Source organism: Odocoileus virginianus, chromosome 5 (genome assembly GCF_023699985.2).
Source record: "Odocoileus virginianus isolate 20LAN1187 ecotype Illinois chromosome 5, Ovbor_1.2, whole genome shotgun sequence".
NCBI classification, from domain to species: Eukaryota; Metazoa; Chordata; class Mammalia; order Artiodactyla; family Cervidae; genus Odocoileus; species Odocoileus virginianus.
Window position 1 is genome coordinate 41,616,453 of NC_069678.1, and position 60,948 is coordinate 41,677,400.

The 60,948-nt window shown below is 36.9% G+C and overlaps 1 protein-coding gene across 3 annotated transcripts; it reads left to right on the top strand.

The window, feature by feature from the left end:
• The first annotated feature begins 18,458 nt into the window (after nucleotides 1–18,458).
• Nucleotides 18,459–59,771, top strand: SYDE2 (synapse defective Rho GTPase homolog 2). Of its 3 annotated transcripts, XM_070467816.1 has the most exons (8): nucleotides 18,460–19,822; nucleotides 26,095–26,790; nucleotides 32,029–33,131; nucleotides 37,418–37,544; nucleotides 44,832–45,013; nucleotides 48,138–48,369; nucleotides 53,627–53,674; nucleotides 54,250–54,399. In XM_070467816.1, exons 1-7 carry the CDS (start codon nucleotides 18,556–18,558, stop codon nucleotides 53,635–53,637), a joined length of 3,618 nt encoding a protein of 1,205 aa, XP_070323917.1. In that variant the 5' UTR covers nucleotides 18,460–18,555; the 3' UTR covers nucleotides 53,638–53,674; nucleotides 54,250–54,399. The 3 variants fall into 3 exon arrangements, with proteins under 3 accessions (XP_070323918.1, XP_070323917.1, XP_020732904.2); XM_020877245.2 differs by lacking the exon at nucleotides 53,627–53,674 and having other exon boundaries at nucleotides 18,464–19,822; nucleotides 54,250–59,771; XM_070467817.1 differs by lacking the exons at nucleotides 48,138–48,369; nucleotides 53,627–53,674; nucleotides 54,250–54,399 and adding an exon at nucleotides 47,327–48,131 and having other exon boundaries at nucleotides 18,459–19,822.
• The last annotated feature ends 1,177 nt before the right edge of the window (nucleotides 59,772–60,948 follow it).

A 60,948-nucleotide genomic window follows, 5' to 3' on the forward strand; every position in this document is an offset into this window, starting at 1 on the left:
CCCTCTTCCTTTTACCCATCAGCTGACCACACATTCTTGCTGAAGCAGACCCCTGGCTTTTCCCAAGCTAATGCTGTATTTTCCCACCCTTTGCCCACACTGTTCCCTGAGGGGAAAAAAAAAAAGCGCGCGCGCGGGGGGGGGGTGGTTTGCTTCTAGCAAGGATGCCCTCCCAACTCATTTCTAGCCAGCCAACGTTTGGTGACTGCCTCCTTCGCCAAGTCTTTTTAGAATCTTTTAATCAGAAGTCTTTGTTTGACTTCTAATTGAGCGTTTTTCTCAAGACCATGCAATTGAAAGAGGAAACAGACAGAACAGGCTCCATCTTGAAAGCAGGACTCCATCTTGGGCCGGACTGTGGACTTTGAGCTATATGCCCCGTATTTGTGGAAACGACATACCAACTGGAAAACCAGCGCCCACCCACCCCCGACCCCCAACCCCCCCCCCCCACCTCCCCCAGCTTCCGACCCTCCCACCCCCACTCCATGGAAGAGCCCGAGAGCTCCTACCTAGACTCTCCATCGCCTAAAAGAACACCCCTAATTATCTGTGTAACCAAATAGAACCATAAATTCTATTATGCTTATTGGGGTATGACCACAGGCCTATTGATAATTGTCCACTGTTAACTACCTAGGCTTAAGGCACACAAATCACGGGTTTAAGGCATATGAATCACGAGTTAACTCTGACCGTATCTTTCTTTTCCTTTGTTCAGACTAGTTTCAGAGAATTTGGGGAAGTGGGTTTGAGTACGTACACTTAGGGTATATAAGGTTTTCACAAAAACTGGTCGGGGTCCTTGGCTAAGAGGAGACTCTGCCTTGGGCCCACCGGTGTAATAAACTGCACTCCACTATCTGCATTGTCCTTCTGAGTAAGTTTGTTTCTCGGAACGCGTGGCTACAACACAATGACCTGGACAGATATCCTAAGGACAACAGTTAGAACCCAAGAAATCATTTGATCCCAAGAAATCATTTGATAAACAACGGGTTAAGCCTGTGGCTAGAATGCAGAGAAAAACAGCCAGGTGTCTGGGAAAGTAGAGTATAGAGGAAAAGCTTGGGCTTTGGAATCAGATGTAATTTTTTTTAAAGGTGGATTCTAATAGTCACTTACCAGTTCTGTGACTTGGACAAGTAACTTTCCCTCCCTGAGCTTTAGGCTTCTCATCTGTTCAGTGTGGGTAGTGAGTTCTATTTCTCAGAGTCATGAGGGAAATAAATGAGATGATTTATAATTGAGTCCTTGGCCAGAGTAGGATCTCCATAAATGGTAGTTCTCCTCCATTAAGTTCTGCCAGTACATTAGAAGAGAAGCAAGGGATTCCTAGATCTAGAATTCCTACCAGTGTATAGAAACTCAGGTGAGGCTCCAGTGTGTGTACAAAGGTGGTAACAAAGTAGATAGGCAAATAGAAGAAGGGTGAGAAGACTTGCAAGTTGCTTATTATGGAGGGAAGTGGGTGAGCATCTATCCCAGGGAATGAAATATGTGATAGTATCAAGTGTAATAGCTGGGTCTGAGGAAGGGCAAAATCAGGACAGCCCTTAGGAACTAGTTAGAAATTCAAAGTACAGAGATTAGAAAAATTGAATATGCGGACCCTTGGGCTAGGTTTAGTGATTTTCTTTGATCAGTGGAATGTGGGCAGAAATAACATGTCATCTCCAAGCCTAGACAGTAACAGACATGCCAGGGGTAGCTACAGGGATGTTTTATCTTTTGTGAAATCTGGGAAGTTTTCAGTCATTACATCCCCAAATATTTTTTTTTCAGTTTCACAGTCTCCTCTCCTTCTGGGGCTCTGATGATGTGAATGTTAGATCTTTTCTTATTAACACATGGGTCTCTGAGTCTGTTCATTTTTCTAAAAATCTTTCTTCTCTGTTGTTCATATGGGAAATTTTTTATTGAAATATCTTTAAGTTCATTGATTCTTTCTCTGTCATCTCTATTCTTTTGAGCCTGTCCAGTGAAGTTTTAAATTTTGATCACTGTATTTGTCAGTTCTAAAATTTCCACTTGTTTCTTCTTTATATATTCTACTTTTTTATTGAAACTTTCTATTTTTCTATTTAAGAATGTTTCCAATTGTTTGTTGAAGAAGTTACATAATAGCTGTTTTAAAGTCTTTGTCAGGTAACACCAACATCTGGGTCATGTTGGTATTATCTATTAATTATCCTTTCCTATGTAAGATAAGATTTTCTTGGTTATATGCACCCTGCGTAATTTTGGCTTATAGCCTGGACATATTACATTTTATATTCTGAAACTCTGGGTCTTGTTAAAATCTTATAGAGAATTTTTTTTTTTAAACAGACAGTCAATCTGGCTAGGTTAAGGCTGCAAGTTTCAACCCATTTTCTGTAGGTTCTGCTTCCAATATAAGGTCAGTTTGTTAAAACTTTGCAGCACTGCTTAGTTCTGTCACACACGTAGGCCACCTGGTAGTTAGTTTGGGACATGGATGGTGATGTATTCTGTTAATTCTGTTCTCAAAGTCTTTGATATGCTGATTAGGACCATATCCACACAGGTGTAGCTCATGGTGAACCCAGGAGTTCATAAATAATGTGCCTCAGTCAGTTAAGCCTGCTACAAGAAAAATAACCAGACTAGGTGACTTAAACAATAAGCATTTATTTTTCATAGTTTCTTTATTGCAATTCCAGAGGGTGGGAAGTCCAAGATTAAGGTACCAATAGATTTAGTGTTAGAGGAGGGCCCACTGCTGGTTCATAGGTGGCTGTCTTCTTATATGTTAGGAGGGAGGAGGGAGCTCTCTGAAGTCTGTTTTTTAAAAGCGCTAATCCTATTCTTGAAAGCGATGCCCTCATGGCCTAATCACCTCCCAGAGGCCCCATTCCTAATACCATCATTTGGGGCAGTAGATTTCAACACATGAATTTTGGGGAATCCCAGACATCCACTCTATGGCACAGTCTCTCAGATCTTTCTCAGTTCCCTGGTGCTTCATTACTTATAGCTCTCTGCTGCTACTTCTATGACTGTGCCTGATATCTAGGGCAAGCAGCAGAAGGTTGGAGAGAGAGAAAAAGGCAATAGGGGTTTGTCCCACCTTCTTGGGGTCACAACTCCACCACTCAGAGAGAAAAGTTTCCCTTCCTTAGGGTGTTGACTTCTTTAGCTGCCATTGTTGTGGCCTCCCCATCACCACCACGGGGGACTGCTTGTTTTCTGGAGCACAAGAGAATAGAGAGGAGAGAGAACCTCAGAGGTTTCTGCACTTTTTCTGAGCATTAGGCGTGGCTTTCCATCTCCATGAGAGAGACTAGATAGAGGGCTTCTCCTAGAGCTCTCCCTTTTTGGGTCCCAGTGCCCACTTCTAGGTGTGAGGTTGCATTGCATTCAGGTCAAGGGATTCTGGAATTTAAAAAAAAAAGATAAACTCACCACCAATTTGGTGTTCTTTGAACTCTGGTCTTCCCCAATCCACCTGCTACCATTTACTCTCCAGAGTTTTCAAACAGGTGCTGAATGCTTTCTGTCCTCGTTCTATAATTAAGAGATACAGAGTGTACATTTTACCCAAAACCCTAGTTTGCTATTTTGCTTCACAGATATTTTATTGTACTTGTCATGATTGTATACTAGGGTGATCTATCTGGACCTGTGGGTGTACATTCAGTTTTCGTTAATAAATTCTACCTGAGAAAGAATTCTCTTTTTCTCCCTATGTGTAATATGTGGAGCAAATATACTGTGATTCATATATTAAATATGCATTTATTTAACTTGCTCCTAGGGTAAACAGAGACATAAAACTTCTCATACCTCCAGGCAGTCTTAACTTATGCGTTGAACTTTGGTTCAGAGCTTTGTTCTCTTTTTATTTGAACAATCTTTGGGTATGTAATTATGAAGTTGCTGACTGGTGTACATAGCTAAAAAAAAAGTTTTCAGATTAGAGAGGTTCTGCATTTAAAGAAAAACTTTTTTTCCTATGTAGTTTCACAGAAATCCTGGTAAAAATTATATTCTCTACTGGAGGACTTGAAATTCTTGTTGTGAAGTAAGTTTTTACCTTTTCTTTCCTCAGACATATTAGATCGAATATCAATACACTATACCATGTTGCTGTTTATAATAAAACATCACACTCCAAGATAATTATTCTGTATTACCAGAATAGTATTTCAATAGTACTATTGATGTTGTTGAAATATTGAGAAACATGATTTCCCAACAGCAACTATCCTCCATGAGAAGTTAAATTCCACTTTAGCAGTTGTGTATGTGTGTGTATGCGCTTCCCCGGTGGTTCAGCAGTAAAGAATCTGCCTGCAATACAAGAGCCACAGGAGATTCAGGTTCGTTCCGTGGGTCAGGAAGATCCCCCGGAGGAAGGCATGGCAACCCATTCCAGTATTCCTATCTGAAGAATCCCATGGACAGAGGAGCTTGGCAGACTACAGTCCATGGAGTCGCAAAGAATTGGACACGACTGACGCGACTTAGCACACATGTGTGTGTATGGGGCGGGGGTGGTTTCATGGGGTGAGAGTTTTTTTCACTCTATCTTTTCTATGTTTTCCAAGTTATCTATCATTTTAAAGAAGGAATCAATTTTTATCAAATTAAAATATGCTTTTTAAAAATGAAGAGATTTGTGTTAGAAGTTTAGAAAACTGGGCTTGGACACTCCTCAGGCCTAAATAACTATCATTAAATGTCTTCCCTCTGGTGTCAGCTGTTTGGTCTGAATGTGGTTATGACAGTTTCTGTTCTGTCTACTCTCGAAGACTTTTGGTGAGAATCAGACTAAAAGGTGAAGTAAAAACACTAGTCATAAAATTCTTCGTTCCTTGAGCTGGAAAAGCAGCTGTTTCTTTTCAACAGGCAAGCATGGGCCTCTGGTTCTATCCCTGGACTATACACTCATTGGCAGGACCTAACAGATGCTAGCGGGCTTTAAGCATCTCTGTTGGGCAGTGGGCAGTGGGCAGTGGGCAGTGGGCATCTCTGTTGTAGACGTTTGAAATCAAGTTCATATCTTTGCGTGAAACTCACCTGTAGTGTTTTTCAGCATAGTTACCAAGTTTTCATAGGGTGCTGGTGCCTCTGTTGACCATTACACTGCTGATGACTTTGTAGGCTCTAATCTTCTCTTAGCGAAGAAGTCACTTAAATATATTAGTTAAATGTGTAGAGTTGAGGGGTCTATTGAAAAACTAGGATACCATGTGTGAAAGCCTTTCTGACAGTGATTGCCCAATGAAACATGCTTTCAAGCTGATTATTTGCATATCTAGGAGCATCTAGGAAAATTGTTATCATGCTTCATCTTGAATTAGTCAATAGACATGGTGACTTTGTTTACTCTGGTGATAAAACAGATGGCCCTATTCTTCATCTTGAATTCATTATTAGTGTGCGAAAGAACTTCATTAACTCTTGGATGAGATGTTTAGTAACAATGCTAAGTGTTTTGTGAACAGGCACATGACATAACTAGTGTCCAGATTTCAAAAAATGGGTAGTATGCAACATTGGGTCCTATGGGCTCAAAGAATAATAACACATGATCCTAGCCATCAAGCAAAGTATAATGCAAGAAAGAATTTCTTTGGCAGTTACTTATTGTAATTAATAACTGAAGGCAGAATTTTTCAGAGCAAAGAAATTGTCATAACTTTCTGGTGTGTTCATCAGTATTATTATCAGAAATATGCATATATTTAAATCTTTCACCACTTCAGTTTACTTATCTAAAATATGTTGATTTAAAAGCTCTCTTATTTAAAAGAACACTCTTGTCTCAGCCTGTTCAGGCTGCTGTAACAAAATACAACAGACTGGCTCAAACAATAGAAATTTTCTTAGAGTTCTGGAGGCTGGAAGTCCAACATCAGGGTGCTCACATGGCTGGTTTCTGGTAAGCGTTTCTCTCCTTGGATTGCAGAAGGAGCTCATGCTATATATTGAATGTTCGTGTGCCCCCAACTCATATTTTGGATCTTAATGCCCAGTGTGTTTAGATGGTATTTGGAACTGAGGTCTTTGGACGGTGATTAGGTCATGAATGTAGAACCAAGATGAATGTGTTTAATGTCCTTGTAAACAGAGATTCCAAAGAGCTCCCTTGCCCATTTTACATGAGAACCCAGAGAAAAGATGGCTCTATATGAACCAGGAAGGGAGTTCTCACCAGATACTGAATCTGTTGCTGCCTTGATCTTGGACATCTCTACCTAAAGTTCAGTGAGAAATCAATGTTTGATGTTGATAAGCCACCCAGTCTTTGGTATTTTTGTTATAGCAGCCCAAATGGATGTAAGACAAACTCACAAGGACCTTTTCTTTGTATTTTCTTTGTATTGTCTCTTCTTACAAGGACAGTAATTCCTATTAAACTAGGGCCCCACTCTCCTGACCTAATTACTTTCCAAAGGTGCCATCTCCAGATATTATCACCCTGGGGTTTCAACATATGAAATGTGGGAAGACAGAAATATTCAGCCCATAGCACCACTTGAAATGTGTTTCTTTAAATCTACCACTTCTATATTGACTAGACATTTCTGGCCTTGCATATGTTGTATTCTCCTTTCTTGTATGTGTTATAACTGATGCATGTACCACAATTTAAAATAGCACCTGAAATAAACTGAGTTTTTGCTAAACTAAAATCATGGGGGCATTAATAAGTTATAAGTGCTTTCACAAAAATGAGATTGAGAAGAAAACAACAGGTTTTATATAGTAAAGAAGAGCCTAGCATTCTTTCTGGATTACCTGAAATAGTTAATAAATTAGTGCTTATCCAAAGTTCCCTGTTTACATATAATTGAATAATCAGAAGATGATTTTAATGGAGAAAAGTTATCAGGCAGTTTTTTACTTGTTTTTCCCCTCAACTGGTTTACTGCTATTCCAAAAATAAATAATTCCTTATTCTGGGCTTTAGAGAAAATCCTCCAGTATAAGAACACAAAAGTCCAAAAATGTGTTTACTTTCTTACCTCTCTCCGTGTAATTATGGCTTTTTTCAGCAGTTTCTTGCTTATAAGTGTAAGTAATGTTCTTTGGTTTTGTTTACATGAAAGAACCATGAGTTTCTAAGTAAGAAGTGAAAGGAGGTTATTTCTAAATGCTGAAAATGTTTTTGTTTTCTTGGTAGTGAGAGTTTGAGGGGATCAGAAAAGTCTGTTTAATTTTTTACATCTAGATTTGAATTCAGTCGGTAACTGATAGAGAAAAGTAAACGGTAAGTAAGAAGCCATTGGTACTGATTTGTTGAATATGTAGAAGCTCTATTGAAAACCTAGGATTTAGCATGTGAAAGCATTTCTGACAGCTTTTGCCCAGTGAAACATAGTTCAAGCTCTTCTTATTTGCATTTCCAATCTTCCCTTAAAGGTTTCTTTAAACCATTTTCTTTCATTGAGATTTTCTATGAATATTAGCTGGGAGTATAAAGATAAAGGGACAGGAAAACAGAACTTTTAAAAAATAAGATGCAATTGGTTTACCATAAAATTTACCATTTTAAAGTGTACAATTCAGTGATTTCTAGTATATTTACAAGGTTGTGTAACCATCACCACAATCTAACTCTAGAATATTCTCATCATCGTAAAAAGATATCCCATGCTCTTTGGCAATCAATCCTCTTTCCTCCCTTCCCCCAGTTGCTGGCAATTACTAATCTATTTTTTGTCTCTGTGGATTTGCTTATTTTAGATAGTTCACATAAATGAAATAATAAAATATGTGACTGCTTGTGTCTGACTTGGGCTTCCCTTGTGGCTAAGCTGATAAAGAATGTGCCTGCAGTGTGGAAGACCTGGGTTCGATCCCTGGGTTGGGAAGATCCTCTGGAGAAGGGAAAGCCTACCCATTCCAGTATTCTGGCCTGGAGAATTCCTTGGACCGTATAGTCTATGGGGTCACAAAGAGTTGGACATGACTAAGCGACTTTCACTTAGCATAATGGGTTTTGTTTTTGTTTGTCTGTTTGTTTTCTGGCTGTACCATGCAGCTTGTAGGATTTTATTAGTTTCCTAAAAACAGATTGAATTCCCTGGACCCTCTCTAGTGAAAGCCTGAGTCCCAACCACTGGACTGCCAGGGAACTCCCACACATAATGTTTTTTAAGGTTCAGCTATACCCTGTTAAACAGTAGCAAACTTATTTTACCACAGAGGAAATGGAAACATATATTAACTTGCTCTTGGGTGTGAATATCACATATTCACTCAACAAATATGTATGGAGCACAATTCTACCTGGTGAGATTATGGCATTTAGACGTGTTTCTGGTGTCACATAAACAAACAGACATCTAATGTAATATTAAATAGTAATAAGTACAAGGAAGAGATACAAGTTAAATAAGCAGGGTAACAATATACAGCCTTGATGTACTCCTTTTTCCTATTTGGAACCAGTCTGTTGTTCCACGTCCAGTTCTAACTGACCTACATACAGGTTTCTCAAGAGACAGGTCAGGTGGTCTGGTATTCCCATCTCTTGAAGAATTTTCCACAGTTTATTGTGATCCACACAGTTAAAGGCTTTGGCTTAGTCAATAAAGCAGAAATAGACATTTTCCTGGAACTCTCTTGCTTTTTCGATGATCCAGCTGATGTTGGCAATTTGATCTCTGGTTCCTCTGCCTTTTCTAAAACCAGCTTGAATATCTGGAAGTTCACGGTTCATGTATTGCTGAAGCCTGGCTTGGAGCTTTTGAACTGTGGTGTTGGAGAAGTCTCTTGAGAGTCCCTTGGACTGCAAGAAGATCCAACCAGTCCATCCTAAAGGAGATCAATCCTGGGTGTTCATTGGAAGGACTGATGTTGAAGCTGAAACGTCAATATTTTGGCCACTTCATGCAAAGAGTTGACTCATTGGAAAAGACCCTGATGCTGGGAAGGATTGGGGGCAAGAGGAGAAGGGGACAACAGAGGATGAGATGGTTGGATGGCATCACCGTCTCAATGGACATGAGATTGAGTAAACTCCGGGAGTTGATGATGGACAGGGAGGCCTGGCATGCTGCGATTCATGGGGTCGCAAAGAGTCGGACACGACTGAGCAACTGAACTGAACTGAACTGAACAAAGAAGAGAAATAAAGCAAATTAATGGATAGGAAGTGTCAGGGGTGTTATTTTAGGCAAAGTGCTCAAGGAAGGGCTCTCCAAGGAGGTAAGATCTGAGGTGAGACCTCAGTGGAAGGAGGGACTAAGTCACACTGAAATCATTTCAGAGGGAACAACAGATGCAAAGGCAAAAGTGTGCTTGGGGTGTTGGAGGTGCAAGGAAGTCAGTGTGAGTGGAGGGCAAGAAGAGGAATGAGGTGGAGGAAGTCAGACAGCTAGCCTCAGGTACATGCAGGGCAGCTGATCTAATATAAGGGATTAGGAGCGATGGAGTATCAGGCAATGCCAACTGGTAGATTTGGTAGTGGAAAATTAGGTGGTTCTCTCCTGGATATTTCTATTATCTCAGTTGTAACAAAAAGAAAGGTAATAATTGAGAGTTAGGAGGTGGGTGGTGATGTCAAAATTAATTTAACAAGAAGATAATGAAAGGACTGGGCTATTTAGTAGCTTTTTGGCACCATCCAGGAACCACTTGAAGTTTATGTGTTTTTTCCCAGGGACCTTAAGCCATTCAAGTGTCAGCACAAAATATGTGGGGAAGTTAGTTTTAACCAGAGTTGAGGTTTTGCCAAATGAGTAGGATAATGAGAAAGAGGGACAAAAGAGTTGAGGATGTATGCAAGGGACTGATTATACAAAGACTGGGAAAGCATGAAAGGAAGGGACAGACTGAAGGACAATGGGATCGAAGTATTGTTACAGGTAGTGCTGGGGGGAGTGAGGTGGAAAACAGGAAGTGGTACCTACAGAGTTTGCAGTTAATGGTTATGACAAAGTCTAATATATGATTGTGGGACTGGGTGGCTGAGACGGGTGGAGGGCAAAATTACTAGAGAAATTCAAAACAACAACAGGGCAGGGTATTAGGTGGGTCCTTTTGTGAATACTGAAATCACTAAGAATGATGACAAGAAAAATAGTGCAGAGAAAGAAATAGTGAGGTAGGGCTTCCCTGGTGGCTCAGTGGTAAAGAATCCACCGGCCAACGCAGGAGACAGGGGTTCGATCCCTGATGTGGGAAGATCCCACATGCTGCAGAGCAACTAAGCCTGTGGGCCACAACTATTGAGATGTGCTCTAGAGTTTGGGAGCCGCAACTACGGAAGCCTGTGTACCCTAAAGCCCATGCTACAAGAGAAGTCATTACAATCAGAAACCCGTGCACCTCAACTAGACAGTAAACCCCACGTGCTGCAACTAGAGAAAAGCCTGTGCAGCTAAGACTCAGCATAGCCAAAATAAACAAATAAAATTATATAGAAACAAAGAAATAGTAGATGTTAGCATGAACGAAGGGGAAGCTGATAGATAACTGCAAAAGCACAGGCAACGGGTGATATTTCAAAAGAGCTGTGGAATATTAGAAGGACGGGGAAATACTGATCTAGAATGGCAAAAAAGAGCAAAAGTTCACCATGATCAGTGGTTTTAGGGTATCTGAGTGATCAAGCTAAGCTTTGAAGTAGTTCTATCTGATTTCAGATCATTTCCAATATACCACCTCAGGGTTTGGAATTATAGTTTTTGAACTTAAATATCAACATTCTCTTGCTATCCCTGTAGTGTAAACTATTTGGCTGGTCTCAAAGTTGTATTGCTTTAAACAGTTGCCAGGATCTATTTGAAAAGTTGGATTCCAATTAAAGTGTTGGAAATTCATACATGTGCAATTGGCTAGTATGGTAAAAAAACTGGATTCTCTGATCTATAGTTTCCCATAGTCTGGATTTTGTGATTGCATTCCCATGGTGTTACTAATATCTACATATTCCTCAGTTCTCTGTAATTCCTGGAAATTGGTAATCAGATCTTGAGGTTGATCAGACTCAATTTCATTTTTGATAAGAATACATTACAGGTGGTGTTGTGTACTTAGCAGAGGCCATGTAATGTCAGGTTGTTTCTTTCTCCCTTTGAGATGTTAGTAGTCACTGGGGACCTTTGTCTAGGTCAATTAGTTGTTGTTCAGTCGCTCAGGGTGTCCGACTTTTTGCGACCACCATGGACTGCAGCACGCCAGGCTTCCCTGTCCTTCACTATTTCCCGGAGTTTGCTCAAACTCATGTGCATTGAGTCAGTGATACCATCCAACCATCTCATCCTCTGTCATCCCCTTCTCCTCCCACCCTCAATCTTTCCCAGCATCAGGGTCTTTTCAAATGAGTCAGCTCTTCGCTTCAGGTGGCCAAAGTATTGGAGTTTCAATGAATATTCAGGACTGATTTCCTTTAGGATAGACTGGTTTGATCTCCTTGCAGTCCAAGGGACTCTCAAGAGTCTTCTCCAGAACTACAGTTCAAAGGCATCAATTCTTCAGTGTTCTGTCTTGTTTATTGTCCAGCTCTCCCATCCATACATGACTACTGGAAAAACCATAGCTTTAACTATATGGACCTTTGTCAGCAAAGTAATGTCCCTGCTTTTTAATACACTAAGTTTGTCATAGCTTTTCTTCTAAAGAGCTTCCATCTTTTCTTCCATCTTTTAATTTCATGGCTGCAGTCACCAAGAAAATAGTCTTTCACTGTTTCATTGCTGCCCCATCTATTTGCCATAAAGTGATGGGACTGGATGCCATGATCTTCATTTTTTGAATGTTGAGTTTTAAGCCAGCTTTTTTACTCTCCTCTTTCACCTTCATCAAGAGGCTCTTTAGTTCCTCTTTGCTTTCCTGCCATAAGGGTGGTGTCATCTGCATATCTGAGGTTATTGATATTTCTTCTGGCAATCTTGATTTCAGCTTGTGCTTCATCCAGCCCGGCATTTCACATGATGTACTCTGCATTGACAAACTCCTTTCCCAATTTGAAACCAGTCCATTGTTCCATGTCTTGTTCTAACTGTTGCTTCTTGATCTGCATACAGGTTTCACAGGAAGCAGGCAAGGTGGTCTGATTCTCCCATCTCTTTAAGAATTTTCCATAGTTTGTTGTGATCCACACAGTCAAATGCTTTAGCATAGTCAACGAAGCAGCAGTAGATGTTTTTCTGGAATTCTCTTGCATTTTCCATGATCCAACAAATGTTGGCAATTTGGTTCCTCTGCCTTTTCTAAATCCAGTTTAAACATCTGGAAGTTCTTGGTTCACATATTTTTGAAGATTGGCTTGCAGGATCTTGAACATTACCTTGCTAGTAGGTGAAATGAGTGCAATTGTGCAGTAGTTTGAACATTCTCTGGCATTGCCCTTTGAGATTGGAATAAAAACTGACTTTTTCCAGTCCTGCAGCCACTGCTGAGTTTTCCAAATTTGCTGGCATATTGAGTGCAGCACTTTAATAGCACCATCCTTTGGGCTTTGAAATAGCTCAGCTGGAATTCCTTCACCTCCACTAGCTTTGTTCGTAGTGATGCTTCCTAATGCTCACTTGACTTTGCACTCCAGGATGTCTGGCTCTAGGTGAGTTGATCACACCATTGTGGTTTATCCAAGTCATTAAGACCTTTTTCTGTGTAGTTATTCCATATATTCTTGACACTTTTATCGCTTGTAGACTTTTGGATAGCAGCCATCCTGACTGGCGTGTAATGGTACCTCATTGTGGTTTTGATTTGCATTTCTCTGATAATGAGTGATGCTGAGCATCTTTTCATGTGTTTTTTAGCCTCTGTATGTCTTCCTTGGAGAAATGTCTGTTTAGTTCTTTGGCCCATTTTTTGACTGGGTCATTTATTTTTCTGGAGTTGAGCTGGAGGAATTGCTTGTATATTTTTGAGATTAATCCTTTGTCTGTTGCTTCGTTTGCTATTATTTTCTCCCAATCTGAGGGCTGTCTTTTCACCTTGCTTATAGTTTCCTTTGCTGTTCAAAAGCTTTTAAGTTTCATTAGGTCCCATTTGTTTATTTTTGCTTTTGTTTCTAATATTCTGGGATGTGGGTCATAGAGGATCCTGCTGTGATTTATGTCGGAGAGGGTTTTGCCTATGTTCTCTTCTAGGAGTTTTTTAAATGTTGAGTTTTAAGCCAACTTTTTCACTGTCCTCTTTCACTTTCATCAAGAGGCTCTTTAGTTCCTCTTCACTTTCTACCATGAGGGTGGTGTCATCTGCATATCTGTGGTTATTGTTATTTCTCCTGGCATTCTTGATTCCAGCTTATGCTTCATCCAGCGTGGCATTTCACATGATGTACTTTGCATATAAGTTAAATAAGCAGGGTGACAATATACAGCCTTGACGTACTCCTTTCCCAGTTTGGAACCAGTCCATTTTTCCATGTCCGTTTCTAACTGTTGCTTCTTTAACTGTGTAGTTTTCTCAGGAGGCATGTAAGATGATCTGGTATTTTTACTAGACCATCTCTTTAAGAATTTTCCAGAGTTTGTTGTGATCCACAAAGTCAAAGGCTTTAGCATAGTCAGTGAAGCAGAAGTAGATGTTTTTCTGGAATTCTCTTGCTTTTTCTGTGATCCAATGGATGTTGGCAATTTGATCTCTGATTCCCCTGCCTTTTCTAAATTCAGCTTGTACATCTGAAGGTTCTCGGATCATATACTGTTGAAGCTTAGCTTGGAGAATTTTGAACACGACCTTGCTAACATGTGAAATGAGTGCATTTGGACAGTAGTTCAAACATTATTTGGGATTGCCTTTCTTTGGGATTGGAATGAAAATTGACCTTTTCCAGTCCTGTGGCCACTGCTGTTTTCCAAATTTGCTGGCATATTGAGGGCAACATTTTTACAGCATCATCTTCTAAGATTTGAAATAGTTCAGCTGGAATTCCATCACCCCCACTAGCTTTGTTCGTAGTGATGCCTCCTAAGGCCCATTTGACTTCACACTCCAGGATGTCTGGCTGTAGTGAGTGATCACACCATCATGGTTATCTGGGTCATTAAGATCTCTTTTGTATAGTTCTTGTGTGTATTCTTGCCACCTCTTCTTAATATCTTCTGCTTCTGTTAGGTCCATACTGTTTCTGTCCTTTATTGTGCCATCTTTGCATGAAATGTTCCCTTGGTATCTCTAATTTTCTTGGAGAGATCTCTAGTCTTTCCCATTCTATTCCCATCCTATTCTATTTTTCCTCTATTTCTTTGCATTGATCACTGAGGAAGGCTTTCTTATCTCTCCTTGCTATTTTTTGGAACTCTGCATTCAGATGGGTATATCTTTTCTCCTTTGCTTTTCACTTCTCTTCTTAGCTATTTGTAAGGCCTCCTCAGACAATCATTTTGCCTTTTTCCATTTCTTTTTCTTGGGTATGGTTTTGATCACTGCCTGCTGTACAATGCTATGAACCTCCATCTATAGCTCCATTAGTAAGAAGATCCATTATTCCTTTAAGGTAAAAATGCCCATATTGTATCAAATCTTGTTACTAGGTTGACAACTCTGCAAAAAAAAAAAGCAAATTTCCTTCAACTATGGGATACCCTGAGGCACAAATCAGCTGGGAAAGACAGGCTATACCAGTTCACTTTTTCAAGGGGCTTATCTGAGAGCTCTTGTGGTTTTAAGGATGCATATATTTTGCCTTTAAAGTATTTAATTGTAGCTTGTCCTACTTTTAAAATTAGACTACATTTACAGGATACAGTTTCACATTGTGGCTTAATACTTACAGTTAAACGGGAATATATTATAGGATTTGGTTCTAACACCCTTGAAGAGGACTGCATATAGAAGTATTTCAAGTGTTCAACAAGCAGCTTTCCAATGTTCAGCTGAATTTCAGAAAAGCTCATAAAATATTAAAAACTTTTCTGAAAGGTGACTAACTAATTTATGACAACAATGTTTCAAGTCAGTTCAAGTAGAAAATGTCTACTCTCTTTCTCTGCACAAGGAAATATCCCAGGGTGCAGAGGTTTTGGAACCAGACAGATGGAGTCTGAATTCCCCTTCACTTATTATGGTGACCTTGAGCAAGTTACTCTTCATATCCCAAATATATAACAAGAGAATCTGAAATAGTGAATATTCTAAAACATTATAAACTTCTAAATATTAGAAAATACATATGTACTTAGCAAAGGCCTCTTTTTAATTACTTTCTTTGGGGGTAGGGGATAAGGTAAGGAATATTGCCAATTGCCAGATATGCCTAGTTATGAAAACATTAACATAAAAATTGCTATATTGATGACATGCCATCTTTGATTCCCAGGGCAATGGTGATGTAGTCAGCTTTAGGCTGAAGTACTTTTTACTCAATTATTTATGGAACTGCATGGCAGACCAGAGGATCCCCATAAGGCAGTTTAGAGAGAGAGAGGGATTTGGGCAAATAACAAATTAAACTTGCCTTTGGGAACTTCCCTGGTGGTCCAGTGGCTAAGATTCCATACTCCCAACTCAGAGGGCCCAGGTTCAATCCCTGGTCAGGGAACTAGATCCCACATGCTGTAACTAAGAGTTTGCAGACCTCAACTAAAGATGTTGCATGCTGCAAGGTAGACTGCAGATCCCATGTGCCACAACTAAGACGCGCACAGCCAAATAAATAAACATTAAAAAAAAAAAAAAAAAAACTTGCCTTTGGTTCCAAAAATGAAAGACAAAGCAGCAAAGAGACTGAAACACACCCTAAATTGCCTGTTAAATAACCATAAGATACCTAGATATTTCCCTTCTATTGCTGTTAAACTTAGCCTCTGCCTCAACCTGCCCTGCTCCCCCCACCTTTTCCTGGACTGAGTTGGTATGACCCCATCTCTAGTTTGCCTCCCTGCCTTGCTAGAGCCCTGTGATCCCATAGTTATTTTTTATCTTCTGTGAGAGACCCGACACATAGTTGCTAATTCACGGGGCATCAAAATAATTTCCAAGTCAGTGAGAAACAAGTACAAACACTAGAAAACATACCCCCACCTCCTTTTCATAAGAATATGTTTATTAGAAACACATGAAAATTGAGCTAACTGGGGGAATAGGGTAGAAATTGTTAAAACACAAAAAGATTTTACACAATATAGCTGATGTTCATAGCTTGTCACTATCAATTAGATATAATGTAAGTTTTGTGGGTGCTGTCTTTTTGGAATTACATTTTTATAAACTTCCTATTGAAGTGTTGATGTACATATAGAAAAGTGGGATTTGCATTTCTAAGTCACTAGTGTCACATAGCTGTGACTGCCTTCATTTCTGTTGTGACCCAAAATACTTGCTAAAAATTGTGAACTTATACGATAGAACACTCTCAACTTTAAGTTTAGTTATGCCGTCCAGCATCAGACTTAGTTCTGAGTAATGCTTAGAACAATGCACAATATTTTATACTAGCCAGTATGTTTTATAATTCTTGAACCCAACAAGTTGACAAGTTGAATTAAAAGTGAAGTTCAACCAAGACCTTCCAGGTTATATTTTTCTATTCATTTCAATATAGATTTGAAACTTACAGTATTCTTAACAACTGTGTTAACTACAAAGAATAAAAAGATTTTGCAACCAAGAGTTGGAATGCAAACAATTTTTGAGATAGAGATCAAATTGTGTTTATAGATATCACTGGCAGCTTTACCATAGTCATTTCCTGTGGGAATATTTCACTGGAACATAATTTTATGCCTTGATTATTCATTAAATAGCTTTGGTTCCATGAAATAAAAATAGGGTAGAACTATAAATGGTAATGTATGTGAATTACAGTATAACATTTCATTGTATTTTCCTAGATGAGAATTAAGATTATTTAATAAATTATGTTCTTACACATCACTGAAAGATTTTGAAACAACACCAATAGAGTATGGTCTAGTGGAGCGTTAGGCAATAGACTGGAAATTAATGTCAGTTGTTTCCTTCAAAATAAAGTTGACATTAGTTTTAAAATATTAATTCTTCATGTGCCGTGTATAAGATGTTATACTCTAAGAAGAATACAAAAGTCAATTATAAGTAGTTTCTTCCCTCAAGGAATTTATGAATTTTCTTGTATGGGAGACAGTGTACACTTTGTATAAAACAAAAAATAATAAACATACTATGAGTGGGTATGAACAAAGTACTATGGGAGAGTTTGGAGAAAGAGAGACTGCGTCCATGTGGAAGATCAGAGATGACTTCATGAAGAAGACAGCTAAGTGGAGTCTTAAAGGATGGTTAAGATTTCTGAAAATAGAGATGCAGGTAAAATTATTCCAGGATGCAGAGACTAGGTAGACTACGTACTAAGGTACTATAGATAAAACCACACCTAGAGGCTAGAGCCTTTGACTTGTAGAAAGAAAAGGGAACTTACATAGAGATATATCGTTGAACACAGGGTAAGTTAGAGCTAAATTTTTATCGAATTATGCAAGCATTCATTTATTCAAAAATATTTGAGTACTTACTTGGTGCAAGTTGGGCATTAGTAGTATATTTATGAGGTACTCAAAGGCCCTGTCTAACATATAAACGCTAAAAAGTTTAGTCCTTAAATCACATTGATTTTTATCAACCATAGACATGTCCACCGATCTGTGGCAACACAAGGTATTTTACAGCTGTTGCACAGAACATGGATTTTAATGCTTTTGAGAGAGAGTTGGTATTTCCAAATAATATTGCTTCTAAATTTCATCCCAGTTGTTTCTCACTCCAGTTCTCACGAAAACAAGTGTTAGGTAGGGGATGGGGAGACTAGCGGCTCTTTTCAGCAAGTTTTGGTTTATGCCAGAATTAATTTTGTTTTAGTATGCCTTAACCGAAGACAAAGAAAAACAGCCTGTAAAGAGAGACACCAATGGTGATCTTTGGGACAAAAAGATGTTCCTCACTGAAAAGGAATCGCTGCAAATTTCCTTGAACTAGCCAGCTCCCTGTACAAGTAAAATGATTCAGAATGTTTCTAGAACACAGTGCAGTGAGATACACCTGTACTCATACCTTGTCCGTCAAAACAATCTTTGTTTTCTCTCAAGCTAGGACTTGCATTATTAGACACGCCTCGTGCCATGGTGGCAATGGGGGGTGGGGTGGGGGGGTGAAGGTGATGGAGTGGCAGCCTGGAGGGCGCTTTCCCTTCCTCTGTCTCCCCAACCAGAATTTTGCAGCTTCCCGCTCAGACTCACCTTCCCGCTTTCTATTTTTCCCGCCTCGACTCTCACTGCACGCCCCCTCCCAGGCCCCACGACGCGTACACTTTCCCATCCGTCGGTCTTTTAGCTCTCACCCACGTCCCTCCCCGCCCTGCGCCTCGCCTCGCCCGGCGCGGGGCGCCCACCTGGGGAACTCAGCGCCGCAGCAGCAGCCCGCGCGCCCCTTCGCAGCCCGGAGCTGCGGGGCATGCGCTCTGCAGCGGCGCCGCCCTCCCCCACCCTTGCAGCGGCAGAGTTATGCCAAGTATGTGAGGAGCCCGCGAGGGCCAGCGTCGGTCATGGGGAGCCGCCGCCGCCGCCTCCGCGAGCGCAGCTTTCTCGCGAGCGGGGCTCCGAGTTCTCCCCGCACCGGGAGCGAGCCTGGCTGCTGAGGCGGAGGGGGATGACGGACCCTCTGAGGAAAACGCTGTCCAGGCTCCGGGGAAGACGGGGTCCCCACGCCACCGGGGGGCTCGGTCTCCGGGCGGCCGCAGCAGCCACCGTGGCGGCCTCTTCGGCTGCCGAGGGAGACACGAGTGGTGCCCGGGACGCCCCCTCAGGCGAGCGCGCCAGCGGAGCTCGGCCGAACCTGGAACGGCCCCCGCCGTCGCCTCAGGCGTGGGGTCCTGAGGCTGGGGTCCCGGGAGGGCGACCGGAGAGGTCGGGGGCGCTTGGGCCTCCGCCGCGCGGCTGGAAGGAGGCCACCCCCCCGGGCCGCGGGCTGTACGCCCCGCCGGGCTCCGAGGGCAGCGGAGAGGACGAGGAGGACGACGCCGACTACTACGAGAACCTGCCCGGAGGCTTCCAGCCTACGTCCCAGCCTGAGGGGGCGGAGGCGGAGCGGTGGCCCCCGCCTCCCCTGGCCGTGGGCTCCTCCCCGGGGGCGGAGGGCGGCCGCTTGGAGACAGGCAGGCTGCAGACCCAGTTGCGAGAGGCCTATTATCTGCTGATCCAGGCCATGCACGACCTGCCCCCTGACTCCGGCGCGCGGCGGGGCGACCGGAGCTGGGCAGATCGCGGTTGCCCTGCGGGAGCCCGGGCTCCGGGCCAGCCGCCTTCCCTCTGCGGCGCGGCGGACCGCCGAGCCTGCCCCCGAGACTGGGAGCGCGGAGGCGGCGGCCGCCCTTGGCAGCAGGTGTCCCCGCCCCGGTCGCCTCCTGGGGAGTTGGGGGGAGGCCGCCCGCGGACTCCTCGGATGCGGCTGTCCTGCAGCAGAAGTCTCGACAGCCTCCAGGTGGGTGCCAAAACGCCTCCCTTCCAGCGGTGGCCGAGCGACAGCTGGATCTGGTGCGGTACGCGCGGGGAAGCGGAGGAGCCCCCGCCACGTGGAGGCGGGATGGACGGCTGGAGCGGAGGCAGCGCCCGGGCCGCGTCGCCCACGGGCCCCCGGCTTCCCAGCTCCCAGGACCCTGGCCGCTCCACGGGAAGCCACGGCAAAGGGGACGGCCAGGAGGGGCTCCCCTTCCTCAGGCCACCCGCGGTGACAGTCAAGAAGCTGCAGAAGTGGATGTACAAAGGACGTCTGCTGTCCTTGGGAATGAAGGGTCGCGCCCGTAGGACACCCCCCGATGGCACGGGTGCTCAGGCAACCTCTCCAAATCTGGGCGCTTTGAAAATGCGGGAAAGTCAGGTCCTGTCGGTGCCTCCAGACCAAAGAATTACGCTGACAGGTAGGATGCCTTGCAATCAACATGCTAACTCTTTGAGCCTTTGAGTTTACCGAGCGGGCTTCGGTTTTAGAGCGAAGAAGAAGGTTATGGTTTTGCAGACAGGTACGTGCCCGTGCCAAAGTGAGTGTCATGTCAATGGCAGCCTAATACGATTTCCCGGTTACCTAGGATCATACATTCTGTTGTTTTTTGCTTTTCTTTCTTTCTTTTTTTTTTTTGACAGTGGCATGAGGAACTTGGGGTTTTTGTCTTTTCTTCTCTAAGAAACAGTGTACCTACTCCTAAGCGCAACAGTGAGTAAAGGTTAAGTTCACCACACACTTTTTAGTGGATTTAAGAGTTGGGCGGTGCTGCCTTGATTTTTATTCTTTGTAGCTCTAGGCGAACTGTAGACTTTTGTGGAGTTTGTGAATTTGAATTTGATCCAAGTTAGACTTTATGGGCTTTTTAAACTGTCATTTTAGTCATTACACCTCCTCATCCAAAGGAGCGTTCTCACCCCCACCGTAGGAGCGTTAGTGCACACAGACATACTCACAACCAAAACCCAAAGCCAAAGTAAACCGGAAAAACTATCATAGTAAAAAAATTTTTTTAGTCGGATAGGATTTCACTTGTTTCTTCTCTTCACCTTTCCCTCCCCTCCCTAACCCCCAAACCTAGCTCTAGATAATCTTATTATTGTGGAAAATGAAGGGCACTTGGGTTTTAATCAAAAGAAAAGTACGTGTTATGTACTTTTAAAGAAAGTGTAGGCATTTAAAGTCATTTGTAAAAAGTATATTTGTCCTAATAATAGGATTTTGCTCCCTGTTTTGTATATGTGATTTTTAGTTTTCACTGAAGGTTTACATTATCAATTCTAGAAATCTCTGAAGTTGTCAATAACAAAAAATTCTATTGTGAAAGAAGTACCTTCAAACTGAGCCAAAAACAACATGATCTTTTGGATTACAGTCTTAAAGACTTCTAGTGAACATAATGACTTACATATTAGGAATAATTAAAAAAATATTAAATGCTGAAATGTAAAAGTATTCACAGTACTTGGCTGTTTCCCTGGTAAGAATTACAAATCCTACAGGGCTAGGTTTGTACACATTAACTTTTTTAACCAATAAACACAAAACTGGGGAGAAACAAAGTTCACAAAACTTTTTATTACACAATGAAGACAAGTCAAATGATTCACTTCAAGTGTATGCAAAACTAGAAAAGTTCGTTTGAATCTATGAAGTTCTAACCCACACCTGTCAAAATTTTCTCTCAAACTTTTTCCATTCCACCTAAATAAAAAGATAGTAGAATGCAGATTTTTGTGAAGAGAGATGTACTTTATGCTAAGTTCATTTTAAAATATGTATTTCAAGTAGTAAAGTATTTGTAATCATTAATTATATTTTATTGTTGTCCTCCACTGATTTTGGTACAGTTAACTCTTTGTAAGACAGTTAATTTTTAGCCATAACAAAAATCTGTATAAAACTTCAGTAAAATATGTATCACCCTTTTGTTGCAAAGGTTAAACATTACTATCTGATGGCTTTTAATATTCTCAGCTGTTATGGAAAAATTCAAGTTTTTTAAAAGTAATAATAAATGCAGTAACTTTTAAGAATGAATTCATTGACTTTTTCATTGAGAAACTAAGTGAATGAAATTAATTTTAAAATAAATGACATTAGAATTACTATGTGATTCTCTGTATTAATTAGATATTTACTATGTGTAAATTAGATATTTCACAAGAAACCTAAACAAAAGTTTAGGTAACCTCTGGTTTAAAAAACTTACTCAGATGTTGTTTCCTTTCAAATCATTAGTTTATCTTTTAGGAAAGATTAAAAATACTTTATGCAATGTTTATATATCTAGTATAGATTTGAAGAGTTTAGTCTTTTTTAAAAAATTGTTTTTTATGATGGTTAGTTGAATTTACTAAAAACATTCTGGATACTTTATAGGGTCTGCATATAATCTTTATTACACCTCCATCCCCTCACCACCCCCCGCCCACCCCCACCACATGAAGGTATGACAGCTATTATAGAACAGCAACAGCAAAAGAAAATAAGAGGGTAAGTACTTTACCCAAGGTCACTTAAACTAGTATATGGTTTATGTATACTAGTATATAGGTCCAAACTATTATGTGGATTCAAACTCAAGTCTTTATAACTACAAAATCCCTATTTATATAAGGTCAAAGGGACTTTATGGACTTCCCCCACATCTCAGTGGTAAGAAATCTGCCTGCAGTTCAAGAGACCTGGATTGCATCCCTGGGTCGGGAAGATCCCCTGGAGAAGGAAATGACACTCACTCCTGTATTCTTGCCTGGAGAAGTCCATGGACAGAGGAACCTGGCAGGCTACAGTCCACGGGGTTGCAAAGAGTAGGATGACTGAGTGACTGAGCACACACGGCAAGCAAAGGGACTCGAAATTTCCTTAGAGGTTTGATCTAATTAATTCTATTAAATTGATTGAGGAGATGGGAAATAAGTAACTTACTCAAAGTTGCAAAGAAGTTGAGGGACTCCTAGAATACAATCAATTGCTGTATCCACTTTACACTTTTACCTTTAATTAGTTCAAATTGGTTACTTGGATTCTGTTTTTAATCATGTTTTCTAAAAAATTAACCAGGCAGTCCTGATGAAGCAGTACATTCTTGATTGTATAAAGAGGTTAAATAGCCTAAAGGTTTCTATCACATTTGCTATACAATATGATTTGTGAGGATATTTTCTTCCAAAATACAGTTATAGTTAGAATTTATAACACAAAACAACTATATAGGGGGATAGAGATACCTAGTCTACATAGGTGTTTTGGAAATTTTTGAGACCATATGACAAATGGAAGCCAAAGTGGTTTTCTGTTTTGATTTCTGGCTCCTATTAAGAACCATTAAAATTTTTGATATTATAATGCTGCCAATGATTTGATACAGACTGTAGTGTTCACACATTGGCCAGTTTGTTACTAGTTGAGATGATTATTTAAGAAATCTAAAGTCATTCCATAGTAAATATTGTTAAGTTTTTGTTAATATTGTTAAGGGAATTTTAATCTATTTACTGACTGTACTTCATTATAAGTCTTTATAAATTTAATTAGCAGATAGTACTCAGAAATAAATGGAAATGTTTATTTTCCAAGTTGAGCACCAACTTGAGCTAGCTTGGCCTTTTACTGCTTTAAAAAACAATTAGCCTACTTTCTACTCTTGTTCTGTGATCTGTGAAAGAAGAAAAATTAGGGCATGTAACAAGTAGTATTAAATAACTGGTATGATCTTGTGCATTATATCTTAAATTGAAGTTGATATTTAGTGCAGATTCCTACCAATTCTGTTTTCTGAAATATTTGTAGCTCCATTTTTGTAACTTTATGAGCTATATTTTCTTTATGGGTTTTTCCAATAAATTATTTTATGCATTAGCCCTTTCAAGACTAGTAAAACTATGTAGGCAAGTAATTTTTGTCTGTCTTCTACATCTAAATCCTTCTGTTAGAAATTCTGCCATCGTGGCCCCAGAAGCAAGCAGGTCCATTTTTTAGTTTCTGTTTTTTTTTTTTGTTTTGGGAACAGTGCCATAAAACATCAGAGTTGCTGGTGGCAGGAAAACACTAAGAATTACAAATTCAGCAGAAAACAGTGTTGTGTTGATTTTTGAAAGTTCTACATTTATAAATGGTGCTTAATGCTTTGAGAATCTCTTAAGACTATTTTCCAGACCTTTATCACTCAGACTGTGGTTCACCGTTGTAGAGCAGAGCTTTTCAAACTTAATGTGCATATGAAATCTTGTTAAAATGAAGGTTTAATATATGTGAGGGTGGGACCTTGAGGTTCTACATTTTAACAAACTGCCAGTATAGATATTGTTATTTGGTACACACTTTTAGAATAATAAGGCTCTAGAATTCTCAGTACCTCCAATCACCTATCTTGATATATTGTTAAATGTTTTGAAAAAGCATTCTACTTTATTCTGGTGCTTGATACTTATACTATCCCCTTTATTAGAGCAAAGTGCTTGAGTTGTTTCTGCTTCAGTTTGTTTTTTTTTTTTAATTTTTATTTATTTATTTTTGGCTCTGCTGGGTCTTCACTGTTGTACTCGTGGTGAGCAGCCTTTTCATTGTGGTGGCTTCTCTTGTTGTGGAGCACAGGCTCTAGGCTCACAAGCTTCAGCAGTTGCAGCACGTGGGCTCAGTAGTTATCTTAGTTGCTCTTCGGCATGTGAGATCTTCCCAAACCAGGGATCGAACCCGTGTCTTAACCACTGGACCACCAGGGGAGTCCCTCTGCTTCAGTTTTGTAAGTATAAAGGAGACAGAACCAAACGCTTGAATCTTCAGGTTTCATTGATTAAAGTAAATTAAATCAATTCAAGATATTTATTGAATATCTATTAAATGTTTGCGTGTTAGATTCTGGGAGAGTAGGTATCCTTTAGTAGTAATCCAGGTGTAGTCCTGCAGAGTTTGTAATCGGTTTGAGTGCCGCCTCTTCCATTTACCAGTAGTTGATCTCAGGCAAGTTACTTGACTTTTCTGAGTAGTATTATATAGTTTCAAAATATTTCAAACATTACCTTACTTAATCCTAGGAGCCACGGTATGAGGTTGATTGGTTTGATACTATCATCATGTTCAGAGAGGGTCACCTTACTTCCCTACTTTTAGTAGCTGGCATGCTGTGGGGGAGACAGGTGAGAGCATGGTTTTTGAGGTTAGACAAACTTGAATCCTAGGACTAGCACCTTGACCATATTCTTCATATGTTTGAAGCTTATGGAACTAATTCAACCTGTCTCAAGATTATTGTGGGAGGTTAAAGGAGGTTAAGGTCTTTCTTATTGCTTTATTTCTTGTTCCTGCCACATAATAGGCTCTCAGTAAATATTTCTTGAGTAAATAAATATTTGACATAGTAGGCATTCATGGGAGATTTCTTCCCTTCTAATTCTAAGTCTGTTCCTCTATTCTTGCCTCTGGAACTAATTGAACTTGAAGCCCAGTTTGTGTTTAAGGCTTTGTTTTGTTTTTAAATTAATCTGCTTGATTAGGTGACATTTAGGGTTATAAAAAGGGCAAATTTACATTTTCAAATGATTTTTTTCAGTAAAAGGGAGGTTACTGAAAATCTTGATTATACATGAACCTAATTTTTTGGTTGTTGTTAAGCTCCTCAAAGTTTAATGTGTTTTTATCACTCTCTGTTACTAGACTACTATATTTTATTTGCTGTAATACTAAAATGAATCAACCATATATGCACTCAGAGTAGCATAGATTATAATTTACAAACCTGGCATGATCTTAAAATTAGAAATATGGTTTTGTTTTAGTTATTTATGCATAGTAAATTAGCATTACGATATATATTTACTTTATTTACTGTCACTGAAGCTGGCTTTATGTAACTTTTTGGAAGTGTAAAAATTTTCCCCTTTATATGGAATTAATGTTATATATACATTTTTAGAGTCTTATCCATTATATTCATACATGCACAAATCTAAGTATTTGATGTCCTACATTGGGCTATGAATTCCTTAAGGGCAGGGACCATTTTGTTCATTCTGTATTCTTGCTACTTAAGCTTGTACCTATCAGTAATATAGCTGTGTTGTGTTTATTGTGAGACAGGATACTTAGTCCTAATCAAGGGCCTTCTTAGGGATTTTTAATTTTAATTTTTTCTCTAGATATTTAGAACTTAAACTCTGTATGAGTTGCTACTGCATTATATGGTTAGAAAACTAATGTTATTTTGAAATTTCAATAATCAGTAAGACACTTAGTAATAAATAAGGTACATTTATTTTGAAAGATTTTTTCAAAGTTAATCTTTGTGTGAAAGGTAATAATATTACTTTGTAGTTTCTAAAGTTCTTGTAGTAGTGAGTTGAAAGTTCCTCATATTAATTAAAGGCGTGCTGTGTATGAAGTATTCTATACAAGCTTTTTATAAAACATGTTTTGCTTAGGATATAGCTGTTTTAGCCCTATGATATTTATAAAGGTAGTTTCAGAGCTTGTTTATCGTTTTTCTTAAGAATTCTTATGGTACCTGATAACTAAATAATATAAATTCAAAATTTTTCTTATTTAAGTTTAGTCTCTGAATGTGATTAATATTGCACTTTTCTTTCTTCTTATATTTTTAAAAACAGTATTTTAATAACTGGTCTTTAGTGACATTCTTTCTTGATATGCCAGGTATTATATTCTACCTTCTTTTTTTCTTTGAAACAGATTTATTTGAAAATGTCTATGAATCTTCAATGAAGAGAAATGAACTCGAAGATCTGAAGGATAATATTGGCTTCAGGGGTCATCAGCCACTTAACAGCATCACTGTGTCAAAGAAACGCAATTGGCTATATCAAAGTACTCTGAGATCTTTTAATTTGGAAGAAGAAAATAAGAAATGCCAAGATATAAGTCATTTATCTGTTTCACCTATTTCTCTACCTAAACAGCAGCTGTCACAACCTTTTCTCAAATCATCTGAAGGATATTGTACGTATATGGTGTGTAATGCTACAAATTCTTCATTATCAAGAAACTGTTCATTAGACTTTAATGAGGAAAATGATGCAGATGATGAAGGAGAAATATGGTACAACCCCATCCCTGAGGATGATGACTTTGTTATATCAAATGCCTTGAGTTTTGGTGAGGCAGACTCTGCTGTTCTGAAGTTTCCTGATGTCGGTTTGAAAGTATCATCTGGCAGTAACCTAATGAAAGCAGAGCAGTGCTCTGAAGACCCGCTCTGCTCTTCTGAACGCACAGGCGATGCTCGGACCACACAGTCAGACGCGGTAAATCCTGCGGATTCCGTCTGTCCCACAGAGTTTGTGCAGCAGGACAAGCAAAGGCATAGACAGAAGATGCAAGAATGTACAATTATAGAGGACAGCCCCATGTTGAAATCTCCTTTTGCAGGTAAAGATGATCATATATCTGCCATTTCTTCTTTCATTTTCAATTCTTCGGCAGTTTCTAAAACTAAGTATAGATGTTTATTGTAGCCTTGTACCTTTCCTTACAATGTGAGTGTATTTTATGAAAATAAAACTCAAAAAGGTTTATAAACATTTTTATATACATGCTGGTTTAATTATTCCTACCACAGACTTGGTTTTGTAAGGGGTGAAGGAGCTGGAATCCTACACCAACTTTTAGTGTGTATGATGTGGTTTAATATGGCTGTCATTTGAGGCAGTAATTACTTTTCTCTTAGTTGAAAGAATGGAGTCATGGGGACTGGAAAAGATGTTTTCTTTATGAATGTCTTGTTTTGCTTCATTCATGTATACATTCATTCACACCTAGCCTGGCTACAGATGAAAAATTTTATGTTCAGTATACTAGTAGTCATTAGTTTTCACTTTTGTGCCTACATTTCCTCAGAAACAAAGGAAAAGAAGAAGAGAAAAAGAGGCCAGAGCTGCAAGTAAATATTTTGCAAATAGGTGCTACAATAGATACGGAACCCAGAAAGGAAGTGATTGAATATATATTAAGTTGAACCATATGAAATTGCCAATATTTAACAGCTTTTGACCTGAAAAAAAACCTGATATTTCATATAGTTCAACCTAATGGTTTTATTCTTTTTTGATTTCTGATGTGCTTCTTTTTAAATTTAGTCCCAGATGTAGTACCTAGAAAACAGATCATAAGCACTTTTGAAGTGAAGTGAAAGTTGTTCAGTCGTGTCCGACTCTTTGAGAGCCAGGGCAGAATCCTGGAGTGGGTAGCCTTTCCCTTCTCCAGGGGATCTTCCCAACCCAAGAATTGAACCCAGGTCTCCCACATTGCAGGCAGATTCTGTACCAGCTGAGCCACAAGGGAAGCCCAAGAATACTGGAGTGGGTAGCCTATCCCTTCTCTAGCAGATCTTCCCAACCCAGGGATCATACCAGGGTCTCCTGCATTGCAGGTGGATTCTGAGCTATAAGGGAAACCCTAAGCACTTTTAGTTGCAATTATTAAATGTTTTTTAGAAAGCAGTTCTATTTTATATCAAAGATTTTAACTTAGAAAATTTCAAATGATACAGAATATTCAAATATGTGGGGTGTAGCAGGTGTTATTAGTACTTGTCCATATACATTGGGTGGTGGTATTTATTTATTTATTTATTTTTGTTTTTATTTATTTATTTTTATTTTCTTTTTTTTTTCCATTTATTTTTATTAGTTGGAGGCTAATTACTTTACAACATTGCAGTGGTTTTTGTCATACATTGAAATGAATTAGCCATGGATTTACATGTATTCCCCATCCCGGTCCCCCCTCCCACCTCCCTCTCCACCCCATCCCTCTGGGTCTTCCCAGTGCACCAGGCCCGAGCACTTGTCTCATGCATTCAACCTGGGCTGGTGATCTGTTTCACCCTAGATATACATGTTTCGATGCTGTTGTCTTGATATTTTTGTATTTCACAAATAAACTACTTGCATTTGGATCCTTTTCTCAGGGATGTGAGGAGAAGGAGTAAATGTTACATTGACAAGAAAAAAAAAAGTTAAAAAACAGTGTGAACTATATCATGTTAATTTTGAAAGAAACAATGAAAAGCTATATTGGAAATGTTAACACCTGACTCCCCCACCCCCAACCCCAGTGTTGGGATTAAAATTTTGTGTGTGTGTGCATATCTAAATGTAAACTGATTTTCCACAGTGTGTGTTTCTTTTGTAATGTGGATGAGAAGAGTGATAAATGGTATATAAAATAATAATTTGAAACACAGGTTGAGATCCAGATGGAATGATGAGGAAAGCTTGCAGGAGAAGGGCAGACAGATCGTGATGGGTGTGGAATGGTGCAGAAAAGGCAAGAGGGCATAAGTATAAGAGCAGCGTTAGAAAGTCAGTGTATATAAAGTGAGGCACACTTTAAGTACTGTCTTTAAACTTTATTATTTTATGTTTGTCGCAAATTGTGAATCTGTTAAGAGGACAGACATTACCGAAAAAACAAAAACAACCACCCAAATTTGAAAGTACAGAAGGATGTCAATTATGTCTCCTTTCTTACTGTTATTCTTCTCCTAAGTTTACTGTTAAAACAAGTACATTCCTATGTTGACCAGAGGAGATACTTAGACTATATAATCTTTTTTTTTGTTTTAATATGATCAGAAAGGTTATTTACCTAAAGTGATAATGTTTTCTCTAGCAACATTGGTAAAAATCTGTTGAGAAATAGGCAAAGAGAATGGTTAAATTTCAAAATAATGTTTTGATTAAGGAATAGGAAAGCTTAAGTATTTTTAATATGAATGACAGTTTTATGATCATCCTGACACAATTATGACTGCTTTTTGCCTAGTAACTTCTGGATATACATGTACCTTTTATCTAGTTGCTGTCATAGTGGACTATTTTTGGGTTTTGCTGATTTCATTTATTATCTATACTTTGTATTTTTACATGTGGTGGTGGTTTAGTTGCTAAGTCGTGTCTGACTCTTGTGACCCCGTGGACTGTAGCCTGCCAGACTCCTCTGTCCATGGGATTCTCCAGGCAAGAATACTGGAGTGGGTTGCCATTTCGTTCTCCACAGGATATTCCTGACCCAGGAATCGAACCTGGCTCTCCTGCATTGCAGGCAGATTCTTTACCGACTGAGCTATGAGGGAAGCCCTATTCTTACATGTAGATTAATATTATTGTTCCCCAATTTTTATAGTATTTAATTGGGTTGATGTGCCCTATCTGACAGGTTCCTTATTGTTAGGTGTTAATAGAATGTTTCCACTACTAATGTAGTGATCTTTATCGTGATCTATTTTGATTACTATTAATAGTATCTTTACTTGGTCTTTACAGCTGGCAACTATTATAGGTAATTTCTATATTGTATTTCCTAAAAAGTTTACCAGTTTACAGGTAACTAACAATTGGTTAATTCAATTATTCAATATACATTTAGCTCCTGCTATGTGCCATTTATTGTTTTAGGTGCTGAAGGGAATGTGCCAGTTTCAATTGATTCTAGTCTGGTTCATAAATTTATTTTGAAAGATTTTTCCTTTTTTGCTTTCCCTTTATAGCTAATCTGTGATTTGATTAGTATAATTGTGGTTTAATTTTAAATGATTGTTGAACTTGGTCATATTTCAGCTCTTGGATTTTATAAAAATAAAGCATTTTTGTTTCAATAAATTCAGTCTTGCCTGCAGTAGAAATATGTTTTTAAAAAAGTCATTACATTAGATTGACTCTTTATTTAATAAAACCTAGAACAATTTTGTATACTGGGTAGCTTCTTTAGGCCATGACAAAATAGATAGATTGTATGCTACAGCAGGACTCTGATTACTGTAGAATATTTTAGACCAGTAAACCAGTAGAATTGTACTGCAGTTTACAGTATAAGGGAATGCTTTGTCTAGTTTATTAAACACTCCATTTCTTAAGTTACGTACCAGAAAAGCCCAACAGGCATACTTAAAATAGTCCTTTCTCTGTAAAGAAACTGTTTTGTCAATAGGACACACAAATAAGGATGGAGAGAGGACTGTTAAGACTATTTTAATACTTTAAAGAAAGGTCATTTAATCTATTGATTTTTTGAAATGAATAAACACTTTTCTCATTTTAATTGTCAAATGTGGTACTACATAGAGTAGCCTCTGGTACTAGGGTCATTAAGGATCTTTATAAGGAATAATTAGATAAAGTATGAAAAATTAATTTAAATTTTAAATAATTGGGGTAATACTATGTTTTTCTTTAAAGGCACAGTTTAAATTTATATAATATTAAATTTTTAGAAGCTACTTTCAATTTGCTCTATTAATTTGAAAACTTACCAGGAAATATTCAGATTTTTAAATGAAATTGATTAGCTTCACATCCTTTTTTTTTTTAACTGGGAATTAAAAGTTTAAGGTTAAATGGAATGCTTTAACTTCTTAATAATAGTTGAAGAAAGGTCTTTGAAAGTCAATTTGGTGTATATGTATGGACAGAAAAATGTTTAAAAAGATGGAAAGAGTGCAAGTATAGTATTTTAGAGCACAGATTCTGAAAGCCTGTGTTCAGATATGAGTCCTTATTCTTCCACTTACCAGATTTGTGATTTTAGACAAATTAGACAGCTCATGCATCAATTTCCTCATCTGGAGAATGGTATCTTAACTCGTAAGGTTATTATGAGACTTAAATGAGGGTCCATGCATGCTGATTATTAAATTAAGTTTTCATACTTTGTCTAGCTCAGTAAAAGTTGACTGGTATTATTTTTAATAATAAATATTATAATTTAATAATAATAATAGAAGCTACTTTTAATATAATTTTCACTGCTATATTACCATGATTAATCTCCTGGTAGTGCAGTTTTACAATGATTAATCTTTTGGTGATATGGGCTGTTATTTATTTGTGTTTTCTAAATTTTTAGAAAAACTTTTTATTGTAAGCCTGAGTAACTTTGACATTCAGAAAAAAATAAATCAATTTTTGAGGAGAAAAATTTGAAAGCATCTTAACACTTTATTCTTTATGGAAACTGAAAATTATCAGGAAATACATTTTATCAATCATTCTTATATTAGGTGAAATTTCTAAATAAATACATTAAAGTAGGAAATGTAAAAGTTGATGTTTTAATATGTTAAAATGAACATATTAAAATAGGAAGCTTTCCTAGTTTTCTTTGATATCCACTGTTTACAGTTATAAATACATACTCACTGAAGTATATTGCAGTGGGAAAGATTTAAAAGGAACCTATATTACCTTTCCTGATATCCACTGTTTACAGTTATAAATACATACTCACTGAAGTATATTGCAGTGGGAAAGATTTAAAAGGAACCTATATTACCTTTCCTGATATCCACTGTTTACAGTTATAAATACATACTCACTGAAGTATATTGCAGTGGGAAAGATTTAAAAGGAACCTATATTACCTTTCCTCCAAACCTTCAGAATAGAAAAGCAGATGAAGAGGAAGATGTTTCTTTCCACCATCAGCTGTTTGTAGATCTTGATATTCTGCTTAAACTTGGTAATGAGAATTCAGCTAAACTTTTAACTAAACCTCACCATTAAGATGAAACAGGGAAGAATTTCTGTCCATATGAGAGCTTGTTAAATTTGTGGTTTATAAAGTAAAAAGAAATTGAAACATCTCACCTTATTTTTTTTTTTTTTCAAGGTCCAGGGAGTGTAGCTGGTACAAACAAGACTGATTTGGGAGTTAAGGAACCATCTTCACCAAGCCCTAGCCCTGTGAAAAAAGGCAGTTCAATAAATTGGTCTTTGCCGGATAAAATAAAATCTCCACGAACTGTGAGGAAACTTTCCATGAAGATGAAAAAGTTGCCAGAACTGAGCCGAAAACTGAGTGTTAAAGGAACCTTGAATTATGTAAACAGTCCAGATAATACTCCTCCTTTGTCTAAATGTAACTGTCAAGAGATTCATCACGCTGTTATTCTACCTTCTGGGAATACAACCACAGCTGCTAAGAGGAATGTAATAAGTCGGTACCATCTTGATACCAGTGTGTCTTCTCAGCATAGCTATCAGAAGAAAACGTCTGTGAGTTCTAAGTATTCCTGCAAAGGTGGTTACCTCAGTGATGGAGATTCACCTGAACTGATAGCCAAATCTAGCAAATATGGATCCGAAAACAAATTTGCAAAAGGAAAAGACATAATTCCAAATAGCGGCAGCAAGAATGAAATAGACATTGATGCTTTTAGACATTACAGCTTTTCTGATCAACCTAAGTGTTCACAGTACATATCTGGGCTCATGAGTGTGCATTTCTATGGTGCTGAGGATTTAAAACCACCTAGGATAGACTCAAAAGATGTCTTTTGTGCAATTCAGGTAGATTCAGTGAACAAAGCCAGAACAGCTTTGCTCACATGTCGAACAACGTTTTTAGACATGGATCACACTTTCAACATAGAAATTGAAAATGCACAGCATTTGAAATTAGTAGTGTTTAGTTGGGAACCCACTCCAAGAAAAAACCGAGTGTGTTGTCATGGAACTGTTGTTCTTCCCACCTTATTCCGAGTGACAAAGACACATCAATTGGCTGTCAAACTTGAACCTAGAGGTCTTATTTACGTAAAAGTGACTCTTTTGGAACAGTGGGAAAATTCACTTCATGGGCTAGATATAAATCGAGAACCAGTAATATTTGGTGTTGATATTCGAAAAGTTGTAGAGAAAGAAAATATAGGCTTGATGGTACCACTTCTGATTCAGAAATGTATTATGGAAATTGAAAAGAGAGGCTGTCAGGTATTATTTTACTGTGTTTCTCTATTGCCCCCTTATCTATCTATTTAAGTAATTAATTCAATTTATTTATAGTAAGTCTTAAGGAGTTCAAGGTAAGTTTTAAAAAAATCTAATTTAGACTTTTTCTCACTCCTATTCTTTATTTTTATTTCATTGCTGTTTAGGATATAATTTATGCCTTAACCTGTGTTGTCAGTGATTGAAAGCATGCTAGATGGTTCTTTATGTTTGATGCAGGGCTGCATGGACTTAAACTTTGAGATGAAGATATGGCATTTTACAGTGACATTCCTAGGAAAAGCCAGAGCTAATAACGTGGACTAAGACTAATTCATTTAAGGAATGTTTTTGCATAGTTTGACTTTCCTTTGATAGAGAGTTCAACAGTGACTCTTATAACCCTGTTTCACTCCTAAAATTAACTCCCTGCCCTTATTTCCTGTTCTCCCTTAGTTCCACACTTTGGAAAGCATAAGCTTATCCATGTCTTACCTTTGGGATAGCTTGGTGGATAAGGCGAGGTCCTACTAATAAAAGCACATCTCATTCTCTTTTCCTTTTAAAGAAGGTAAAAGCAGTTCATTAGAACAAACAAAAAACCTGGTGCTATTTGTAACAAGATGGGCTTCCTTCGTGGCTTGGACGGTAAAGAATCTGCCTGTAACACAGGAGACCTGGGTTCAATCCCTGGGTCGGGAAGTTCCCCTGGAGAAGGAAATGGCAATCCACTTCACTATTCTTGCCTAGAGAATTCCACAGACAAAGGAGTCTGGTGAACCTTAGTCCATGGGGCATAAAGAGTCGGACATGACTGATACTTTCACTTTCATGTAAATGTGAACCAGTTGGTAGACCTTATTTTTTGGGCTTTCCTGGTGGTTCAGTCAGTAAAGAATCCACCAGCCAAATGCAGGAGATACAGGAGACTGGTTCGATCCGTGGGTTGGGAAGATCCCCTGGAGAAGGAAATGCCAACCCGCTCCAGTGTTCTTTTCTCGGAAATCTCATGGACAGAGAAGCATGGTGTGCATGGACAGAGAAGCATAGTTTATGGGGTCCCAAGAGTTGGACACCACCACCTCCAGACCTTATCTTTATTTTCATTAATACTTGTAGAATGACAATGAGAAGCAGTGTATCACTGAGAATATTGATATGAGGTACAAGTAATTATTTATACTAATCTTTTGCAATACAAAATAAGCCTTAGAATCATTACTAAAGTATTTTGCTTTAGTGCTATCAGAATTTATAACATTGATCAAAAATATCAAGGATGAATACCATAAAATCTGAAATATGGTTTCTTTAGAAGAATGTAGAAGCAAATGTAAAATAACCTACCTTCAATTTAACATGGAAACTATAGAAACCTCCTAACTTAATGAAGTTTGATATAAAGATACAGGAAACTTAGATTCTGGTTTCTCATCCATTATTGTGTGATGTTGGGCAAGTCACTTAATCTCTGTGAGTTTTTTCTGCTTATGTTAATAAAAATAGATGTAGTAACTTTCTGAAGCTGAGAGGTAGGATATTTGAATTTTTGAAATCTCTTTCAGATATGAGATTCTATCAAGTCAAGTTTGTGTTGCCTGGGTGGAAGTGAGGCCTTTAGAATCCAGCTTTGGTCCAGTTACTCTTTTCTTAAGGGTGTCTATTTTCCCTCCATATTTTTTCCCAGGCAGCATATAGAGAAGCCAGAGGTTAGGTAGACTTTAAATAAAGCTAAAGTCTTTTACAATTGTACTTTAAAATGTGTGTTAGTGGTTCAGTCGTGTCCGACTCTTTGTGACCCCATGAATTGTAGCCTGTGCATGGAGTTCTCATGTGCATGGAGTGGGTAGCTATTTCCTCCTCTAGCGGACCTTTCCGACTCAGGGATTGAGCCCCGGTCTTCTGCATTGCAGGCAGATTCTTCACCGTCTGAGCCACCAGGGAAGCCCCATAAGTAACTCAAATAGCACTGTACTTTTACACCCTCTTTTCTGAAAATATTTTATAAAAAGCAAGTAGATAAGACTGTTTTAAGTGATTTTTAAATGCCAAGAAAATATTTTTTAGGAATGCTTTTTATTTCTATAAAGTTTAGAAAGATTTATTTTAATAAGGAATTATTTCCTGTGAAATAAAAAGTCAGATTTACAGTTATATGTTTGAAACAGTACTTCTTAAACACCTTTTCTTGTTTTGTCTCTTTTGCTTCTCCCTGTTCCACCCCAATACACATACAGAAAGAGGCTGATATGTGCCTGTATTTTATAAACATTTTAAGCATACTGCTTAAATTTTGTTTACCTTTCTAGTCAGTATTCTTTTTTTTTTTTTTTTTAACCATGACAATCAGGTTTTGCTAGTCATACAAAAATAGTTTGTGATATTTTCCAAATACTTGGAAGGCTACTATCATGCATCTCCTGCTTCGAGTTGGAAAAGATTAGTATAGAAATCATACTCATGGTCCGTCCAGTTTAGATTCTGTCCTTACTAGAGGCATCAAGCATGTACTTCAAGTGTTTGATTTAAGAAATCAGCCTCTGAAGTTAAGGAATATATCCTAAAATATTCCTCCCTGATGTATGTATAGCATATCTTCCTTCTTTTATTCACTATTAAAAACTATATTTGTAATTTCAGCTTTTGGGATAACACATTAAATTATCACCTGCTATTGAAATATTACTTTCTTTAATTTGTTCTATGTTCATCTTTCTCAAGCTTAATCTCTTTATGAGATTTTTGTGACACTTTAAGTTTGCTTACACTAGAAGGGCTCTACTCAAGTTGGTTTCTTCTAATGTTGTAGTGTTTCCTTTGATCCTGTTTAATATTTTAGTTTCATTTTCTGGATCATTTGCCATTCTGATTTTCTTTCTCTTGATGATGTAACTAACACCTGCTACTGTCAATATGAATACACCATGAATGTGGAGAAGAATGGGAAATTTGAATTTTATTCCTAGTGTATTCCTTGGTTTCCCATATCCTGTTGATCCTTTTGAATTCAGCAGCACCTTGAACTACCTTCTTTTAGAAATAGTTGTAGGTTCTCTACTATCTTTAAATTAATACTGAGTGCTTGTCATCTCAAATATTTTGGATAACATTTCCATGGATCCATTCCTGACACTTTCCTATATTAAGACCCACCTTTTGTAGTGTAGTCTATCAGTTATTTAATAATTCATGAGAGGTTAGTGTCATAAGTAAACCTGTAAATTTCATTTGCTTTCTTCCTCTAGATCATTTTTAATATTTTTAAATGATTTCTAGCTCAGATCCTTGGGGATCACATTGTGTGTTTTCACTTTATTTCTGTCTTGAAGTTGGATATCTTTATGCAGTCTTTCAATTCAAGGTGACTGAACTTCTTTCCTAAATAGTCTTTGATGTAAAAGTATAGATGACGACCACTTTCTTCAATTTTCATGAAGATTTTTTTCTTTTAAAAGGCCCCAATTGCTTAATTAGGCCTGTTTTCTCTTTAAGATATCATGTTGATTTTCTCTTAGTGAATTTATATTGAACTAACAATGTTTAAAAAAACAAATCTTTTTAATGTAGATTGAAGGGAGAGTGAGTGGTGTCTTTGCACCATAAATACATTTTGAACTAAAAGTTTTATTTTCACCTTTATGTTATTTCCACTGAATTTCCTTCAATGCTTTATAATCAATTCACTTGGTAAGTTAAAAAAAAACCCTAGATTTGTTTTCATTTCTTCCTGAGAAACTTTAAAAGATAACTTTGCACAAATAGTTTCCTGGAACCTTATTTCAAATGTATACTTAAAAAAAAAAAAAAAAAAAACTGAGTTTATAGCATTTAAAAATAAACTGAGTTTTAAACAAATTAAGTAACTTGACCAAATTCACCAAGCAAGGAGTGATAGTGTGGGGCTTTATGAATCCAAAATTTTTGATTAGCTGTTGTGCTGTATTACTTCAGTCTGGAGCAAAAGATGTAAAAGGGCACCCATGGAGATATTGGTTGAGTGTATAAAATTAAAGGGAAGGGATTGTGTCTTTGCTTAAGATATTATAGGTAGCACTACAGGTGACATAGTATATCATTTGAATTTAAATGAAAGTATAAAATTTGTATTAAACTGTAACTACCATCATTATAGTCTGTGGTGAGACTTCAGAAGCTTATGTTTGAGATATTTTTAATTAAATGCCATCAGAATGTATACGATTGCCAAAGTCATGTGATTTGTACATACTGTACTATTATATTTTCTCTTTATCCAATTTACCATAATGTGGCGATAATTTTATTTCTAGGTAGTAGGCCTATACCGATTATGTGGCTCGGCAGCAGTCAAGAAAGAACTTCGAGAGGCTTTTGAGAGGGATAGCAAAGCTGTTGGTCTGTGTGAAAGCCAGTACCCAGATATAAATGTAATAACAGGTAATAAATAGATGTTATTTTATGTCCACATTCTGAAAGACTACCTCTGCAAGAAAGAGAATTGAAATACTGTTTTGGTATTATTCTGCAGTCTTTTTTTTCCTTCTTTCACAAACACTACTGTGTTATTTTCTATGAGGAGGTACCAAGATATGGTCCCTGTTCTCAAACAGCCAACCTTTGGAAATAGTAAGACCTACATTCAATTAGCTCCAGTAACTGACAGAAGGAAAAGGGTACCTTGTCTTCACAGAGTGATAAATAAAATGCCATCAGGTTCAGTTTGACTGGTGCATAGGTAATATAAGGGGCATTGACTATCTGGTTAGAGAATTTAGATTTATTTACTAGGCAGAGGGAATCCATCAAAGATTTTTGAGCAGAGGAATGAAATCTTCAGAGATAGTCTTCAGGAATACTTATCTGGCAAGTCTGTGTGATGGATTGATATTAAAAGATAAAAGAGGAAAGAAAACCAGTTAGGAAGGCTTGGCAATAGTCTCAGCAAAGAGGTAATGAGAGCAGATGGCATCTTAACAGCAATAGCAACAGCAGGAAGGAGTATAATTGAAAGTATATGAAGACAGGGAGGGCCCAGACAAACATGACTTTGACGCCTGGTTGATTGGATTCCATTAGCAGAAATAAGAAAGAGAAAACTGCTGCTTTTGGTGGAGAAATGTAGAAAAAGATTATGAACTGGATTTCTTTTCAAACATATTGAACTTGAGGTACCAGTTGGAGATCTCAGTGGATATATCAAGCAAAGTTGAAAGTGCTTATCTGCAGCTAAGGAGAGGATGTAGTAGAATGTGAGGGGTCTCTTATTTGCCCAGATGATGAATAGAGTTTAATGTACAGCATTGCAAATACTCTTTAAAACCCTGAGTGATGAAAATGGCAACTTGATGGTCATTGGCACTAGTTATAATGAACACCTTCCAATTGTCTGTAAAGTTTCAAAAGACCAGAACTTCGAGGATCTCCAAACTTTGGAGGCAGGCAAAGAAAGAAGAAACATCTAAAGAGATTGAGAGGAAAGGAGTCGGAAAGTTTGGGAAATAAGAAACAATAGAGTTTTCAGGGCAAGGTGTGATGCAGTGTCATTCTGTGGAGAGATCATATGAGAACAGAAAAAAAGGCCTTTAGGAGATTTTTGATAACTAATCAATATTTGGGGACTATTGGCTTATAATTCCATGTTTGTTTTTTGTTGTTGTTTTGCTTTTTATTAGCAAAGTTTTCAAGCGTAGAATACTATGATAAACCTTCTTTGTCCATCATCTGGCTTCCGTAATGACCAAACCTGTCTCATTTATACCCCTCATTTGATTCTCCCCAAACTTGGACTATTTTGAACCATAATCTCAGATATCACATCCTTTCACCTACAGATGCTTTGGTATGTATTTCCAGATTGTCTATGTATTTTGATAGTCTTTCTCTTCTCTCTATTGTCAACTACCATTTTTTTCCCCTTGCTCTAACAATGTTTGTTTTTATCTTCTAAATTGCTTTCTTATTTTGCACACAGTTATCTAGGTGAGAATTTGAGGAGGGCTCAACTTGCACACATTAGAGATTTTTAATGATTGGAATCCTTAAAGCCAACTTTTAGCATTGAGACTTTCCAAATAATTGAGCTTCCCAATCTCTGAACTCTGAATGACTGTATTTTCATCGATTATTTAATATACATTCTTGGATAACTAAGTTTCATCCAAAGCATTTTAATCCTAAAAGAAGACAAACCAAAGCACTTTTTTTTCCTATAAGTTTTAGCAAACCAGAAATAATGGTTACTTTTATTTTTCTAATGGAAGAAGATTTATTATTTCTACTAAAAAAATGGGTCATTTCTACAAAAAAGTAGATTTTTTCCCTTAGTAGTATATAATTAATAGAGTTAGCAAAAGACTCATTTTATGAATTTATTAAAGAGAAATTTTACAAATATCAATTCTCAGAAAATTACATTCTGAATAGAAGGAGGTTTTGTCTTAGTTGAAGCCTTGACTTGGAGATAAAAATTATGTCAAGCGTGTACAGTTTAAGAAGATGAAGTGATGTGGTTTGAATTGTCAGAAATTTGTAGCATATGCAGAAGATATGACAGTAGATCAATGAATGTTAGATTTATAGAAGCATTCTTTTCTAAAGTTGAGTTTCCATAATTTATGAATTAGATATTTCTTGGCTTTATTCTTTGTATTCCATTTCAGTAAAGTTGTTTTTCAGAACAACCAAGAGCTCTTTTCTTTCTTGATAAAAGGCCAATGGAATGATTTAAGCTTTGTCTGAGAAATACCATTGGAATTGCAATAAATTATACACAGGGGCTCATCATGGCTCAAAATTTGGGGAGTTGGCCAGTAATAGTGTTGCCTCATGTGTTTGTTTCGTGTGAACTCATATTTCTAAGTAAACTTTGAAATATAATTAACAGTTCAATAGGTCTAAAAGAGATGTTAATGGAGTGAATGATAGAGTTTATTCACAGTTTAATGTGTTCTTAGTAATTGGTTTGTCTGGAATACAGAATGAAGTACTCCAGACAAATCAGATTTTTTTCAATCAGGTGCAAAATTTGAGGTGTAAAATTTATTCATCGTTTTAAGAGAAGATACTAGACAAGTCAGTGTATTTATTATTCAATTAGTCAAGTTTTAGGCAGAGAGAATGGTGAATTTTGTGACTGAGAGTTAATAAAATATAGGTACTTCAAACCAGTCTCTGAGAAGTAGATGTAGTTTTAGAGATAGAATGCCCTTTTATTTTCAGTGTGGTGATACCTATATTGCATCACAGGGATGAGTAGAATCTTCCTATGTAGTTGGTCCTTGTGCCTGAAGGTAAGAGGCATATGATTTCATAGTATCTAACTATTGCAGGGCAGCTTAAACCAGTTCTTTATTTACCAATAATTGCCTGCTTCAAGTACATGATAAAAGATATACTGTGTTGCATTAAATAAACTTCATCATAAATTTCCCCCAAGTCTTTTCTACGTAGCTTCTGTAGCATTAAAGATTGTCACCACAAATTTATTATCTTATGTTTTTTATGTCCAAAAGTGTTTGAAAGATGTTAAGAAAGCAACATGGTTTTAAGATGCCCCTGTCTGTCACTTAAGTTTTTGAGATAAGGCCATATGGCCAATTTCTAGATTTATGAGTCGTTATATCTTATATGTCACAATGTACTATAAATACTTCCTCTCTGTATCATTTTATAAAATCTTTTGATTATTTTTCCTGTGAAGTTTGTCTGCATTTATTAATAGAAAAGCAATAATAACCTTAACTTCATTGAACATAATATGCTGAGCATACTCTTAAGTGCTTAATGTTTGTTATAATAATTCTCCCTTATTTGCCTTCAAATTATAGTGAAGTAAGTAATCTTCAACCTGGATCAATTTAAAATTCCATTTATATTAATGGTTGTTTGGTATATTACTCATATAAAGGATAATGATATTTGACATATATTTTCACTAAGTTATAAAGTTATCTTTTCTGGAGATCTTTTAGATTTTAATTTAATATAATTGCATTATAGGACAAGTCTCAAATTACCAGGGCATACTGAGTTTTATGAGAACTAACAAGTCTTGTTTTGTTGAGGAACAAATATGGAACCTTTAAAAAAAATTATGCCCTAAAGGTTTAGTAGTGTCTTTGTTTCGCAGCTACAGAAAATTGCATTTTCACTTTCTAGTTGTAGATGCTTTTTAAACTGAATGTTGCTATTCATTGTGGGAAACTAATCATACTAGTAAAGATCACATGATATAAGTTAAGAAATGGGAATATCACTGTATATCTAACAGGTATTGATTATTATTATATGCCAAGCAATTTATATATATTGTATCTCTTTGTATATATCAAAGAAAAAGTTTAGTCAGTATTCTCTTGGTTCCTTCCTGCTATTTCCATCTTGTTATCTTTTTACTATGGAGTAGAAAGTTATGCTATGTTAAGGAATAAGGTTTTTTGGAGGCTCACAGCACAGTCTTTTACCTCCTCTTTCCTGTTTAATATCATCATCAGAATACTTGGGCATTTTCATCTATTCACTAAAGACTGATATCTTACCTATGGTTAGATTTCCAGCTGAAGTCCTGCCATCATTCTGAATGACTTTAACATACAAATGGCCAATCTAGCACACTCTTCTTATCTAACCTAATTATTATTGGGTATCAACTGATAGCTTAAACTCTTTCTTGAAACGTTCTTTCCTTTACTGACTTGATAGCATATTTACCTGTCCTGCCCTCACCCCCATCCTGTCTCTACTTACCGTTCACACGTCTTTAGCCATTATTCCCTAGTCACCTTTGGAAAATCCTCTTCCTAATGACCACTTAAGAGCTGATTGAAGATTGGGATGGGGGGTGGGGTGGGAGGGATATATGTATATTTGTAGCTGAATCACATTGTTATACAGCAGAAACCAATACAACATTGTAAAGCAAACATCCTTCAATTAAAAATAAATAAAATAAATTTTTAAAAGAAGAAAAAATTTTATTTAAAAAGAGCTGATTGATGTTCTTCATCATTTTCTCTTATTATTAGGCCTTCTCATATGACTCTGTATTACCTCCTTGGCTTCCCTGGTGGCTCAGATGGTAAAGAGTCTGCCTGTAGTGTGGGAGAACCTGGTTCGATCCCGGGGCTGGGACGATCCCCTGGAGAAGGGAATGGCAAGCCACTCTAGTATCCTTGCCTGAAAAATCCCATGGACTGAGGAGCCTGGCGGGCTACAGTCCATGGGGTCGCAGAGTCAGACACGACTGAGCGACTTCAATTTCTTTCTTTCTCTCTTTCTGTCTCTCTCCTCCTTGATAATCTCAGTCATTCCCAAGGTTCTAGTCATCATGTTTAAGTTGATCATTCTCAGATCTGTGTCTCCAACTATCTTTTTCCTGAGTCTCAGATTTTTATATCTAGTACCCTTGAATGTCCCATACATAACTTAAGCTTAATATGTTCAAAATGAAACTCCTTTCTATCCCCTAAAGCATGGTTTTCCTCCTTTCCCCCGTTTCAAGTAATAGCACTATTATTCACCTAGTGGCTGAAGCCCCAGACCTAGGAAACATCCTTACACTTCCTTTTCCTCAGAATGACAAAGATATTTTTGATTCAGCAGTCCTGTTTTTGGAATTTGTCCTATGAACATGCCTGCATATATACAGAATGATGATATGCAAGGTTATTCATTGTAGCATGTTTTGAAATAACAGAAGATTAGAAAGAATACAAGTATCTGTCTGTAGCCACTGACTTGATCAAAAAGTGGGGCATCCATACATTGGAATACTGTGATGTGGCTGTAAAAATGTTTGAAGAAAATTTCTGTGTACAGAAAATATGGCAAGGGTTATGGCAAGGATAGGGCTTCCCTGGTAGCTCAGCTGGTAAAGAATCCACTTGCAGTACAGGAGACGCCGGTTCGGTTCCTGGGTCAGGAAGATCCCCTGGAGAAGGGACAGGCTCCCCACTCCAGTATTCTTGGGCTTCCCTGGTGGCTCAGTTGGTAGGGAATCTGCCTGCAGTGCAGGAGACCTGGGTTTGATCCCTGTGTTGCAAAGATACCCTGGAGGGGGGCATGGCCACCGACTCCAGTATTCTCTCCTGGAGAATCCCCATGGACAGAGGAGCCTGGCGGACTACAGTCCGTGGGGTCGCAAAGAGTCGGACATGACTGAGTGACTAAACACAGCACATAGCAAGGATAAAATGTTAAATGAAAAAGTATATATACTGTCTTTTATGTAATAAAGGAGAACAAATAGTAGTATATTATTAATACTTATATTTGCATAAACAAATGCTGGAAGGATGCATAAGAAACTAATTTACCATTGTTGTGTTGTTTAGTTACATCTGACTATTTTGGAACCCCAGGTACTGTAGCTCACCAGGCTTCTCTGCCCATGGGATTTCCCAGGCAAGAATACTGGAGTGGGTTGCCATTTCCTTCTTAGGGGATCTTCCCGACCCAGGAATTGAACCTGAATTTCCTGCCAAGGATTCTTATGAGCCATAGTATTATCAAAATTTAAAAGATTTATCAGGTGGGAAACTTCCTTTATGATCATGTTTAAATTCAAATTGGGCCTCCCTCATAGCTCAGTTGGTGAAGAATCCACCTGCAATGCAGGAGACCCCAGTTTGATTTCTGGGTCAGGAAGATCCACTGGAGAAGGGATAGGCTACCCATTCCAGTATTCTTGGGCTTCCCTTGTGGCTCAGCTGATAAAGAATCCACCTGCAATGGAGGAGACCTGGGTTCGATCCCTGGGTTGGGAAGATCCCCTGGAGAAGGGAAAGGCTACCCACTCCAGTATTCTGGCCTGAAGAATTCCAATGACTCTATAGTCCATGGGGTCGCAAAGAGTTGGACACAACTGAGCGACTTTCACTTTCACTTAAATTCAAATTAAGCCCTCAAACTAAGTTATCAGCTAAGCTGAGAGCATTTTCTAAATCAATATTGTCTATATTTAGGTTTTTGCTGTCAGAAACATCTATTTTTTTTCTTGTGATTACATTCTAGCATTTAGCTACTATCTTAACCTACCTTCCTTATATGTAACATCTATTATCCTTTCCTGTTTCCTTTACTATAGCTATATCACCTCTTAGTTCATAACTATTTGTGGTGTGTTTGAAATAGACTTACCTCATTCCTATCATAGTGACACATTTGTTGTTTTCTGTTCTTGGGTTTTGGTTTTAGAAATGATTTTTCTCTTCCATAGTATAACATTGGAGATTATCCTGACTATTCAGTATGTGTGTTTAAGCCATATCTTCTATATTCAAGAGGAAGTACATTTATATAGTACATTTATTTAGTACATTTATTTGCAAGGGTTTATGAAAAGTCTGGAAATTAAAAATCCATATAATTGGAATAATTTACAATTAATATTAGTATGCCTTATTTTCTTTTGTTTTATACACACTTAAAGGAGCTTTTTATAAAAGGAATTTACTTTATGAACAAACCTAATATGTATGATAATTGGATATTATGCATGTGCATTATTAACGTGGTTTCAAAACAAAGTCAGTTAATGAAGCAATTTCTAAGAACACAAATTGCCAGTGTTTTGTTACAATACCTTTTACATTTCTGCTTTTATTGTTTTCAGAATGTTAAAAGTTCACCGTAATGATACTTTGAAAAAAAAATTCTCCACAGCTTTTTATTATTTCACTCTAAAGAGTAATTGACATATATTTCTGGTTTGTTTGGTTTCTGAAGGTGTTCTTAAGGATTATTTAAGAGAACTTCCTTCTCCTCTGATAACAAAGCAGCTTTATGAGGCTGTATTAGATGCAATGGCAAAAAATCCTTTGAAAATGTCATCAAATGGTTGTGAGAACGATCCAGGTGATTCTCAGTACACTGTTGGCCTTCTGGATTGTCTGCCTGACGTTGAGAAGGTAAGCACCATAGATATACATTCTTCCTGAAACAAACCACATACTTAATGAACTGAGTATTTAGCTCCAGAGCTACAGATAATTTTTTAGTTATTTGACATTTGTAACACTGAGTTTTAGCTCTACCTTTGCTAAAGACTAAACAGCGTAAATCTAGAAACTGCTTCTTATATAGAATAAATCATCTAGAAAACAATTTTATCTCTTTCACATGTGATATTAACCTAGGCATGAATACTGATAAGTTTTAAGAGTATTGTTATTTTATTATTAAAATGATATGTTTATAATTAAAAGTTAGGAAGATATAGAAAAGAAGAATGGAAATTATAATTATCAATATCTAAAGGCAATATAATTAACATTTTGGTTTATTTCCTTTTAGTAATAGTATTTTAAAAATATGGTAACTGTTTTGTGTACATGACTTAGCCTCAAGACTTAGCGCTCACCACCACTCTTTCCTTCCTCCTTGTCTCTTCCCATATGCCCCCTTCCCACGATCTAAATCTCATACCAATATCTTCCGGTATGCTTGTAAGAGAGAGAGGATGACTGGGCTTGCAAAACTAATCTTAGCCTAACTTTAGCTGTTGTTCCTTAAAACAAAAGGGAGAATAAGGGAAAGAAATATGGCCAGGCTTATCCAGATGAGGCCAACTTTGCCTATATTTCTTATAATGTGAGAGTGGAAGGTCCAAGAGTGGATAGAAATACTTTAAGCCCAATACCTTCATGCACTAGTTTATTTTAGTCATCTGAATGGCCTGTGCTCTGTCCAGTTAGATTAGGAATTTCTATTCCTTTGGGTGGGAGAAAGGGATAGCTACAAAGAGGTAGGCAGAAGAAGGAGGGTGGGGTGAGGGGGTAGAAATGTTCCTTCATCAATATAAGGTAAAATTATGTATCATTTTGCTTATGAATGAAGACTCGAGTGTCAGGGAATTTAAATCACTTGCCCAAGATTATATAGCTTTTTGGGTGTTCTAGTCTATCATATGAATCTAGGCCTTTCTGGCCTTAAAGCTCATGCTGTTAATATTCCTTCCAAAAAGGCTGCAAAGTATTCCATTGAATGGATTTGACAATTTATCATTATTTGTTTGTATAAAATTTAGGTTTTGAACCTATTTGTATATATTTGTCCACAGTTTTCTTTTCAGTTAGAATTACTTATTTAGATTAGAATTTCAGAGTGGAATTGTTGATTTAAATATTGTGAACATTTTGAGGCTGTTAGTACATGTTTTCATATTACTTTTCAAAAGGGACAGAACAATTACATTTTTTGGCTGATCTTATTTCAAGGACAAAAAAATTTCTTATTTTAGATTGCGTTTCTTGGTTTGCTGTTGAGATTGAGCCTAATATATTTAACCAGTCATGTGTGTGTGTTAACAGTGTTAACCAGTGTGTGACTGGTTTTGATTTCAGAACATCAACTGTAGTCTACTCTAGATCCATTTTGCTCCTGATCCCTTCCCTTCATAGCAGAACACTGACCAAATGTTTGTTCTGGTAGTTATCACTTCTTCACCACTCTTTTACTACTCAACAAACTGTTATCTGGCTTCCTACCCCATCTCTGTGGATCTGTTCTTGCCAAGGTTACTAATTATCTTCTAATCACCAAATCCAGTTGTCACTTTTGGCTCCAGAAATACTGATACTATGTCATTTTAATTTTTTTAATAATTTAAAAAAGTTACAGATTATTATTGGTATTTATTTCTTCAATTATGAAGAGGAAATTACATGCTTATTTTGTTAAATGATTGATCATATACCAGTATATTAAAAACATCATTTCTTTTTGTAATTGCTTAAACTTAAATAACCATTCACTTCTTAAGCAAATTCCCCTTACTGGTTTCTTCAAGGATTAAAAAAATTTTTTTTCATTTCTATTCTTCCCCTTTCCATTGTTTATCTACTTAAAATATTTATTAATTAAGAAGTGCATTGGCCTTCTTCCTAATCTAAATCACAATAGAACCTGGCCATGGTAACCTAGATTTTAAGATGGTGCCCCCTACTTATGACTACAGGATTTAACTGAACTTAAAAATGAATATTCTGTGATTCCTGCAGTTGAAGTGGGAAGTCCTAACTATTGGACTGCCAAGGAATTTCCTCAAGATACCTAATTTAATGATACCTACAAAAACCTGGATATTTTTGGTGGCCATTATTTAGCCAACTATAGATACCTAATCTTATTAGTTTTTTGTTTATACTTTCTGTATTTCTGTTTGTACAAATGATTAGATACATGTATGTTTTCTCATTTCCCATTCTTTCTTACATAAAAAGTGACATAGTATGAAAACTAAGATCCTGCATGCCAAAACAAACAAACAAATAGGTATCTTGAGATGGAGAGATTATCTGGGATTATCAAGGTAGGTCCTAAATGTAATCACAGGTATCCTTATAATGGATGGGGAGAGGGAGATTTGACTACAGGCAGATGAGAAAACAATGTGATGAAAAGAGGGAAGCAGAATCAGAAGATGTTATGTTGTTAATTTTGAAAATGGAAGAAGGGTGCCTGAGTTGAGGAATGTTAGGAATATAGCTCAAGACCCTGGAAAAGACATGGAAACAGATTCTTCCCTAGAGCTTCCGCAGGAGTGTGCCCTGCTTGCTGACACTTTGATTTTAGCTCCCTGAGACTCCTTTCAGATTTCTGGCCTCCAAATCTATCAGAGAATAAATTCATGTTTTTTTAAAACTTAAAAAAAAAAAAAAAAAATTCTACCCTAATCCCCTTTTCGTCACAGCCTTTGCTGTTGTTATCTTTTTAGAGAAGTGAAGAGAGGAAAAATTTGATGGCATATTTTCTAAGGAACTCCAGCTAAAATTTGGAATTCATTCGTGAGCATTTTAGATAATGTTTATTTTAACCATTCAATGAATCAAATCATGTTGTCAAAACCTAAGTGTCCTGTGTAACATTTTATTAAAAAAAAAAATGTGTTTCAAGTTCCAAACATCCAGCCTAAAAATCTTTGAAACAACCCTCTAAAAAGTGATAGGTTGTTTGTCTATATTTCCTGCTATAAATCATGTCCTTGAATTTATCCCTGTTTGACTATATTAAGTGAAATTTAATTCAATTTAGGCAACTCTAATGATGTTGTTGGATCATTTGAAATTGGTGGCTTCTTATCATGATGTGAATAAGATGACTTGTCAGAACTTGGCTGTGTGCTTTGGACCAGTATTACTAAGTCAGAGGCAAGAGACTTCCACCCATAACAACAGAGTCTTTACTGATTCCGAGGAACTTGCGACTGCTTTGGATTTTAAAAAACATATTGAAGTTCTTCACTACTTACTTCAACTCTGGCCAGGTAAATGATTCAGTGGAATTATTTTTCTCTTACAACGATATCTCTATAATGATAGAATTAGCTAATCATTAAATATGCTCATGTATGGTTGAAGAAAATCTTGTCTAGATTTTGCTTTTTAAAATAGTACGAATTGATAACCTGCCCTTTAGATGAGAATTCTCCATTTAAATTTTTTGCTTTTGCTGATACTGTTGTAGACATAGAGATCAATGTATACGTTTTGGATTTGGTCAGCTCTGGGTTTGAATCCTTATTGTATCCCTTATTAGTCTGACTGTGGGCAACTTCATTAACATTTTAGAGCCTCAGTATCACCTTCTGTCATGTAATATGTTAGTAATATGTTTATAGAATTGATAGGAAGATTAAATTAAAAAATTTATGTGTGTAAGGTGCTCAGCACAGTTCTCGGCACATAATAGATACTCAGTAAATATTAATATTTTTACTGTTGTCATTTTTAGTTCAACTGATTTAAAGCAGAATTCATTTTTCTACTTAAATCAGTTCTTCCTGACATCTTTCATGTATTCATGGTGATTCAAATTATCTAGGCTTGAGTGGACAATTACCTTCAGTTTTTCTTGTCCGTCCCTTATTCAATAAGAAAAGGCTGACAGTTATTTTCCTAACATATCTCTGAAGTATTTTCACAGCTAAAAGGAATAGGTATTTAATTAGATGTTTTAGAAAGAATCCCTCTATTTAGGTTCTAAGATTTTCTTACCTGGTAGTAGCTCCCACTTGCCTCCCCTATCCTGCATAGGACCAAGTGTGAAAGTACTTCAATGCTAAGGGTGGAACAAAGTGTTAAAAGTGCCTGGGCCCTGGAGTCAGGCTTGGATTCAGATCCGATTGTGGCACTCACCAGCAGTGTGGACTCAGGCAAACTTTCTTAAGCCTCAGTGTGCTTCTCTATAAATAGTGCCTACCTTAGGGTTGTTGTGGAGATTGGCATAAAGGATCTAAGGAAATGAGCAGAGAGCTTAGCATAAAGTCACTCCTCAGTAAATGTGCTTGTTTATTAGTCTGCCCTGGTGGCTCAGTGGTAAAGAATCTGCCTGCAATGCAAGAGATGTGGGTTCGATCCCTGGGTTGGGAAGTTCCCCTAGAGAAAGAAATGGCAACCTGCTCTAGTATTCTTGCCTAGGAAATCCCATGGACAGAGGAACCATGGGGTCACAAAAGAGTTGGACACAACTTAGCCACTCAACAAAAACCACTCTTTTGTTAATGTATATGAGAAGGATAGACTAAATAAAGTACAAAGGACTGAGACTTCCCTGGTGAGTCAGCGGCTCAGAAGTCGCCTGCCAATGCAGGGGACAGGGGTTTGATTCCTGGTTTGGGAAGATTCTACGTGCCTCAGGGCGGCTAAGCCCATGCATCACAGCTACTGAGCCCGTGCTCCAGAGCTCTCGAGCCACAGCTACTGAAGCCTGCATACCCTAGAGCCCATGCTCTGAGACAGGAGAAGTCTCCACAGTGAGAGATACCAAGCACCACCACGAGAGAGTAGCCCCTGCTCGCTGCAGCTAGAGCAAGCCCATGTGTGGCAATGAAGACCCAGCACAGCCAAAAGTAAATAAATATAAATAAATACCTATTAAAAAAAACACACAAAGTATAAAGGATTTCTTGATTTAGTCTTTTAAAAAAACTAATTAATTTTAAAAAGTGAATTAAAAATTAAGCTAATAAAAATTTTCAACTTTTAAATTTGGAAAATTAGTATTTCTGTTTTCTTTTAAATACAGTCTTAAAAAATCATTTTCAAATTATATTTTAGCTGAGTTAGTATGTATTATTTATTAGTTAAAAGTGCTGAATGAAGATGTTTTAAATAATTAGTCTGATTTCTACATTTGGTACCCAACATAAGGGATCACTCGGGTTCAGGTTTTAAATGTGTGTTTCCTAGCTTTTCCTAGAACTGTTTTAATTTTAATAAACATGAAGAATTGGGAAAGGAGCTATCTTATCAGTTTAATCAAATGAAAATTTGCTTGTCTGGAGATACTAAGTTTATTACCAGTATCTGAGTTCCTTTATCATTAATTCTGTATCAGAAGTTAATGTCATTCCATTATTTTGTAACAGTCATCTTACTGTTGAATTTAGGAGCAAAAATTTATGTTGTATGTCATAGAAGAAAAGGTTTAGATTTGAGATTCCCTGTACAATATTTCAATAACAGCCTTAAGCAAGGTGTCTGAATATATAGCACCTTATTCCAAAGATTTATGTGGTTGGAGCTGCCCCCTTGTCTATAACTTGTTATTTTTCTTCAGTTATAATACATCAGACAAAGTATAGAACAGGGCAGAAAGTTGAGAGGAAATAGGAGTTAGTTTTGCCTACTAAATCACTTGTTTTTTGATTCAAGAAGAGGCACAAATCAAGTAGACATAGTGCACTTTACTGAGCCTGAGAAAATTGATGATGACATAAGATGGACCATGGCATTTTACTTGCTGAATGACTGTCCTTGCTATGTGTATCTCATTTATTTTTCTTGTTGGTATTTACCCTACTCCAGATATAAAAAGAATTGGTTCCACCCTTTCCAGCCTACCTTCCTTCTTTTTTACTTCCTTAACTTTTTGTTTTGTGTTACTTTTTGTTTTTTTAAATTTTGGGCAGTGTAATTTACTTTGCTTTAATAATTTGAATATAATTTACTTTGAGCTTTTCTTCTTGAAAAATCTTGTCTTCAAAGTGATCAGTTAGAACCCTGGTATACTGGCACTGAAAGTTAAAAGTCAGCCTGCCAGTGGCTTTTCAGATTCTTCTGCCAAAACCCTAAGTTCTTTGGAAGCAGCTTTGGGGCCAGATTGGCAGCAGGTGAGGGAGCAAAATGGAAACATATTTCTCTTTTGATCAAAACAGTCTTCTTTTCATCTTTTTTATGTACTGGGTTTTTAGAAGGTAGTTGCTTTTAAAAAACGTTAGTTTTCTGTCTTAAGAATATTGAAAATTAAAGATAGACTACCTTTATAGATAGGAAAATAGCTTTAGAGAATATACAATTCTTAGACCAGCTGTTTGCTACATCACATTTTCTATGATGAATAGATTTGGGACAGGGCTTTTGTTTTTGGAAGAGCTATCAATTTTCTCTAATTCTTTTTTCTTTTTTGGCTGTGTCGCTTGTGGGATCTTAGTTCCCTAGCCAGAGATTGAACCTGGGCCCTTGGCAGTGAGAGGACTGGAGTCCTAACTGCTGGACTGCCAGGGAATTCCTTCCCTAGTTCTTTTTGGTTCATTTTTCTCAGTAGGCTAAGCTTCACGAGATCGAGGACTACATTTTGCTTACCTCTACATTTCCAGGTTATAACAGAGTACTTGGCAACAACTGGATACCCAATATATTCTATTAAGTAAAGTAACTATGCCCAAGGTAGTTATACTATAGATAAAAAGCTAATAGAGTAGTGATTAAAAATATAAATCTATTGGTAGAAAATAAGAAAATTAAGTTTTTTAGTAATTATCATTATATTTTGAGAATTTTTTTAAGAACTTTCTAGATTATATTTTCATCTTATTCTTTTGAAAGTGGGTAATCAGCAGTGCTAGGAAAACCAGAATTTTGGGGGGTAAAATTAACCATTTTATCCGCATATGTAATAGGAAACCCATTTCACCACCAGTAGTTTAAAAAGCTAGTAAAGTTGATTTTTTTAGAAATTTTGGTCTAAAAGATATAAAAATACTATAGTTGGTTTTTTGAAAGAAAGTGTTAGTCGCTCAGCCGTATCTGATTCTTTGCAACCCCATGGGCTGTAGCTCGCCAGGCCCTCTGTCCATGAACTTCTCTAGGCAAGAATACTGGAGTGGGTTGCCAATCCCTTCTCCAGGGGATCCTTCCGATCCAGGTCTCCTGCATTGCAGGTGGATTCTTTACTGTCTGAGCCACCAGAGATATAAAATATTATAAATTGGTTTCTTAAATATTTTCTAAGAAAATAATGTTTGAACAGGGACTTTGTTAAGCAACTTTAAGCCGCTTGCAACAAAATAAATGTGGGTTTTTGCAGGTGACTGTCAGAAAATACAGAATTAAGACAAGGTCAACACAGAGTCAAAAATGTTTTACTCTGGTTGGATCACAAACCAGATGACCTCAAGGTTAGCCTAGTACTGTAATGGGTTGGCAAAAACAACAGGCATGACACTTAAGCGCTCAGAATAGGAACAGCACAGAAAATGAAGGGGAAAAGCAAGGAGACTTAGTAAGGATAAGCATCTTCAGTAGAAGGATGAATAATTAAACAGTGAAAAAATTCAGATATCCATTTTGCAATGGCATATGACACTCTCTATTAATACTGTTTAAAATATCAATTTAAAGTAAATATTGCCATTCCTTTCATGGCTCAGTGGGTAAACAATCCGCCTGTAATGCAAGAGATGCAGGAGACACCCAGATTTGATCCCTGGGTTGGGAAGATCCCCAGGAGGAGGAAATGGCAACCCACTCCAGTATTCTTGCCTGGAAAATCCCATGGACGGAGGAGTCTGGTGGGCTCCAGTCCATGAGTCACAAAGGATTGGACACAACTGAACGACTAACACACACATTCCTTTAAATTAAATATCAGACCTTTTTTTTGTAGAAAATTTTAGATCAAGAGCTTTTAGCTGTTCATAGTGATATGTAATAGCCATCATAAAAATGCAGGTAAACAGAGATGTTGAAAACATACCTATATACTGTTATCAAGTATTTTAATAAAATCTAAGTTTAAAAAAATCTTTCAATCTCTGAAAATGCTATATAAATCACTGTACATCTGGAAAACTAGAACCATATACATGTCTGTATTATTCTTTAATTATCTTATTTTATTCAGTAGGAAATGAATATGTTGGAGAGTGTAAAGTTGGTATGTTGTCACTGATTATATGTTCCCTTTATCTTAGTGAAGGGAAGTATATAAATGGAAAGGCACTTATTAATGGAGAATAGACAAGGAGAAATAGAAAGGCATTATGGACAATTTTTTAATAGTTGTGCCTCAACATTTAAATTAAGTCCATTCGACAAGTGTTTTGTTCAGTACACTCAAAAGAGTAAGCTGTAAAGTTTTGATTTGTTATGAAATAATGTGTGTCTCCCTGCTAATCTGTTTGGCCAGTGCAATGCATATTATTAATAATAGAAGGAATTAGTCTAAATATGAGGAATGTTATTGGAGATTGTTAGATTCCTAACCAGAATGGGAAAATAAAATATCTGTACTATTTTCAGGCAATAAATGAAGACTGTTATTAGCTAATGCTGTATAATCAAACTCAGGTAACAAGTGGACAAGTCTAGATTTCGTGCATTTTATCAAAGTGAAATTTGGCTGTTTAAAGTCAAGTAAATTATGACACTGCTGCTAGTAGAATTGCAAAAAACCCACAAAGATTAGAACTTTAAGACTGAGCACTTTAGATGCCTTGGCCTCATTTAGATATTTGCAGATAAATAAACTTTTGTTTTGTTTATACACGAACATGCCTTGCCTGCTTTTTGTTGTAGCTTTTAATTTAAAAGAAGCTACCAGCTTAGCCACTGTTTGAATTACAGCTAGATATTAATTAACTTGCACAGAAAGTTAATCAACTTGGAAATTTGATTTATTTTGGGATGTTGTGATGTAGCATGAATTAGCACCACTGAACATTCTACTGGCTTCTGTTCCTAATCTTGATTATGTCTGGTGATAGAAAAAATAGTTATGGAATGCTTTCTTTTGGTAGTGTGCATGTGTTTGTTGCAATGCATGTTTGTAGTTGATTATTAAATAGCTTATCTTTAGCTCTGTGTTTTTAAATTGGATTAAGTTGAATTACTGTCACTAAAGCAAATCTATTGCTTGTTCCTAGTGCAACGTTTAACTATCAAAGAATCAGCAGACAATTTGTTCCCAGAGCAGAAGTCTTCTCTTAATTATTTGAGGCGGAAGAAAGAACGACCTTACCTTTTAAATTTCAGTGGTACTGAATCATCAAGAGTACTCAGGCCAAGGCAAACCAGACTAGACAGTCCACTCAGTAATCGTTATGCAGGAGACTGGAGCAGCTGTGGAGAAAACTACTTTTTAAATAAGAAAGAAAATTTAAATACTGTGGATTATGATGATGTCCCTTCAGAAGACAGAGAAAATGGAGAAAACTGTAGCAAAATATATGAGCCAGATATCATGATTGAACAGCCAACTCCTCCGTCCAAAGAATGCACATTTCAGACATATTTGACAGTGCAGACAATTGAGTCTAGTGTCGACCAAAAAGTCAATCTCAAAGATCTACAAGAAAGTATTGATACTTTGATTGGAAATCTAGAGCGTGAACTCAACAAAAACAAGCTTAATATGAGTGTTTAAGGTTGAGAGTTTTGCTTTTTCATAACGTCTTATGTTTCACATCCGTCTTTCTCACTTTCTTTTATCTCTCACAGTGATGTTTTAAATTTTTTACTCTTGAAACCTTCAGTTATTTTCTAACAGGTTTATGTAATTCAAAAAACACCATTCATTACCATAATTTTTACTTACTTCATTAGGAAATTTTTCTTGAGGTAAAGATAACCTGGACTTCTTGTGGGTATTATTTAAAATCTTGCCAATGCTATGGGTATAAGTTTAAAATGCACTTCTAAGGTTCATGTAAGTTATTAGCCCTCAAGACTTTTGTACTTTATGGGAACTGCTTTTCTGAAACAGACATTCCTTCCAGTGGAAGGAATGCAGCTGCTCTGTCTGATTTGCAGTATGAATCCATGCACACTGCAACGTCGTTCCATCACATTTCATTCACAATGCAAATGCTGCTGTAAGAAAACCTTTTTATAAATTTTTACTTTTTATAAAGTAAAATTATACAAATATTAATGTATTTTGTGTTAACATTCAGTAATTATTTAAAATTAAAAAATTAAGTATTTTTATAATCCCCGATATATGTATATATTTATCAGCGCATGTATGTATAGACGTTAGAATGGGGGAAGGATTGGCTGCAAAGTCATGAGTATCTCTAAAGTATGTCATGAGGCCAAAATCATTAGCTTAAAAATGTCTTTTTCAGGGAAAGAACATTTAAGTTAAAGGAGGAGTTGCACAGAAACGCTTGAACCAAAACACTAGGAACATCTAAATAGAAAAAATAGACTTTCATTTTTGACTTACAGAAAGTCACAGTATCCCCAGTGAGGAGTCATCCTTTAAATTGAAATCTTCTAACATTTTAAGGGATTAAGTGCCAAGATTTCTGCACTGGTGACTTAAATTTAAAAATCTTTACCTATTTATGCATTTTTATCTTCTGCTTTTTAAAACAAAGTAATTATACTTAGAACATATTTATTTATAATAGTACATATATAACTTTGACTTTATAATTACCTTCGTTTATTTCTAAAGAAATCTTGCCAGAATACTACATTATTGATTTTTTTTAAATTAACTTATTTTGACTAATTATGACTACAAGATAGTCATTATAGCGATCACAACAGTGTTTGAAAATGTAAATTTAGAAGTCTTTTTTACTAAATTGGAATGTATTTTTTTGTAAACTTTTATACCTACAAATGTGTAATTTAAAATTATTAACAAAATTTGAACTACCAACTTGAAGATGTAGCAGCCATTAAAAAAAAACTGACTTCTTGATGTTTTTTTAAATATTAAAGTATTAACTTTCTATGCAATATACATTGGTAAATGGAATACCAAGTAATTTAATTTGAAAATTTACTTGTTAAAAGTCAAATAAATAACTATTTTTATATGAAACTTTCATTTTTAAAGCTTTATATAATAATTCAGAAAAATACCAAAAGAATATGTGACAGATATATATTATTGAGTAAATGGTCAAAAGAAATGTACCCTAAATATTTTGTAAGAAGACTGTCTTCTTCCTTTTGAGTGCTATATCATATACATTATATGAATTAGTACCAGAAATGTAAAAGCTTTATTAAAACATTATAACCTCAGTGTCATGCTATTATTATGATGATTTTTAAGGATCATTTATTTCAAAGTCATTCTTTTTAAATGAACATGTTAAAGTATTGGACCATCATATATTATCCATAAATATATGTAATAACTTTTTTTTCCAAAATTGAGTTTTCCAGAATCTGCAATACTTTAAGGGCCATACATTATTTTGGATGCTAATGATTTTAAAGTTAATCTCTGCCATCTTAAGTATTAATAGAAAATATTAAACATTTGTTGTTTAAATCAGTTATAATAAACCTCTTTTGTTGACTGTGCTGTTTTAGAAGTACTCCATAGGTATATGCCTTTATTTAAAATGGCCTTTTCAAATCTTTTTTGAGTTTTTATACCTGCTTTTTATAGTGTCCTGGAATCTTCCCATACTGTTAGACAGTCAACTCTCATTCCTCTGCCAGCCCTAATGGTTTTTAGGATTGAAAACAAATTTAATTTTAGTGCATGTACCTGAACAGAGATTTTAAACAATTCAAGCAGATTAAAAAATAAAAGTGCTCCTCCCTGCCATCCTCATCAGTCTCACTTCTCAGAGGTAACAACCACTTTTTATTCTTTAGGTAACTGTCTTTGTCACTCTAGGCTTACTGCTGCTGTTTCTTGATTTGTCATTTAAGTGGTACCTGTTGACTGTCCGTTTTGAGTGATAAGCAATTTATTTCACTCTATTCCTCCTCCTCATTTATTTATTAATTTTTTTATTTCTCTTTTGGTTGCTTCTGTGACTTTAATAAGTTATTCCTTGATCCATCAGTTTTAAACAGTATCTCTTGACCTCTTACCATTGTGGGAATGACCAACCCTGTGCTTCCTTTCCAATTCATTACTGCCCTTTACCTCCAACTTCTGTAAGTTATACTCTTAGTTTATATAATCAGTCATTAATAGATGTGTATTATTTGGGGGAACTAAACTTTTAATTTTCCTTTATGTATTGATTCTAAAAACTGCTAATCAATAACAAGCAGTTGTGCTAGATTTTGCAGATATATTCATGGGTGATATTACCATGTGATTGTATCTCCAGTCTTACAGTCTTGAAATCTATATACTGATTTAAGCAGAATACAAACTAAAGGTCGAATGGATTGTTTTATCTTACAGCCATCAGTTTCTCTAAATCATGTATTATTTGCTTCATAATGGCTTTTGAAGATTTTAATGTTTCCTGGAATAAGTAAGTACCTTTTATTTTCTTGGCGAGAAGAAAAATATTTTACTATTACACTTCCTTTGTCATTAAATTACCAAATTTCATTCAGACTACTTTTAGCTTTCATCCTGGGATTCCTGAAGGGTATCATTACCTTTATTTTTCTTTGACAGAAGGAAAAGATTTTCTTTACTATAACCCAGGGATCATTTTAAGCTTCTTAAGTAACTTTATCAAACTTGTGCTTAGCAATTCTTAGCTGTTTCCTGGGATATATTTTCTTTGCACTCCTATGAGCTACATTTTGTTTTGTATTCTTAATTTCATTTTTTCTTTTTTGATTTGTTTGCTGAAGTATATTTATAAGTAGCCCTCTGCCGCAGCACTTCCCAAAATCAAGCACATGGGAGATAAACTTTGAGTCCTTGCATGTCTGACAAGGTCTTTATTTCTTTTCCATACTTCACTTTGATTGGATTTATCCTAGGTTCAAACTCATTTTCCTTAGAACTTTGAAGACATTTCCCTATTATCTTCTAGCATCCAGCTTTGCAGTAATCCAGGCAAGAATGATGGTGGTTCAGACCAGCAAGGAGACAATAAGGTGGTTAGGAGTGATTGTATTTTCAATACATTTTGAAGTAGGAGCCAAAGAAATCTGCCAGTGGACTGTGAGCGAAAGGAGTAAGTCCTGAGCAACTGAAGAATGGAGCTGCTATCAGATAAGACCGACATGACTCCACTGTGTTTTTTAAATGAGTTCCTTGCAGTGGATGCTGCTGTTATAAATACAGTGGTTATGGAAATGCCTTATAAATTCCTTATTAACTCTTTAAGTACTAATGCTTCTCTACCTGGTGATGGTGCCCCTAGAGTCACTGTAAGAATAAGAATGCAAGAAGACTTTGTATATATCTAAGCAAAGTCCCACACTGTAATTGTCTTTGGAAATTTTCAGATTGCGTAGCTTTATATCAGGGACCCTAAAGAAACAGATTTGGGAGTGATATGGTTCCTGGAAAGAATTTAATTCCAGACCAAAGAATGATTTTGAGGCTTAGGATTTTATAATTTAAGAACATCAAATTTTAGCTACTTGGACAGTGATAAAGTTGTTTTATGTTTGAGTCCTAATTTGAGTCTTACTGACCTGAGGAATTTGGTACTAAGAGGAATGCTCTTTTCTCTTTTCCCTGCCCCATGTTTGCTTTGAATTCAGTAAGGCTCAGATATGACAAACATCCTGACAGAAGCATCAGATTGTGCCCCAGCTTCCAGGAGACTGAGAGCAGTTAGCCAGCATTGTTTCTCTGAAACTTGCGCGAAGGTAAATTCTATGAAAATAAAAAAGGGATTTAAATGCTGAGCAGCCTGAGCAACAGTTTCCTAGACTTCGTCTCGCCCTGTTGCCCCAAACTTGGAATAATTCTCTTAGCCCTTATACACAACCTGTCATTAGTTCTATGCACTGAAGTTTGTTACTACCAACACCCTCGTCCAAGCCACCAGCGTCTGTCTCTTCCTAGTTCATCTCTTTACTATCACTCGGCACTCTCCACACCCACAATCCATTCCAATCACAGAAGCTACAGTAAACTTTAGGAAAGATAGCCACACCCTCTCCAGGACCTTTTCCCATGGTCCCGTGCTTCAGCAACACGGAGGGCCTTAGTCCTGTGAGGATCTCTGGACTTGCCATCCCCAGTATCTAGAAAGCTCTTCACGTAGATCTTACTTGGGTGCCTTTTTTTAATCATCTCACATCTCTGCTTAAATGTCAAGCTAATCAGTAACTGCTTTGAGAATGAGGGAAGAAGAAGATAGAGATTTCTATTTCTTGTAACAAGCCCCAAATAGTTATGCTACTATATGAGTAAACTACAGATATTTATAATTTTGGAAAATGTTTCCTGCCTTACTTTCATCAAGACGTTTATCAGTATCTGAAATTACCTTGTGTATCTGATCATTATCTGTGCCCACCCTTCTTGAATGTAATTTCCGTGGCAACAGGGACCTTGTGTATCTAGTTCTTTGCCATAGGCTTAGGACTTATAACATTGAAGATGTTCAGTTAATTATTAATAAATGAATGAATAAAAAGGGATTCTTAGAGAATGCTTATCTTTTGTCAGGAAAAGACTAAGCACTATGAGGTACAACGTGTATGTAATTTTTCAAATATTCACTCCTGGTCAATAAATCATTTGTGGTTAAGAAAATAATGTTTCCTTGTTTTTTCAATGATTTGTGTTTCTTTTGGAACTAGAGTGACATTGGGAAAATTTAGTGACTTAAAAAATAAGGGGGTTGGTAATTTTATGTAATTTTGTGCTGCAGAGTTCAGTGGAAACAATTATTTAAATGATATGTGTGTGAAATGGTACATCTCACCATGGAAAGAAAGGTTTCTAAGAAAGCTTTTGTTAAAATGAATCATTTATTTCTTTACAGAAATTGTGATGAAAAATATCCTGTTAATTTTTGTGCACTTTTTAGTAGAACTGGGAAAACCTATTTTTCACTGTATTAGAAAATATTTTCATAAAGTTAAATGAACACTATAAACAATTCCTTTTTTCAAAAAAAATTAGAATAACAGAGACCACTTTAGGGCGAGGAACTACATTTAGTGTTTTCATCTTTCTCAAACAAGTGTTTGTTTTAAGCAAGTGAGAAAAACCTAAATATTGCTCCTGAATTGGATTAACCTTAATCCTTATTTTATAAGGCCTTTGGCATGCTTCTAAGTCAGTTGAGTTAATCTTTCTTTTTTGGCTTAATGGATGTATTATGTAGTGAAAACTTGGTATTGGCCTCAACATTCTACATACTTCTTTGACTGGAAATTTTACTCTTCAAAATAAACTCTTCCAAGGAGAGGTTAAAATTCCAGCTTTAGACAAGTACAATGGATATTAATTTAAGAAACGGGAAGGTCCCTCACATCTAAGATGTTTTTGTGAAAATGATGAGCCTGCAGCTTACATTTTTTCACAGCCATAGATACTGAACAGTGAGTGAACCCCTTGTTCCTGACCTTTGTTCAGGAAAATGGATCTATTTGTGTCTCTTCTTGCCTGACTCCCAAACCCCATTCCTCTCCTCCATCCCCACCCCACCCCCTTCCCACCAGTGTAAGTGCATATTTTAACCTAAGAGCAACTCTGAATCATTAGTGAAAACAACTTGTCTAAACCTGGGAGATGAAAATTGTCAGAGATAAAGTGCTGTCTGTCCTAGGTTATGAGTCTATGTTTGATCTGTACATAATGTCAAAACTCACCTGTAAAGTCAACCAATCTATACATAAAATAAGGCCAGTTAATATCTCTTTCCATCAACATTTTATTATAAACTAAAGCATAAAGAAAAGCTGAATATCATAAAGTGAACATTCAC

What these genes read in the sequence shown, in the direction of transcription:
- SYDE2 (XM_020877245.2), top strand. Translation starts at nt 18,556, where the DNA reads ATGACGGACCCTCTGAGGAAAACGCTGTCCAGGCTCCGGGGAAGACGG. An exon ending in TTGAAAAGAGAGGCTGTCAG is followed by an intron (nt 33,132 to 37,417) that starts GTATTATTTTAC and finishes TTTTATTTCTAG; the next exon opens with GTAGTAGGCCTATACCGATT. An exon ending in AGATATAAATGTAATAACAG is followed by an intron (nt 37,545 to 44,831) that starts GTAATAAATAGA and finishes TGGTTTCTGAAG; the next exon opens with GTGTTCTTAAGGATTATTTA.